Here is a 72089-nt window from a genome sequence, read left to right as displayed (position 1 = left end):
CGTTGCAATGATTAAGTAAACACTTCATATACATTTATTATGCATTTTGACGAAAATAATCAATAAATAGAGCACTTACACTATTTTGGTTATTATTAATCCAATTTTACTATTTTTATTCACATGATTTTCTAACAAAAATAATTCAATAGCTAAAATGACTATTTAAAATAAATTTATAACCAAAATAGTTAATAAAGAGAAATATTTGTAACAACTAATATATTAATAAACACAATATTCCATCTTTCAAAACATGTCTTAGATCATTAGATAAGATTTGATTATTGTTGATTTATAATTTTTATTATAAATTATTAATAACTACAAATATTTAAAAATTAATATGTAGTCACTTAACTTATAAAAAATAAATAATAAAATAGAAATAGAAAATAAAATACTTAAATAATAATTTGTATAAATCTATTGTATATTTTATTAATTATTTACTCACTTATATTGTCAATTTTAAATTTAGTAATTGATTACAACAAACACATTGAAGAACTTATACACAATTTTGTTCATTATAATTTTGTTCATTAATTAGAGCTTGTAGACTATAGTCAACACCTACAAAATGATAGGAAATTATCTTAACAGTTAAGATGAATTGGAAAAGATTATAATACATAATAATCAAGATTTAGGATCTTTCATCTTTGAGAAAAATAATTATATTTTTTTTGTCGGTTAAAAAAAGATACATATTTATGCATTTTTACGTGGATCTATCTGATTGTGTCTCGTGCTACTTCATATAATTTTATTTAATTATTAATAAAATCTTAAATTCTATATGATCGCTTATGTCAGTAATAGTGATTAAGTGATATATCATTTGAATTGATTGAATAGTATTGAAAAAATCAACTGCTTATAACTATAAATGAACTATCGGTGCATGGCCAAGATAGTGATCACTACGCCAAATAAGGGAAAAGAGGGCGCTTATTTTGGCCTATAACAGCGCTTTTAAGCGCCCTCTAAAGTGGCGCTGGCATAGGTAAAGACAGCGCTTTGTTTTCCTGGAGAAAGCGGTGTCTAAAGTGGCCACATTATAGTGCGCTTTCAGAAAAAAGCGCCCTCTGGAGTGGTCCATAAAGGGACACCTTAGAGGGCGCTTTCTGGAAAAAGCGCCCTCTAAAGTTGTCAATGTAAAGTGTTTAGAGGGCGCTTTCAGGAAAAAGCGCCCTCTAAAGTTGTCAATGTAAAGTGTTTAGAGGGCGCTTTCTGGACAAAGCGCCCTCTAAAGTTGTCAATGTAAAGTGTTTAGAGGGCGCTTCCTACAGAAAGCGCCCTCTAAAGTGTTAGTTATTTTAAAAAAATTTGTTTGAAAAACAGTGGATATTTAATTGGTAACCTGTTCGCATGCTGCAAAAGTGTAAAATTCATATTGATTTCATCCTTTAATCCAATGTTATACACCATTAATCCATTGATATATACAACATGAATCCATTTATATACAACATTAATCCTCCATATATACAACATTAATATATGATTCTTTGATCAACAATATACAACAACATATTCATGATTTAGTAAAAGTACAACAACAATATACAACATATATACAACAACAGCATACAACAACAACATTCCATACATATATGTACAACAATATACAACCTAGCTATATGATTCTTTGATCAACAATGAATTGACACAATTCATCCTTCATTTCATCCAAATGAGCTCTTGAGTAAGATTTGTATTCCTCAAAGTACTACAATTAAGAGAATAAAACATATTCATGATTTAGTAACAAATTAGATGAAATATCCGATAATATTAAAATAAACCCTAAGTTATTATTCCATACCATTTTTGGGATGTCTATACGATTCAACGCAATGATGTCTCTCATAAATCTTAATACAAAAAATCCGCAATCGACCGAATTATTTTGCTGTGGACACTACACAGAAAAACAAACAATATATATATAGTTAATTTCTTACAAACACTATTATAAGCAAAAAAACAAACACTATTATAAGCAAAAATAAGATACTTAATATATACCTGAACTCTGACCCAGGTAATGTCCTTCCTATTACGATAATTCTTTTTCGATCTAAATTTTATTATTGCCCTAACAAAATAAAAACGTATATTGAGATCAATCTGACAGACATAATTAAATATACAAATACACACGAATATTTAGGGGAATTTCACTTACGCGTCAACCGTCTTCTTCATACTCGGATATTTACTCCAATCACCCGATAACGAATCGAGATAATACACTATTAGTCTCGAAAGATCCATAGCAACCAACACCCAGTGACCACTGTAAAATAAAACAAAAATTTAGATGAATGAAAATTTTCTACGTAAAAGATGTACATAGATTAGAATGAAATTATTAGAAAGAAAATCTAACCCGTTGCCAGAATTAAACGGTAAAAAATACAAACTGGGTGTAGTATTATCGCCGGCCGCCATGAATCTATCGACTAGATCATTCTTTACGGATGTTGGATTTTTCGTTATTAACGTTGCGTTGATACGGGAAGCAGCAATAAAATTGAAACGGTTACACAATTCAGTTCCCCGCATCAATGTTACATACATATACCTTAAATAGAAACATAATAAACATTAGACTACTCATTGAAATGTGTAAATAAATTGTTCAACTAAGTAAATTATAGATTGATCGGAGTACCATATGTATGTATGAATGACAGCGATGCCCAATTCGTCGTGTTCAAAAAGTTGTTGCATGTCCTCCTTTGCAATTATTTCGAAATGAGCAGCTCCGAAAACACCTTCATCAAAATCTATACTACGAATGGCCCCGTGCATAATATCGAACTCTTCCACCATTTTCTCAAGACGCATCATAATTTGAGATTTTGTCCCGGACGTCGTTGGAGGAATATCGTTACCAGCTTTTTTCAACTTTCGACTGGGAACCTAAAAATTCATATAAATTAAATCATGACTTTTTGTGATGCAACAGAATCGTTGCGTATATAATTCAATGGGTATATATATTTGTACCTCTTTTTGAGATGCAACCGACTCGATGCGTCTTGAAATCCCTTTACCAGCTTTATGCGTGGGTCTTGTAGGAGTCTAACATTACCATGTAATAAGGATTGATTAAATATCATAATTGTAGCTTAATTGAAATGTGAATACTAAATATTCATAATCATTTAGAACATATATACCTCGGCATCTGGGAAAATTAGATCTGACGGCCATCCAACAAAGGATCCGACTGCTTCTCGCATCAACGTTGTCTCTGAAACAACGTCAGGTAATGGTAGAAGCGCGTCGGTATCTAATACAAGGTCAACCGAAACTTTCATATATCCCACCGGGAGGGGATTATGGTGAAGTAATTCACCCGAAGTGTTGTGCACTTTTCCCTTGTCAACCATGCGATAAGTTGGTGACGATAGATACAGCTGACAAGGTGAAATGCCCTAAACCAATAATAAATGTTATTGTTAACGTGTATATGTGTCAAGTAAAAAAGTGCTATTTTAATTTCATAATAACATATATAATTACCTCGGGAAATTTCGGTTGACAATTGATACTAGCTCGGTCACTAGTATCTTTTGCCTCGGAGGCGCACCTTTCCTCTCTATACCTTGCATTCTCGTTTTGCAGTTGGAGTACTTGTGCCCTTAACTCCGCCAAGGTCTCCATCACCTCTTTGTTGGTAGGATTTTTTGTTTTTGGTTTTTTATAAAATGACGACGGAGTCACACCAAAACCCTTACCCCTCACACGACCGGAATACTCAGGAACATTTAGTACTCGACTAAGTACGCTCCTGCAATCCTGGACCTCGGTTGAAGGTAAGGTTTGGGATAAAGTCTCCTGAAATATTATTAGAGGAGATTAAAAATGAATTATATGTCTAACAAAATTTTCGATATAATTAAAGAAATAATGTTACATATACTTACACATTCGTCATAAACATTTTGGACCGCTTCAACGACAGCCCCATCCTTCCCAACCCGAGCAACCTTCCATAATATGTGCTCCGGAAGAGATGTTGCGTCACTTTTCTCCTCGGCTAGCTACACATTGAATTAGATTATAAGATCATCAATTATAACATATTGTGACAATGTATAAGCTCATAGCATTTGAATATACTCACAATTCTTTGTTGTAACCGTGCATATCCCGTACGCCCTTTTTTGTACGGATACGCGGGTTTTGATGCTCTTTTCCGATTTTTGTCGCTTACTTCTTGGATAAAAAAGTTTAAGGCATATTAGAACCAAGTAACTTAACAATTGTATAATACCATAATTAATAGACATTACATGGAATTTTTCGTTTCTTCGTTTGGCGACAAAGTTATCCCATTCATCGGCTGAAATAATCTCGGCATACTTCATTGGCCGTTCTGCTTCAACAAATTTTCCTTCCTCATCCTTGAGAAATTTGTTGGACAAAAAGGATCGAAATCCTCAGAGTCTTTTTCCGGCCAATTGAATACAATATTTTTGCCGGCTTTCATCGATGTGAAAGGATCTCTAAAAAACATACACATGGAGTGTGTTATTATAAAGTAATATTATAACAATATATGGTCAACAAATAGTCAACAAAAAAAACATATAACAATATATGGTAAGTACCTGTATCTCAGACCATATTTTTTCTTTGCCAACCTTCAAGTCCGGACTTCTCCAATTATCACATGTAATCGGAATATGTTGTCGAACAAGGAAACCAATGTAACTTGCCAACATTGAACCGTTAGGCTCAATTAGTTGGTCTTCAGCACTCCAATGTACTTCAAATTTTACACCCTTGTCTCTTGCACGAATGATTGACTTCATAACAGCCAATCCTCGTTTGATTTCTTTTTCAACATTGTTACATGATCCATTCGCGTCATGGGTATCGTCTTGGTTAGCCATTTTATCTGTAATATAGAAATGATTCAATAAGACCCAAGTAAGACAATGATTCAATACGTGAACACATTCATATACCTTCCATTTCTCTCATGTTACAACAATCTAAACTCTTTTTTTTTATCATTATTGAATACAAACTCACACACACCTACTGCATACAAAAGACCAATGCAAACTTATGGTGTTTGGAACATGAACAAACTTGCATCCATAATCATCAAACTTCCAAGCACAAGCTCAAACACACTTCAAATGATATCAGTTTTCAATCAGAAATAAAAAACTCAGTTTGCCCTAAACAACATTAATCAACATAATGCACAAAATGTAAAACTAAGTTTAGAAAATGCTCTAATCAAACACATGAAGAAAGTGAACGGTAACGATGGAGAAGAGAAATACCTTCAAGGTGACGGTAACGATGGAGAAGAAAGTGAACAGTGACGGTGGACCAGGATAACTCAGTGAACGTGAACGCAGCAGCAGAAAAAGGCGACGACGACGATGACGGTGAGGGAGGGAGAACGAACGGAGGACGAGAGTAATCGCAGTAGAGAGTAATCGCAGTAGAGAGAAAACCCAGTTACGTAAACGAAATAGCTTATAGAGAGGGAAAATAAAGAGACATGCAGTATATGTTATAATTTTAATGTTTACTAAAGGGGACCTTAGAGGGCGCTTTTGTAAAAAAAGCGCCCTCTAAAGGGGGCCTAAGAGGGCGCTTCTGAAAGCGCTCTCTAAGGCTTTCCAAAAGCGCCTTCTAAACTGGAAATGTACATGGACTTAGAGAGCGCTTCTTTAAAAGCGCCCTCTAAGGGTAACCTTAGAGGGCGCTTTCACTAAAGCGCCCTCTATTGTTGTCCCTCCATTTCCTCATTATTATTTTTTTTGCTTCACTTTAGAGGGCGCTTTGTTACAAAAGCGCCCTCTAAAGGGGGCCTAAGAGGGCGCTTCTAAAAGCGCTCTCTAAGGCTTTCCAAAAGCGCCTTATAAACTGGAAATGTACATGGACATAGAGAGCGCTTTTTTAAAAGCGCCCTCTAAGGTTACCCTTAGAGGGCGCTTTCAATAAAGCGTCCTCTATTGGTGTCCCTCCATTTCCTCATTATTTTTTCGCTTCACTTTAGAGTGCGCTTTGTTACAAAAGCGCCCTCTAAAGTGCGCTGTCTATTCCAATAGTATGCTCCTAATTTTTTCTCTTCACTTTAGAGTGCGCTTTTGTAATAAAGCGCCCTCTAAGGGGCGCTGTCTATTCCAGTTTTTGGCGTAGTGGATGAAGTAATATCAATTTTTTGTTATTTCTACAATCTATACATATGTACCTACAACCTTTTTTATGTTGAAATTGACATGATAAACCACATGAACAACTAACACTTTCTTTTTTCACTGTACTCGTCATACTTTGTTTTAAGAATTAAATTTCTTAAACAAAAAGCCACTTATAATAACCATATTTTATACAAAACCATATTGATATTTCCTGAAGATCATAAAGCTTATGTGATATTTTAACATAGAAAGGTACATTTATAATTTTAACATGAGATATTATTCCATTATATTCACTGTTTGGAGACAGTTGGAATTATATAACTCAACCAGAAATTACATCCCCTATAAAGTACTGAATAATCAAAGTAACCTAGAAATACTACTATATTCACTAAATACATTTATAATTTAAATGTTACATGAGATACCACTATGTAAAAGTACTGAATATTCAAAGTAAACAATATTTACAAAAATAGTTGAGAATCAAGAAAGTTGAGAATCAACAGGATTGGACAGTAAAAGAGCAGTAACTTATTTTATACTATTTTGACACAACAAATGCATGGTGGTGACAAATATGCTTGTTAGCACAATAGTTCACTGCACTTCTATGATATTCTACATGTAAAAAAATAAATGAACTATAGCATAATCATCACCGAATACCAAATAAATGAACTATAGCATAATCATCACTGCTTAATGTAATTCTAAATAATTTAAAATGACTTTTTCAGTGAACTTGTTTCCAACATAATATATCTATATCTATACCTCACTTATATGCAATGTATTGTCATAGACATTATCAACATTAAATTGAGTGTCAGCCGACATTTTCTATAACTATCAATAAATTAGCATTTCATGTAAAAATTAATTAAGTTTAAATTTTTCTAAGTGGTAAACATTACATTAAATCCATTGAGAATAAAGAGTTGAAAAAATGAATGAGACGCAACTATGTGTTTTTAGAATCAAGAGTCAGTAAGTGTAATAGCTTCATAGAATACCTTTGTGTTTACCTATAAAGATACTAAGCATATATCGATATGTTGTTCCAACAACCATTCTCATACTTCTCAAGCTACAACCTATCATCAAAATGGAATCAATTAAAATTAGATTCATACTTTTGAATACAAAAGGAGTAAAAAAAGCAAGCAAATTGGATGTCTCATAATAGATCAATCTAGAAGAAGAACAAAACTTTAAGAATAGGAGTCATCAAACAAATTGAATATATATTGTATATATGTCTGGTACTCTTTGGCATTGCAAACATGATAAATGTTTTCATCTTTACCTCCTTAACTGATGTGGGAAAATGAGCAACAACTCAGGAATATGTACACAATCGCTCTTCCATGGCTTCTTCAAATGTTAACCCCAATTCACTTGCTGCTGCTAGAAAAAAAAAGTGGTATTGCATTAGAAATATGCACTCACTACATATTAATACCAAATTGAACAATATATGAATAAAAGAGCACTCAGATCCATCTTCATTTTGGGTTTTTAAATGAGATTTATTTACTTTTTTATATTATATTACACATTTTTATTTTCTAAACAACTTTTCTATATCTTTTGAATATTCATACAACTCAACAAAAACTGAAATGAATTCCATCAAATCCTATAATATATTCCATATTTATATTACATAAAAAAATATAATCGAAACAATTTAATTCAAATATATCAAAAAAAATTAAAAATTATACATTTAATATATATATATATATATATATATATATATATATATATATATATATATATATATATATATATATATATAATACAAGAAAATAATTTATTAAAAGAACATAAACGTTAAAATAAATTACTAGTACAAAATACAAGAAAATATTATATAAAAAAATATTTTTCAATAATTGTTATTCTTCTACCAATAATATTTTCATATATGTTTTATCAAGTTGAAATTGTGGAGAGTTTTAAAATTTTAGATTATTGTGTGAATAAGAGATGCACTTTTAAAATATGAGTTTTTGTTGAGTTGAAATAAAAAAAGAAATACTACCGTTTTACATTATGTTGATTGGGATGCATCGATAATATAAGAAAAAAATTAACTAAAATGAGATAAAACAAATTGAAAATAAAATTAATTGTGAATAAAAGTAATAAAATAGGTGGCTATTTATAATTATTACCGCTATTAAATTTATTATCGTTAATTTTTATCAGTTGAAAATTATACATTGTCATATTAATTACTATTAATATTGTTGTATTTATTTTTCTATCAGTTGCAAAAATTACCGTTGCAATTTATAGCAAGCGTTTAATACTATTATTTTTAATTGGTCAGAAAGAGCACTCTCACATTTGAGAACGTTTGCAAATGTATGATTGCTTTGAATCTTAATTATCCATATACCTCTTAAACATGCTTACACTTCGGTAATTAATATTTCCTTCCTTTTGATTATAAATTGTTTTTACTTTTCATTCAAAATTATAATTTATTAATAATATTGAAAAAACAAATTAACATAAAAAAAATATAAATATTTAAAAATACTTGTGATACCAAATATTTTTACAAAAGTTATAATAAAAAGAGGAGATAACATTATATTGATTTAGTAAATGCCAAATCATGCTAATTTTTTTCTTCTTTGTACCCAACGTTGAACTATAGAGTTAATTCTAAAAGAAAAACAACTTGTTTCTTTTTGCCTGGTTGATAAGATATTGACGGTATACTTGTTTTTTATACTTTTATTCATTTTAATATGTTATTTTGTTCAATTTTTAATTAATATTCCATATATTTATATATGTTTTTATGAAATCTGTAACATTAATTTTGTTTTTTAATTTACATGTTCAATTATAAACAATTTATAGTATGGAATAACTAGTGTTTACATCCCTCTAATACTATTTTAGAAATAGTGAGTCTCTTACATATCAACAAATAAAAGTGTAAATGTTTAAACCGAAAGTAGTTAGCATTTATATTCTCGTCGATAAATTAATGTTTATCTATTATATTTATTTTACACTCTCAATAGATCAAAATTGTTCAATAAATATGTGTTAATGTAATATTTACATATAATAAATAAAAATGGTTCATAGCATGACTTTCAAGGTAGTTATATTAAAAATAAAATATTACAAATATATAATTTAATAAATATAATATAATTAATTTTATATATTATTATATTCATTCTCAAACACCATAAGACTTTTTTTACCTTAATATAAACTTTATTACATTAATATTATATATAAAATATTACATTAATATGCTTCAAATCTTTGCCCTACAAATGGGGCATGTAAGAGTCATTTTTAATAAATATTGGGGCAAGCATTTTTTATGAAATGCATGCCCGCATGGCAAACTATGAATTATTTCCCCATCTTCAAACTCATAGACACATATCATACACTGATTTTCAGTGTGTTGGAGTGAGACAGATGAGTCAAACGTTGACTCACTGATTCTCTCTTGAATCATTCGAACAAGATATTGACGTCTATAATATCTCCAAACGCGAGTAATAATAATCAAAAAAATAAAAAATACTATTAAACCGCCAACTGCTATCAAGATGACGTAAAAAGGAGGAGCATCCATTCCTGAAAAAGTAAAAGAATTTAACTTAAATATGAAAGAAAATTCTATTGAATTGCAGAAACATAGATAAAAAAATTACAATTATAACGAAAATACCTGGGCCGGCCATGCTAAAATTGACGGAAAGAAATATGCAAAAATCAATAATTTGACATTAAAGATATATCAACATATTATAAATATTAAGGGTGACAAATATTGGACGAAATTAAGTATGTATAACAAGACAATCTTAAACCTTACATTGATATCTTCAAAGAATATGTTGGAGTGAGGTCGGCGAAATTAATGAAAAATATGAAAGTGTAGTGCTTCACAACCAAGTATAATGAATTAGATGTGAAAATAACTTGGAAGATGGTATGTAGAAAATATAATGATATTATGCTTACAAAGTTGTAAGATGCATGATGATGAATGGTGTAATGGACTCGTTTTATAGCAAATTGGCTTACTGTATTTCTCTAAATTTCTTTATAGCATTGTTTGTTTTAAAAATGTAATTATGCTATTATGAGACATTTTTATCACATGAATTACTTGTCCATTATTTTTCTGTCTTTTTACTCAAATGCAAAACAAGTTACTTTCATCAAAATAAATAGATTTTGAGAATACATGATAATAGCAAGCAAGGAACCATGCAAAATTCAGCCAATTATTAATGGGACAAAATGCAAAACAATTATTTATGAGAACCACTTACCAAAATATGAAAACATGCTTAATAAACTCACTACCTTTAAATAGATACAAAGTTTGGTATCATATGGTATCAGGTATCATATGCTACATTGCTACTAGATACAAAGTTTGGGTTTTCTTTTGTTTCTATTCAATTTTCAATATTCCATCTTAAAATTTGAGAACAAAATTCAATTCTTGCAATTATCAAACACACACTTCATATACATTTATTATGCATTTTGACGAAAATAATCAATAAATAGAGCACTTAGCACTATTTTGGTTATTATTAATCCAATTTTACTATTTTTATTCACATGATTTTATAACAAAAATAATTCAATAGCTAAAATGATTATTTAAAATAAATTTATAATCAAGATAATTAATAAAGAGATATATTTGTAACGACTAATATATTATTAAACACAATATTCCATCTTTCAAAGTTTGAAGTTATAGTAAGAAAGCATCTTAAAAAATACGAAAACATGCCTTAATAAACTCACTACCTCCAAATAGGTTTGAAAGCTTGTTTTAAAATGAATAATCATTAAAACGTGGTAATTGATTTGTAGTGGTGGTAAGGTAATTAAGTATTGTACTATAGTTTACGTTAACTAATGGTATCATATGGGAATAGGTATCATATGCTACATTGCTACTAGATACAAAGTTTGGATTTTCTTTTGTTTCTATTCATTTTCCATCTTCAATTTGAGAACAAAATTCAATCGTTGCAATGATTAAGCAAACACTTCATATACATTTATTATGCATTTTGACGAAAATAATCAATAAATAGAGCACTTACACTATTTTGGTTATTATTAATCCAATTTTACTATTTTTATTCACATGATTTTCTAACAAAAATAATTCAATAGCTAAAATGACTATTTAAAATAAATTTATAACCAAAATAGTTAATAAAGAGAAATATTTGTAACAACTAATATATTGATAAACACAATATTCCATCTTTCAAAACATGTCTTAGATCATTAGATAAGATTTGATTATTGTTGATTTATAATTTTTATTATAAAATTATTAATAACTACAAATATTTAAAAATTAATATGTAGTCACTTAACTTATAAAAAATAAATAATAAAATAGAAATAGAAAATAAAATACTTAAATAATAATTTGTATAAATCTATTGTATATTTTATTAATTATTTACTCACTTATATTGTCAATTTTAAATTTAGTAATTGATTACAACAAACACATTGAAGAACTTATACACAATTTTGTTCATTATAATTTTGTTCATTAATTAGAGCTTGTAGACTATAGTCAACACCTACAAAATGATAGGAAATTATCTTAACAGTTAAGATGAATTGGGAAAGATTATAATACATAATAATCAAGATTTAGGATCTTTCATCTTTGAGAAAAATAATTATATTTTTTTTGTCGGTTAAAAAAAGATACAAATTTATGCATTTTTACGTGGATCTATCTGATTGTGTCTCGTGCTACTTCATATAATTTTATTTAATTATCAATAAAATCTTAAATTCTATATGATCGCTTATGTCAGTAATAGTGATTAAGTGATATATCATTTGAATTGATATAATAGTATTGAAAAAATCAACTGCTTATAACTATAAATGAACTATCGGTGCATGGCCAAGATAGTGATTAAGTAATAGCAATTTTTTTTTTATTTCTATAATCTATACATATGTACCTACAACCTTTTATATGTTGCAATTGACATGATAAACCACATGAACAACTAACACTTTCTTTTTTCATTGTACTCGTCATATTTTGTTTTTAGAATTAAATTTCTTAAAAAAAAAGCCACTTATACTAACCATATTTTATACAAAATGTTAGGGACCAATTTGTACTACTTTTTATACCTTTTTATTGGTCCCTTTTACCAAGTTTTGATGTAATTACACACTTTTATCTTCATTAATTTGTATAAATGCAATTAGGTTTAATTTATTTTGTTTTGAATAGTTATTTCACATTTTTTGTTAGTTGTGTAGAATTATGGATAAGCAAGACCTTGGTTTCAACTTGGCATTTTGGAGGAAGCTTGCCAAACAAGGAAGCTGGGAAAGCAACAGTTCGCGCCGCGAACTCCCTTCGCGCCGCGAAGGCTGCGAATCCAGCAAGCTGACCAAGGGTCAAATGTGCTGCTGTGCAGAAAAAGTAATTGCCATTTTGATGTCTGCCTGGAAAGTGCTTTTCTGCTGCTGATGACAATGTCCAAATAGGGAAATGTCAACCTTTTTGGTAGAGACAAAATAGTTTAACCTAGGGGATTGATGTATTATTCCATTCATTCACACATTGTGCTGAGAGCTTTTATAATAGAGAAAAACCAGAGCTTTTCTTCTAAATCTTTCTGCTTTGTAACAATGGTGATGAGGAGCTAAACTCCCTTTTGTCAAGATTGGAGGTAGTAGCTATTCTCATCTATCTATGTATTCACTTTGATCTATTTATGAGATAAAGATTGTTGATGTATTGAAACTGTTTTTGCTTTACTTTGAAAACCAGATTTGAGTAGTTGTCGAGAGAGATTACTCGAGTTTAGACATAAAACAGATTTTCAAGTAGTGAATAAGTTGTAGAGATAGATTTATTCATTACTATTCTTTGATATTGAACATTCAAGGTTACTATATTGATAGTTAGGTGGAGAGATCGTCTAAGGATCAATATAGTAACTATCACGATATCATTTAGACATAAATGACTTTGAGAGGATATTTGAACATCATCAATAATCTTGAATCTAATTATTTATCATAGGGAATCATAGATATTTGAAATAGTGAACTCCAATCTTGCCAAGCTTTTATATTTGTCTAAAACCACTTAATAGTTTATGTTAACATCTATTAACACGATATTTTTCCAAACAAAACAACCCTGTTACTTTCTAAACTTATAACATTTGAATTATAGAACGGCGGTAATATTACCCAATCTCTGTGGATACGATACAAAAATATTTGCCAAAGATATACTCTTTCAACAAATTGGCGCCGTTGCCGGGGATTGGTGTCGATATTACAAGCATTGCAATAATTCTTTGTTTTTAAGTTTTGTTACTTTTATTGTTATTCCTCTTTTGTTTCACTTGGTTTGTTAGTTTTGTAGATTCTAGTGCATGCGAGGAAAAGTAACCGAGGAGCAACTTCAATTCGATCCTGAAATTGAAAGAACACTTCGGAAGCTCAATAGCAAAACACGAAGAAGAAGGAAACTAGCCGAAGAGAGGAACCGGAGAGAAGAAGCATCTACTTCCGCACTTGTTCCAATCGAAGAAGTGGTTGTAGAAGCTTGTGAAGGAAACATGGCGGAGGATAATCGTACTGAAATGTCCGCTAATAGTCCAAGAAGGAATGCTCAATTTGCCCGTGGAGGAAGAAATACGGAGATGAAGACCGGAATCCTCCAACTGCTCTATGCAACTCCATTCACCGGAATGGATCACGAAGATCCGTATACCCATCTCATCAAATTCTATGAGATTGCGGGTTCTACGGGAATAGACGAGGCGGGTGAAGAGACGTTATTCAAGAGGATGTTCCCACACTCATTAGTGGGAAAAGCAAAGGAGTGGTACCTTGATCAAGAATCAAGAGTGATGACGGATTGGAATCTATTAGAAGAAAAGTTCTTAGAAAGATACTTCCCTCAATCCCGATTCATGGAAGCCAAGACGGCTATAGATGTATTTACTCAAGGAGGAAACGAATCTCTAAATGAAGCTTGGGAGAGATTCAAATCAATGTTGAGGAAGTGTAAGGGACATGGTTTTGATGAGCTTACTCAAATCCACATCTTTTTGAATGGTCTCCAATCAACCCATAAGACACTTCTGGACGCCACCGCGGGTGGTTCGCTTATATCAAAAACTGCGGAGGAAGCTAAAGTCATTATTGAACGGATGGCCCGTAATGATCATCAAGGTCAACATGATCGTAGCCCTTCACAACGTAAGCCCGGAGTTTTGGAGTTGAATACCAATGATGCCATCCTTGCACAGAATAAGATACTCTCTCAGCAAGTGGAGCTTCTTACTCAACAAATGGCCAAGCTTCCACAGCAAATAAAAGAGATTCAAGGTTTTCAAGTTCAGCATCAAGTAGCATGTTGTGAGTTGTGTCAAGGGGATCATCCTACTGGTTTTTGTCCTCCACCTCAAGAAGAAGTCAGTTATGTGAACAACCAAAACCAGGGATATCAAAGACAACAGCCTAACAATCAAGGCTATCAACCAAGAAACAATCAAGGGTATCAACCGTCAAGGTTCAACAATCAGAATTATCAACAGCAAAGCCCTTACCAACAACCAAACTCTCAAGGTCAGCAGTCGCAAGGAGGAAATTCCAAGCTAGAAGACACTCTTCAACAATTCATGCAAGCTTCTATGGCAAATCAGAAAAGTAACGAGGCGGCAATTAAAAATCTGGAAAATCAAGTAGGCCAACTCGCGAAGCAGCTGTCGGAACAAAATGCAGGGCCTTCTTTTTCTGCTAACACTCAACCAAATCCAAAGGAGCATTGCAAAGCAGTTGTCACAAGGAGCGGTAAAGCGTTGGTAAGTGAAAAAGGTAAAGAAATTGTAGAAGAGAACACCATTGAGGGGATTCTGGAAGAGACAGATATAGTTGGTGAGAGGAAAAATGATTCTGGAAATGCTCAGTTCGCGCCGCGAACTCCCTTCGCGCCGCGAAAAGAGCAGGTTCTGCCCACTGCTGTACAGACTGATTGTGAAGAGAAAAAAGATGCTGAATCGAAGAAAAAGAAGAAATCTGAGAAGGGAGTGAATGTCATCCCAACTCAACATCTACCCTACCCACATGCTCCATCAAGGAAAGACAATGCTAGGCACTATGCACGCTTCATGGACATCTTCAAGCAACTCCAAATCAACATTCCATTTTCTGATGCACTAGAACAAATGCCACGATATGCTAAATTTATGAAAGACATTCTTACCAAGAAAAGGCGACATGTGGAAGATGAGACCATCATTCTTGATGCACGGTGTAGCGCAATCATCCAGAAGACTTTACCTCGGAAGGAGTCCGACCCGGGACGGGTTGTTCTACCGGTAACCATTGGAAGCACATACGTTGGGAATGGGTTGATAGATTTGGGCTCTAGTATAAATTTAATTCCCCTTTCCATTGTCAAACGATTGGGAAATGTGGAGATTAAATCAACAAGAATGACCTTACAACTAGCAGACAAGTCTACAACCTCACCATACGGAATTGCCCAAGACATGCTCGTAAAAGTGGACAAATTTTTGTTTCCAGTGGATTTTGTAATAGTAGAGATGGATGAGGACCGCGATGTACCCTTAATTCTTGGAAGACCTTTTATGAAGACCGCTCGGATGATGATCGACATAGATGATGGGCTTATGAAGGTTAGAGTGCAAGATGAAGAGGTGACTTTTAACCTTTTCGAAGCAATGAAACATCCAACTGACAAGCATGATTCTTTTCGAATTGATGCAAGTGAAGAGGAAGTAGTGGAGGTCGTGAATCAAATCCATATTTCTAATCCTTTGGAAAGATCCCTTATCGGAGCGTACAATGTGTTAACCGACAATGAGGAACGAGAGATCGAAGCGATGTTGCGTGAGTTAGAATCTTGTGGTGAGCTGGCCTATCAAGAAGAATTAGTGGAAGATTTGGATGCAAAGAAGGAAACTGAAGAGCAAAAGTTAGAATTGAAGATGCTTCCGTCGCATTTGAAGTATGTGTTTCTTGGAGATGAGTGTACCAAACCGGTGATTATAAGCAACACATTGTCCACGCAAGAGGAAGATAAGTTGATTCGAGTTTTGAAAAAGAACCAAGGTGCGATAGGGTGGGTTTTATCCGATTTGAAGGGTATTAGTCCAGCATATTGCATGCACAAGATAATGATGGAGGAAAACTTCAAACCGGTTGCACAACCTCAGAGGCGTTTGAATCCATCAATGAAAGAGGTGGTTCGGAAAGAAGTTGTTAAACTTTTAGAAGCAGGAATGATTTATCCCATATCTGATAGTGCATGGGTGAGTCCGGTACAAGTGGTCCCCAAGAAAGGCGGAATGACGGTGATTAAAAACGATAAAAACGAGTTGATTCCGACGAGAACAGTGACAGGGTGGAGGATGTGCATCGATTATAGAAGGTTGAACCAAGCCACAAGAAAATATCATTTCCCACTACCTTTCATGGATCAAATGTTGGAGCGGCTCGCCGGCAAAAACTTCTACTGTTTCTTGGACGGATATTCGGGGTATAATCAAATTTCAGTAAATCCGGCAGACCATGAGAAAACAGCTTTTACATGTCCCTTCGGCATTTTTGCTTACCGAAGAATGCCTTTTGGATTATGTAACGCACCGGCCACATTTCAACGGTGTATGCAAGCTATCTTTTCAGACCTGATAGAAGAATGCATCGAGGTGTTCATGGACGATTTTTCTGTTTATGGATCATCTTTTGAAGTGTGCTTGAAGCACCTTGATGTAGTTCTAGAGAGATGCGTGGAGACCAACCTAGTGCTCAACTGGGAAAAATGCAATTTTATGGTCACTGAGGGTATAGTGCTTGGTCACAAGATTTCTTCTGAAGGGCTAGAGGTGGACAAGGCCAAGGTGGAAATTATTGAAAAGCTGCCACCTCCAACCAACATTAAAGGAATAAGAAGCTTTCTAGGACATGCCGGTTTCTACCGGAGATTCATACAAGACTTCTCAAAGATCGCAAAGCCACTGAGTAATTTACTCAACAAAGGTACGCCTTTTCTTTTTGATGAGTCATGTCTTAAAGCCTTCTTAGATTTGAAACAAAAGTTGATCACCGCACCAATAATCGTAGCACCAAACTGGAATCTTGATTTTGAACTCATGTGTGATGCTAGCGATTATGCAGTGGGTGCGGTGTTAGGACAAAGAAGCGATAAAGTTTTCCATGCCATACACTATGCTAGTAAGGTGTTGAATGACGCCCAAGTTAATTACGCAACAACTGAAAAAGAATTGCTAGCCATAGTATATGCATTGGAAAAATTTAGAGCTTATTTGATTGGTTCAAGAGTTGTAATCTACACTGACCATTCTGCAATCAAATATCTGCTTACCAAGCCGGATTCAAAACAAAGGCTTATTCGTTGGATCCTTTTATTACAAGAGTTTGATCTAGAGATTAGGGATAAAAAAGGTTCCGAGAACTTGGTAGCAGATCATTTGTCTCGATTGGTCAATGTAGAAATTACAAACAAAGAAGAAGAGGTGAGAGAAGAATTTCCAGATGAAAAACTCTATGCGATTCAAGTGAGGCCTTGGTTTGCTGATTTTGCTAACTACAAAGCAACTGGTTTAACACCGGAAGACCTCACTTGCAATCAAAGAAGGAAATTCTTAGCTGATGCAAAATATTATGTCTGGGATGACCCTTATCTTTTTAAAGTAGGGGCAGACAATATTTTGAGAAGGTGTGTAACAATGGAGGAATCAAGAGACATTCTGTGGCACTGTCACAACTCTCCGTATGGAGGTCACTATAGTGGTTTGAGAACAGCCACTAAAGTACTCCAATCGGGTTTTTATTGGCCATCTTTATTCAAAGATGCGCACGAACATGCGAAGAGTTGTGATGCATGTCAACGGAGTGGCGGAATAGGAAAACGGGATGAAATGCCTCTGACCAACATGCTGGAAGTAGAAGTTTTTGACTGTTGGGGTATTGATTTCGTTGGCCCATTCCCCTCTTCCTTCTCTAATGAGTACATTTTAGTAGCTGTCGATTATGTTTCGAAGTGGGTGGAAGCAATTGCCTCACCCAAGGCCGATGCCAAAACCGTGATCAAATTTTTAAAGAAGAACATATTTTCACGTTTTGGTGTGCCTCGAGTGTTGGTGAGTGATGGAGGCTCACACTTCTGCAATACACCATTAGAAAAAGTTTTGCAACATTATGGTGTAAAGCATAAAGTGACCACTCCCTACCACCCACAAGCGAACGGTCAAACTGAGGTTTCAAACCGGGAAATCAAACGGATACTTGAGAAGACTGTTTCAAACTCAAGAAAGGATTGGTCCTTAAAACTTGATGAGGCTTTGTGGGCATATCGCACTGCTTACAAAGCACCTATTGGGCTGACTCCGTTTCAACTGGTGTATGGGAAGACTTGTCATCTTCCAGTTGAAATGGAGCATAGAGCATTATGGGCTCTTAAGTTCTTGAACTTCGACTCCACTCTAGCTGGAGAGAGAAGGAAAGGTCAACTCCATGAGTTGGAGGAACTAAGGAACAATGCATACCATTCTAATAAGCTGTACAAGGAGAAGACAAAAGCATACCATGATGGGAAGGTCCGCCCCAAAGAGTTTCATGTTGGCCAGATGGTATTGCTTTTTAATTCAAGGTTAAAGTTGTTTCCGGGTAAATTGAAGTCCAAATGGTCTGGACCATTTGTTGTCAAAGAAGTACGGAATTATGGTGCCATTGTGATAGAGGACCCAAAGTCGCAAGAAAGCTGGACTGTCAATGGGCAAAGACTGAAAGTCTATCATAGCGGTGACATAACCCGTGATGTGTGTGTCCTTTCATTATCTGGGTCAAGCTAATTGAGGTACCGTCGAGCTCTTAACGACGTTAAACAAAGCGCTGGTTGGGAGGCAACCCAACGTTGTTTGTGTGCATTTTAAATTTCTCTGTTGTGTGATTCTTAGCTCTGATTGAAGTTTTAAAATTTTTGAAGTTCTGTTTTTTGCAGTTCGCGCCGCGACCTCCTGTTCGCGCCGCGAACTGATTGAATAAATTTGAGTGCTTTCTGTTTTTTGCAGTTCGCGCCGCGACCCCCTGTTCGCGCCGCGACCTGAATGAAAAAAATTTTATTGGTTCTGTTTTATGCAGTTCGCGCCGCGACCCCTTGTTCGCGCCGCGAACGTTGCGTGACAGAATTCATTTAAATACTGTTTAGGTCAATTCAGTTTCATTTCAAACTTCCTCATTTCAAACCCTTTTGCCGCGCTTTCACCCCAACCCCCAAATTCCACCATTTCTCAACGTTTTTCAGTGTTTCACTCTTCCAATCTTCTCCTTTTTGCAAGTGTAGAGATTCTAAAGATGTCTAAGAGAACTAAGACCACAGCACCTCCTCAGGCCCGTGCTACCCGAAGGTTCATCAGTGAGGAGCACGAAGCACGCTTTGAGAGTCTTGTCAAGAGGACTATTCTACCGGAAAGGTTTATCCGCCTGGCTCCAACTGGAGTGTATCACAGAGTGGTTGAGGTTTTCGAGCAAAGAAAATGGATGAAGTTGTGTGAGCCGGAAGCCGCAATCAACTACGACCTTGTCCGAGAATTCTACGCGAATGCGATGCATCGTGAGGAAGGTACGACCTTCATTCACCAGTCCAGGGTAAGGGGAAAGATTGTGTCATTTGGAAGGAATGACATTAATTCTTACCTAGGTCATCCCTTAACTCTTGGAGAGGGGGAGAGTTGTGAGTACAATACCATGGTGGCAGCTGACAGATGGAACCTAGAAGCAGTCAATGCCACCCTTTGTCTCAGAGGAAAATCTTATGAAGTGAATGACCAAGGGCACCCGAAATTGTGGAAGAGGGAAAATTTCAATTTGGAAGCTAGAGCTTTTTTGGTGCTACTGTTAACCAATATCAGACCAAGAAGCCACACCACCACAATTCCTATGGATGTCGGGTGTCTCTTGTACTGCATCATGATCGGGAAGATGGTGGATGTTGCAGCCCTCATTTCATGCGAGATGAGAAAGATTGTGTTAAGTGGAACAAATTTCGGGGGCAAAGCTGGTGTGCTAGCTTATCCAGGACTCATCATGGGATTGTGCCGTAGGGCCAATGTTCACATCCCTGAGGAAGTGCACTACTCGATCACCAGTGTGATCAGTGACGCTTATTTGAACAGGTTTCTGCAGAACCCGAATGAGAAGACTGATGCATCTGGTACTTCTTCCTCTCGGTCCCGAGCCAGATCCCGCTCTCAACCTCAACCTCAGAGTACCCCAGGTTTTGATCAGATGGCTTTTGCCAACTACTGCTGTGAGAACTTTGAGGCCTCCAGGAGGTCTCAATCATTCCTTTTTGATGCCATGCAGCAGCAGTTCCAGAACACGTTTCTGGCACCAGAGGCCCGCACTTTTCCGTCGCAAGCTGACTATGCAGCTTATGCTAATTGGCCTGTGGGCAGGCCAAATTTTATGGGGGGTGCAGGAGGTAGTGCTGACCCAAATGAGGAGATGGAAGATGTTCTCGGAGGTGTAGGTGGTGATGAAGAGGAAGAGGATTGATTTTGTGGAGTTTTGAAGAGAATTGTTTGTTTTTGTTTGAATTTCGTTTGACTAATTCTGTTTTTGTTTTGGGAATTTTGTAATGTACTTTTTGGTGGCTCTAGTTCACCGTGACTTTATTTTAGCACTTTAAGTTTTCTTTAGTCTTTTTATAATTGCATGAGTACTTTGTGAAATTTAAGTGTGTTTTTAATCAAATTGGTTTACCAACAGTTCTAGTTAATTGTTCTTACGCTTAAGTCAAGCCTAAAGCAACCAAGAGTTGTTCGCAAAGAAAGAAGCATAGGATACTTCGAGTGGTGATGATAAGAATTAGTGTCGGCATTTCAAGGTACACTTTATCGCTTTCTAGACTTAACATGAGTAGGTTGATGTTGTGTGCAAATTCCATTTCATAAATTCATTGAAGTATATGTCAGTTTTGAATCAAAATAGGACTTAACCATTTGTGAGGAAACTTTCCATTGTGCACTAAAAAAGCGGGAAACCGAGCATTATTTTGACTCATTCTTATCATGCTAAATCATGCATCAATCTAATGTTGTGTGAAATTTTTGAAAATGATAGAGGCAATTTTTGTGAGAAAAACCACTTGACCAAAAAGCTTAAATCAACGAACCTTGTGAGGAGTAATCCTTAGTTAACCCCCTTTGAGCTTGTTAGGATTCATTTGATTGATCATTGTAAAATCAATTGAAAATTGTGGAATAAATGAATCCTAATTTCTTTCGCATCAGTTGAAACCTCAAACCGAGTTGTTTGCAAAAATTTTGCCTTTTGCTTATTCTTAAGTAGGGAGCATTATTGAATAAATCGGTTGTGGAATCTAAAGTTGGGGAGAGTAAAGTGAAGAGTTGATAGGGAACTTGGAATAGTGAGTTTCTTTGGAAGGGTAAGAATATGAAAAGAAACAAGAAAAAGAAATCACCCTTGAAACCATAGAGCATATAAAAAAAAAATAAAAAAAAAAAAATAATAAAAAAAAAAAAAAAAATATGCTCATGGTTGTGTGGATTTGAAAAGAAAAGATAGGGACCAAGGAAAAGGAAATTGGTAGAGTTGAATCTTTGGGAATGCTCCCTTAGGATAGGCAACCTTTTTGAATTCTCTTAATCATATCCTTTCTTGCAACCTAAGCCAAATTACAACCTTTGAAAGACCTCTTGATTCTCATTTTTCACATGATTTGGTACTTGTTGTGATAGCCGCATGATTCGATTTGTTGTTGATTTAACTGCTTGGATGAGTGAAAGTAACCCTTCATGTTATTCATCAACATTGATGTGTGCGTAAGTTTGATTCAATTTTGACATGTATAACTTTGAGATACTTGGAATGATTTTTGCACTTTACCATTTCCCTTATTCATGTTTGTCTAGAATTGAGAGAGGTGAATTGAGAAGAGGCCAAACACTTTTGAACCATTTGAATGTCCTTGATAAATGCTTGTTTAAATCTTTTGTGTCATGATCTTGGTTGTGAGGGTGGAAACTTTTGTTTAGGGACAAACAAAATGCTAAGTTGGGGAGAGTTGTTAGGGACCAATTTGTACTACTTTTTATACCTTTTTATTGGTCCCTTTTACCAAGTTTTGATGTAATTACACACTTTTATCTTCATTAATTTGTATAAATGCAATTAGGTTTAATTTATTTTGTTTTGAATAGTTATTTCACATTTTTTGTTAGTTGTGTAGAATTATGGATAAGCAAGACCTTGGTTTCAACTTGGCATTTTGGAGGAAGCTTGCCAAACAAGGAAGCTGGGAAAGCAACAGTTCGCGCCGCGAACTCCCTTCGCGCCGCGAAGGCTGCGAATCCAGCAAGCTGACCAAGGGTCAAATGTGCTGCTGTGCAGAAAAAGTAATTGCCATTTTGATGTCTGCCTGGAAAGTGCTTTTCTGCTGCTGATGACAATGTCCAAATAGGGAAATGTCAACCTTTTTGGTAGAGACAAAATAGTTTAACCTAGGGGATTGATGTATTATTCCATTCATTCACACATTGTGCTGAGAGCTTTTGTAATAGAGAAAAACCAGAGCTTTTCTTCTAAATCTTTCTGCTTTGTAACAATGGTGATGAGGAGCTAAACTCCCTTTTGTCAAGATTGGAGGTAGTAGCTATTCTCATCTATCTATGTATTCACTTTGATCTATTTATGAGATAAAGATTGTTGATGTATTGAAACTGTTTTTGCTTTACTTTGAAAACCAGATTTGAGTAGTTGTCGAGAGAGATTACTCGAGTTTAGACATAAAACAGATTTTCAAGTAGTGAATAAGTTGTAGAGATAGATTTATTCATTACTATTCTTTGATATTGAACATTCAAGGTTACTATATTGATAGTTAGGTGGAGAGATCGTCTAAGGATCAATATAGTAACTATCACGATATCATTTAGACATAAATGACTTTGAGAGGATATTTGAACATCATCAATAATCTTGAATCTAATTATTTATCATAGGGAATCATAGATATTTGAAATAGTGAACTCCAATCTTGCCAAGCTTTTATATTTGTCTAAAACCACTTAATAGTTTATGTTAACATCTATTAACACGATATTTTTCCAAACAAAACAACCCTGTTACTTTCTAAACTTATAACATTTGAATTATAGAACGGCGGTAATATTACCCAATCTCTGTGGATACGATACAAAAATATTTGCCAAAGATATACTCTTTCAACACAAAACCATATTGATATTGCCTGAAGATCATAAAGCTTATGTGATATTTTAACATAGAAAGGTACATTTATAATTTTAACATGAGATATTATTCCATTATATTCACTGTTTGGAGACAGTTGGAATTATATAACTCAACCAGAAATTACATCCCCTATAAAGTACTGAATAATCAAAGTAACCTAGAAATACTACTATATTCACTAAATACATTTATAATTTAAATGTTACATGAGATACCACTATGTAAAAGTACTGAATATTCAAAGTAAACAATATTTACAAAAATAGTTGAGAATCAACAGGATTGGACAGTAAAAGAGCAGTAACTTATTTTATACTATTTTGACACAACAAATGCATGGTGGTGACAAATATGCTTGTTAGCACAACAGTTCACTGCACTTCTATGATATTCTACATGTAAAAAAATAAATGAACTATAGCATAATCATCACTGAATACCAAATAAATGAACTATAGCATAATCATCACTGCTTAATGTAATTCTAAATAATTTAAAATGACTTTTTCAGTGACCTTGTTTCCAACATAATATATCTATATCTATACCTCACTTATATGCAATGTATTGTCATAGACATTCACTACGCCAAATAAGGGAAAAGAGGGCGCTTATTTTGGCCTATAACAGCGCTTTTAAGCGTCCTCTAAAGTGGCGCTGGCATAGGTAAAGACAGCGCTTTGTTTTCCTGGAGAAAGCGCTGTCTAAAGTGGCCCTTTAAGGGCCACATTCTAGTGCGCTTTTAGAAAAAAAACGCCCTCTGGAGTGGTCCATAAAGGGACACCTTAGAGGGCGCTTTCTGGAAAAAGCGCCCTCTAAAGTTGTCAATGTAAAGTGTTTAGAGGGCGCTTTCTGGAAAAAGCGCCCTCTAAAGTTGTCAATGTAAAGTGTTTAGAGGGCGCTTTCTGGACAAAGCGCCCTCTAAAGTTGTCAATGTAAAATGTTTAGAGGGCGCTTCCTACAGAAAGCGCCCTCTAAAGTGTTAGTTATTTTAAAAAAAATTGTTTGAAAAACAGTGGATATTTAATTGGTAACCTGTTCGCATGCTGCAAAAGTGTAAAATTCATATTGATTTCATCCTTTAATCCAATGTTATACACCATTAATCCATTGATATATACAACATGAATCCATTTATATACAACATTAATCCTCCATATATACAACATTAATATATGATTCTTTGATCAACAATATACAACAACATATTCATGATTTAGTAAAAGTACAACAACAATATACAACATATATACAACAACAGCATACAACAACTACATTCCATACATATATGTACAACAATATACAACCTAGCTATATGATTCTTTGATCAACAATGAATTGACACAATTCATCCTTCATTTCATCCAAATGAGCTCTTGAGTAAGATTTGTATTCCTCAAAGTACTACAATTAAGAGAATAAAACATATTCATGATTTAGTAACAAATTAGATGAAATATCCGATAATATTAAAATAAACCCTAAGTTATTATTCCATACCATTTTTGGGATGTCTATACGATTCAACGCAATGATATCTCTCATAAATCTCAATACAAAAAATCCGCAATCGACCGAATTATTTTGCTGAGGACACTACACAGAAAAACAAACAATATATATATAGTTAATTTCTTACAAACACTATTATTAGCAAAAAAACAAACACTATTATAAGCAAAAATAAGATACTTAATATATACCTGAACTCTGATCCAGGTAATGTCCTTCCTATTGCGATAATTCTTTTTCGATCTAAATTTTATTATTGCCCTAACAAAATAAAAACGTATATTGAGATCAATCTGACAGACATAATTAAATATACAAATACACACGAATATTTAGGGGAATTTCACTTACGCGTCAACCGTCTTCTTCATACTCGGATATTTACTCCAATCACCCGATAACGAATCGAGATAATACACTATTAGTCTCGAAAGATCCATAGCAACCAACACCCAGTGACCACTGTAAAATAAAACAAAAATTTAGATGAATGAAAATTTTCTACGTAAAAGATATACATAGATTAAAATGAAATTATTAGAAAGAAAATCTAACCCGTTGCCAGAATTAAACGGTAAAAAATACAAATTGGGTGTAGTATTATCGCCGGCCGCCATGAATCTATCGACTAGATCATTCTTTACGGATGTTGGATTTTTCGTTATTAACGTTGCGTTGATACGGGAAGTAGCAATAAAATTGAAACGGTTACACAATTCAGTTCCCCGTAGCAATGTTACATACATATACCTTAAATAGAAACATAATAAACATTAGACTACTCATTGAAATGTGTAAATAAATTGTTCAACTAAGTAAATTATAGATTGATCGGAGTACCATATGTATGTATGAATGACAGCGATGCCCAATTCGTCGTGTTCAAAAAGTTGTTGCATGTCCTCCTTTGCAATTATTTCGAAATGAGCAGCTCCGAAAACACCTTCATCAAAATCTATACTACGAATGGCCCCGTGCATAATATCGGACTCATTCACCATTTTCTCAAGACGCATCATAATTTGAGATTTTGTCCCGGACGTCGTTGGAGGAATATCGTTACCAGCTTTTTTCAACTTTCGACCGGGAACCTAAAAATTCATATAAATTAAATCATGACTTTTTGTGATGCAACAGAATCGTTGCGTATATAATTCAATAGGTATATATATTTGTACCTCTTTTAGAGATGCAACCGACTCGATGCGTCTTGAAATCCCTTTACCAGCTTTATGCGTGGGTCTTGTAGGAGTCTAACATTACCATGTAATAAGGATTGATTAAATATCATAATTGTAGCTGAATTGAAATGTGAATACGAAAGATTCATAATCATTTAGAACATATATACCTCGGCATCTGGGAAAATTAGATCTGACGGCCATCCAACAGAGGATCCGACTGCTTCTCGCATCAACGTTGTCTCTGAAACAACGTCAGGTAATGGTAGAAGCGCGTCGGTATCTAATACAAGGTCAACCGAAACTTTCATATATCCCACCGGGAGGGGATTATGGTGAAGTAATTCACCCGAAGTGTTGTGCACTTTTCTCTTGCCAACCATGCGATAAGTTGGTGACGATAGATACAGCTGACAAGGTGAAATGCCCTAAACCAATAATAAATGTTATTGTTAACGTGTATATGTGTCAAGTAAAAAAGTGCTATTTTAATTTCATAATAACATATATAATTACCTCGGGAAATTTCGGTTGACAATTGATACTAGCTCGGTCACTAGTATCTTTTGCCTCGGAGGCGCACCTTTCCTCTCTATACCTTGCATTCTCGTTTTGCAGTTGGAGTACTTGTGCCCTTAACTCCGCCAAGGTCTCCATCACCTCTTTGTTGGTAGGATTTTTTTTTTTGGTTTTTTATAAAATGACGACGGAGTCACACCAAAACCCTTACCCCTCACACGACCGGAATACTCAGGAACATTTAGTACTCGACTAAGTACGCTCCTGCAATCCTGGACCTCGGTTGAAGGTAAGATTTGGGATAAAGTCTCCTGAAATATTATTAGAGGAGATTAAAAATGAATTATATGTCTAACAAAATTTTTGATATAATTAAAGAAATAATGTTACATATACTTACACATTCGTCATAAACAGTTTGGACCGCTTCAACGACAGCCCCATCCTTCCCAACCCGAGCAGCATTCCATAATACGTGCTCCGGAAGAGATGTTGCGTCACTTTTCTCCTCGGCTAGCTACACATTGAATTAGATTATAAGATCATCAATTATAACATATTGTGACAATGTATAAGCTCATAGCATTTGAATATACTCACAATTCTTTGTTGTAACCGTGCATATCCCGTACGCCCTTTTTTGTACGGATACGCGGGTTTTGATGCCCTTTTCCGATTTTTGTCGCTTACATCCTGTATAAAAAAGTTTAAGGCATATTAGAACCAAGTAACTTAACAATTGTATAATACCATAATTAATAGACATTACATGGAATTTTTTGTTTCTTCGTTTGGCGACAAAGTTATCCCATTCATCGGCTGAAATAATCTCGGCATACTTCATTGGCCGTTCTGCTTCAACAAATTTTCCTTCCTCATCCTTGAGAAATTTGTTGGACAAAAAGGATCGAAATCCTCGGAGTCTTTTTCCGGCCAATTGAATACAATATTTTTGCCGGCTTTCATCGATGTGAAAGGATCTCTAAAAAACATACACATGGAGTGTGTTATTATAAAGTAATATTATAACAATATATGGTCAACAAATAGTCAACAAAAAAAACATATAACAATATATGGTAAGTACCTGTATCTCGGACCATATTTTTTCTTTGCCAACCTTCAAGTCCGGACTTCTCCAATTATCACATGTAATCGGAATATGTTGTCGAACAAGGAAACCAATGTAACTTGCCAACATTGAACCGTTAGGCTCAATTAGTTGGTCTTCAGCACTCCAATGTACTTCAAATTTTACACCCTTGTCTCTTGCACGAATGATTGACTTCATAACAGTCAATCCTCGTTTGATTTCTTTTTCAACATTGTTACGTGATCCATTCTTGTCATGGGTATCGTCTTGGTTAGCCATTTTATCTGTAATATAGAAATGATTCAATAAGACCTAAGTAAGACAATGATTCAATACGTGAACACATTCATATACCTTCCATTTCTCTCATGTTACAACAATCTAAACTCTTTTTTTTTATCATTATTGAATACAAACTCACACACACCTACTGCATGCAAAAGACCAATGCAAACTTATGGTGTTTGGAACATGAACAAACTTGCATCCATAATCATCAAACTTCCAAGCACAAGCTCAAACACACTTCAAATGATATCAGTTTTCAATCAGATATAAAAAACTCAGTTTGCCCTAAACAACATTAATCAACATAATGCACAAAATGTAAAAGTAAGTTTAGAAAATGCCCTAATCAAACACATGAAGAAAGTGAACGGTAACGATGGAGAAGAGAAATACCTTCAAGGTGACGGTAACGATGGAGAAGAAAGTGAACAGTGACGGTGGACGCAGATAACTCAGTGAACGTGAACGCAGCAGCAGAAAAAGGCGACGGCGACGATGACGGTGAGGGAGGGAGAACGAACGGAGGACGAGAGTAATCGCAGTAGAGAGTAATCGCAGTAGAGAGAAAACCCAGTTACGTAAACGAAATAGCTTATAGAGAGGGAAAATAAAGAGACATGCAGTATATGTTATAATTTTAATGTTTACTAAAGGGGACCTTAGAGGGCGCTTTTGTAAAAAAAGCGCCCTCTAAAGGGGGCCTAAGAGGGCGCTTCTGAAAGCGCTCTCTAAGGCTTTCCAAAAGCGCCTTCTAAACTGGAAATGTACATGGACTTAGAGAGCGCTTTTTTAAAAGCGCCCTCTAAGGGTAACCTTAGAGGGCGCTTTCACTAAAGCGCCCTCTATTGTTGTCCCTCCATTTCCTCATTATTTTTTTTTGGCTTCACTTTAGAGGGCGCTTTGTTACAAAAGCGCCCTCTATAGGGGGCCTAAGAGGGCGCTTCTAAAAGCGCTCTCTAAGGCTTTCCAAAAGCGCCTTATAAACTGGAAATGTACATGGACATAGAGAGCGCTTTTTTAAAAGCGCCCTCTAAGGTTACCCTTAGAGGGCGCTTTCAATAAAGCGTCCTCTATTGGTGTCCCTCCATTTCCTCATTATTTTTTCGCTTCACTTTAGAGTGCGCTTTGTTACAAAAGCGCCCTCTAAAGTGCGCTGTCTATTCCAATAGTATGCTCCTTATTTTTTCTCTTCACTTTAGAGTGCACTTTTGTAATAAAGCCCCCTCTAAGGGGCGCTGTCTATTCCAGTTTTTGGCGTAGTGATTATCAACATTAAATTGAGTGTCAATCGACATTTTCTATAACTATCAATAAATTAGCATTTCATGTAAAAATTAATTAAGTTTAAATTTTTCTAAGTGGTAAACATTACATTAAATCCATTGAGAATAAAGAGTTGAAAAAATGAATGAGACGCAACTATGTGTTTTTAGAATCAAGAGTCAGTAAGTGTAATAGCTTCATAGAATACCTTTGTGTTTACCTATAAAGATACTAAGCATATATCGATATGTTGTTCCAACAACCATTCTCATACTTCTCAAGCTACAACCTATCATCAAAATGGAATCAATTAAAATTAGATTCATACTTTTGAATACAAAAGGAGTAAAAAAAGCAAGCAAATTGGATGTCTCATAATAGATCAATCTAGAAGAAGAACAAAACTTTAAGAATAGGAGTCATCAAACAAATTGAATATATATTGTATATATGTCTGATACTCTTTGGCATTGCAAACATGATAAATGTTTTCATCTTTACCTCCTTAACTGATGTGGGAAAATGAGCAAAAACTCAGGAATATGTACACAATCGCTCTTCCATGGCTTCTTCAAATGTTAACCCCAATTCACTTGCTGCTGCTAGAAAAAATAAGTGGCATTGCATTAGAAATATGCACTCACTACATATTAATACCAAATTGAACAATATATGAATAAAAGAGCACTCAGATCCATCTTCATTTTGGGTTTTTAAATGAGATTTATTTACTTTTTTATATTATATTACACCTTTTTATTTTCTAAACAACTTTTCTATATCTTTTGAATATTCATACAACTCAACAAAAACTCAAATGAATTCCATCAAATCCTATAATATATTCCATATTTATATTATATAAAAAAATATAATCGAAACAATTTAATTCAAATATATCAAAAAAAAAAAATTTATACATTATATATATATATATATATATATATATATATATATATATATATATATATATATATATATATATATATATATATATATATATATATATATATATATATATATATATATTATATATATATATATATATATATATATATATATATATATATATATATATATATATATAATATATATATATATATATATATATATAAAATACAAGAAAATATTATATAAAAAAATATTTTTCAATAATTGTTATTCTTCTACCAATAATATTTTCATATATGTTTTATCAAGTTGAAATTTTGGAGAGTTTTAAAAATTTAGAATATTGTGTGAATAAGAGATGCATTTTTAAAATATGAGTTTTTGTTGAGTTGAAATAAAAAAAAAAGAAATACTACTGTTTTACATTATGTTGATTGGGATGCATCGATAATATAAGAAAAAAATTAATTAAAATGAGATAAAACAAATTGAAAATAAAATTAATTGTGAATAAAAGTAATAAAATAGGTGACTATTTATAATTATTACCGCTATTAAATTTATTATCGTTAATTTTTATCAGTTGAAAATTATACATTGTCATATTAATTACTATTAATATTGTTGTATTTATTTTTCTATCAGTTGCAAAAATTACCGTTGCAATTTATAGCAAGCGTTTAATACTATTGTTTTTAATTGGTCAGAAAGAGCACTCTCACATTTGAGAACGTTTGCAAATGTATGATTGCTTTGAATCTTAATTATCCATATACCTCTTAAACATGCTTACACTTCGTTAATTAATATTTCCTTCCTTTTTATTATAAATTGTTTTTACTTTTCATTCAAAATTATAATTTATTAATAATATTGAAAAAATAAATCAACATAAAAAAATATAAATATTTAAAAATACTTGTGATACCAAATATTTTTACAAAAGTTATAATAAAAAGAGGAGATAACATTATATTGATTTAGTAAATGCCAAATCATGCTAATTTTTTTCTTCTTTGTACCCAACGTTGAACTATAGAGTTAATTCTAAAAGAAAAACAACTTGTTTCTTTTTGCCTGGTTGATAAGATATTGATGGTATACTTTTTTTTATACTTTTATTCATTTTAATATGTTATTTTGTTCAATTTTTAATTAATATTCCATATATTTATATATGTTTTTATGAAATCTGTAACATTAATTTTGTTTTTTAATTTACATGTTCAATTATAAACAATTTATAGTATGGAATAACTAGTGTTTACATCCCTCTAATACTATTTTAGAAATAGTGAGTCTCTTACATATCAACAAATAAAAGTGTAAATGTTTAAACCGAAAGTAGTTAGCATTTATATTCTCGTCGATAAATTAATGTTTATCTATTATATTTATTTTACACTCTCAATAGATCAATATTGTTCAATAAATATGTGTTAATGTAATATTTACATATAATAAATAAAAATGGTTCATAGCATGACTTTCAAGGTAGTTATATTAAAAATAAAATATTACAAATATATAATTTAATAAATATAATATAATTAATTTTATATATTATTATATTCATTCTCAAACACCATAAGACTTTTTTTACCTTAATATAAACTTTATTACATTAATATTGTATATAAAATACTACATTAATATGCTTCAAATCTTTGCCCTACAAATGGGGCATGTAAGAGTCATTTTTAATAAATATTGGGGCAAGCATTTTTTATGAAATGCATGCCCGCATGGCAAACTATGAATTATTTCCCCATCTTCAAACTCATAGACACATATCATACACTGATTTTCAGTATGTTGGAGTGAGACAGATGAGTCAAACGTTGACTCACTGATTCTCTCTTGAATCATTCGAACAAGATATTGACGTCTATAATATCTCCAAACGCGAGTAATAATAATCAAAAAAATAAAAAATACTATTAAACCGCCAACTGCTATCAACATGACGTAAAAAGGAGGAGCATCCATTCCTGAAAAAGTAAAAGAATTTAACTTAAATATGAAAGAAAATTCTATTGAATTGCAGAAACATAGATAAAAAAATTACAATTATAACGAAAATACCTGGGCCGGCCATGCTAAAATTGACGGAAAGAAATATGCAAAAATCAATAATTTGACATTAAAGATATATCAACATATTATAAATATTAAGGGTGACAAATATTGGACGAAATTAAGTATGTATAACAAGACAATCTTAAACCTTACATTGATATCTTCAAAGAATATGTTGGAGTGAGATCGGCGAAATTAATGAAAAATATGAAAGTGTAGTGCTTCACAACCAAGTATAATGAATTAGATGTGAAAATAACTTGGAAGATGGTATGTAGAAAATATAATGATATTATGCTTACAAAGTTGTAAGTTGCATGATGATGAATGGTGTAATGGACTCGTTTTATAGCAAATTGGCTTACTGTATTTCACTAAATTTCTTTATAGCATTGTTTGTTTTAAAAATGTAATTATGCTATTATGAGACATTTTTATCACATGAATTACTTGTCCATTATTTTTCTGTCTTTTTACTCAAATGCAAAACAAGTTACTTTCATCAAAATAAATAGATTTTGAGAATACATGCTAATAGCAAGCAAGGAACCATGCAAAATTCAGCCAATTATTAATGGGACAAAATGCAAAACAATTATTTATGAGAACCACTTACCAAAATATGAAAACATGCTTAATAAACTCACTACCTTTAAATAGATACAAAGTTTGGTATCATATGGTATCAGGTATCATATGCTACATTGCTACTAGATACAAAGTTTGTGTTTTCTTTTGTTTCTATTCAATTTTCAATATTCCATCTTAAAATTTGAGAACAAAATTCAATTCTTGCAATTATCCAACACACACTTCATATACAGTTATTATGCATTTTGACGAAAATAATCAATAAATAGAGCACTTAGCACTATTTTGGTTATTATTAATCCAATTTTACTATTTTTATTCACATGATTTTATAACAAAAATAATTCAATAGCTAAAATGATTATTTAAAATAAATTTATAATCAAGATAATTAATAAAGAGATATATTTGTAACAACTAATATATTATTAAACACAATATTCCATCTTTCAAAGTTTGAAGTTATAGTAAGAAAGCATCTTAAAAAATACGAAAACATGCCTTAATAAACTCACTACCTCCAAATAGGTTTGAAAGCTTGTTTTAAAATGAATAATCATTAAAACGTGGTAATTGATTTGTAGTGGTGGTAAGGTAATTAAGTATTGTACTATAGTTTACGTTAACTAATGGTATCATATGGGAATAGGTATCATATGCTACATTGCTACTAGATACAAAGTTTGGATTTTCTTTTGTTTCTATTCATTTTCCATCTTCAATTTGAGAACAAAATTCAATCGTTGCAATGATTAAGCAAACACTTCATATACATTTATTATGCATTTTGACGAAAATAATCAATAAATAGAGCACTTACACTATTTTGGTTATTATTAATCCAATTTTACTATTTTTATTCACATGATTTTCTAACAAAAATAATTCAATAGCTAAAATGACTATTTAAAATAAATTTATAACCAAAATAGTTAATAAAGAGAAATATTTGTAACAACTAATATATTAATAAACACAATATTCCATCTTTCAAAACATGTCTTAGATCATTAGATAAGATTTGATTATTGTTGATTTATAATTTTTATTATAAAATTATTAATAACTACAAATATTTAAAAATTAATATGTAGTCACTTAACTTATAAAAAATAAATAATAAAATAGAAATAGAAAATAATATACTTAAATAATAATTTGTATAAATCTATTGTATATTTTATTAATTATTTACTCACTTATATTGTCAATTTTAAATTTAGTAATTGATTACAACAAACACATTGAAGAACTTATACACAATTTTGTTCATTATAATTTTGTTCATTAATTAGAGCTTGTAGACTATAGTCAACACCTACAAAATGATAGGAAATTATCTTAACAGTTAAGATGAATTGGGAAAGATTATAATACATAATAATCAAGATTTAGGATCTTTCATCTTTGAGAAAAATAATTATATTTTTTTTGTCGGTTAAAAAAAGATACATATTTATGCATTTTTACGTGGATCTATCTGATTGTGTCTCGTGCTACTTCATATAATTTTATTTAATTATCAATAAAATCTTAAATTCTATATGATCGCTTATGTCAGTAATAGTGATTAAGTGATATGTCGTTTGAATTGATTGAATAGTATTTAAAAAATCAACTGCTTATAACTATAAATGAACTATCGGTGCATGGCCAAGATAGTGATTAAGTAATATCAATTTTTTGTTATTTCTACAATCTATACATATGTACCTACAACCTTTTTTATGTTGCAATTGACATGATAAACCACATGAACAACTAACACTTTCTTTTTTCACTGTACTCGTCATACTTTGTTTTAAGAATTAAATTTCTTAAACAAAAAGCCACTTATACTAACCATATTTTATACAAAACCATATTGATATTGCCTGAAGATCATAAAGCTTATGTGATATTTTAACATAGAAAGGTACATTTATAATTTTAACATGAGATATTATTCCATTATATTCACTATTTGGAGACAGTTGGAATTATATAACTCAACCAGAAATTACATCCCCTATAAAGTACTGAATAATCAAAGTAACATAGAAATACTACTATATTCACTAAATACATTTATAATTTAAATGTTACATGAGATACCACTATGTAAAAGTACTGAATATTCAAAGTAAACAATATTTAGAAAAATAGTTGAGAATCAACAGGAATGGACAGTAAAAGAGCAGTAACTTATTTTATACTATTTTGACACAACAAATGCATGGTGGTGACAAATATGCTTGTTAGCACAACAGTTCACTGCACTTCTATGATATTCTACATGTAAAAAAATAAATGAACTATAGCATAATCATCACTGAATACCAAATAAATGAACTATAGCATAATCATCACTGCTTAATGTAATTCTAAATAATTTAAAATGACTTTTTCAGTGACCTTGTTTCCAACATAATATATCTATATCTATACCTCACTTATATGCAATGTATTGTCATAGACATTCACTACGCCAAATAAGGGAAAAGAGGACGCTTATTTTGGCCTATAACAACGCTTTTAAGCGTCCTCTAAAGTGGCGATGGCATAGGTAAAGACAGCGCTTTGTTTTCCTGGAGAAAGCGCTGTCTAAAGTGGCCCTTTAAGAGCCACATTATAGTGCGCTTTCAGAAAAAAGCGCCCTCTGGAGTGGTCCATAAAGGGACACCTTAGAGGGCGCTTTCTGGAAAAAGCGCCCTCTAAAGTTGTCAATGTAAAGTGTTTAGAGGGCGCTTTCTGGAAAAAGCGCCCTCTAAAGTTGTCAATGTAAAGTGTTTAGAGGGCGCTTTCTGGACAAAGCGCCCTCTAAAGTTGTCAATGTAAAATGTTTAGAGGACGCTTCCTACAGAAAGCGCCCTCTAAAGTGTTAGTTATTTTAAAAAAAATTGTTTGAAAAACAGTGGATATTTAATTGGTAACCTGTTCGCATGCTGCAAAAGTGTAAAATTCATATTGATTTCATCCTTTAATCCAATGTTATACACCATTAATCCATTGATATATACAACATGAATCCATTTATATACAACATTAATCCTCCATATATACAACATTAATATATGATTCTTTGATCAACAATATACAACAACATATTCATGATTTAGTAAAAGTACAACAACAATATACAACATATATACAACAACAGCATACAACAACTACATTCCATACATATATGTACAACAATATACAACCTAGCTATATGATTCTTTGATCAACAATGAATTGACACAATTCATCCTTCATTTCATCCAAATGAGCTCTTGAGTAAGATTTGTATTCCTCAAAGTACTACAATTAAGAGAATAAAACATATTCATGATTTAGTAACAAATTAGATGAAATATCCGATAATATTAAAATAAACCCTAAGTTATTATTCCATACCATTTTTGGGATGTCTATACGATTTAACGCAATGATATCTCTCATAAATCTCAATACAAAAAATCCGCAATCGACCGAATTATTTTGCTGAGGACACTACACAGAAAAACAAACAATATATATATAGTTAATTTCTTACAAACACTATTATAAGCAAAAAAACAAACACTATTATAAGCAAAAATAAGATACTTAATATATACCTGAACTCTGATCCAGGTAATGTCCTTCCTATTGCGATAATTCTTTTTCGATCTAAATTTTATTATTGCCCTAACAAAATAAAAACGTATATTGAGATCAATCTGACAGACATAATTAAATATACAAATACACACGAATATTTAGGGGAATTTCACTTACGCGTCAACCGTCTTCTTCATACTCGGATATTTACTCCAATCACCCGATAACGAATCGAGATAATACACTATTAGTCTCGAAAGATCCATAGCAACCAACACCCAGTGACCACTGTAAAATAAAACAAAAATTTAGATGAATGAAAATTTTCTACGTAAAAGATATACATAGATTAAAATGAAATTATTAGAAAGAAAATCTAACCCGTTGCCAGAATTAAACGGTAAAAAATACAAACTGGGTGTAATATTATCGCCGGCCGCCATGAATCTATCGACTAGATCATTCTTTACGGATGTTGGATTTTTCGTTATTAACATTGCGTTGATACGGGAAGCAACAATAAAATTGAAACGGTTACACAATTCAGTTCCCCGCAGCAATGTTACATACATATACCTTAAATAGAAACATAATAAACATTAGACTACTCATTGAAATGTGTAAATAAATTGTTCAACTAAGTAAATTATAGATTGATCGGAGTACCATATGTATGTATGAATGACAGCGATGCCCAATTCGTCGTGTTCAAAAAGTTGTTGCATGTCCTCCTTTGCAATTATTTCGAAATGAGCAGCTCCGTAAACACCTTCATCAAAATCTATACTATGAATGGCCCCGTGCATAATATCGGACTCATTCACCATTTTCTCAAGACGCATCATAATTTGAGATTTTGTCCCGGACGTCGTTGGAGGAATATCGTTACCAGCTTTTTTCAACTTTCGACCGGGAACCTAAAAATTCATATAAATTAAATCATGACTTTTTGTGATGCAACAGAATCGTTGCGTATATAATTCAATAGGTATATATATTTGTACCTCTTTTAGAGATGCAACCGACTCGATGCGTCTTGAAATCCCTTTACCAGCTTTATGCGTGGGTCTTGTAGGAGTCTAACATTACCATGTAATAAGGATTGATTAAATATCATAATTGTAGCTGAATTGAAATGTGAATATGAAAGATTCATAATCATTTAGAACATATATACCTCGGCATCTGGGAAAATTAGATCTGACGGCCATCCAACAAAGGATCCGACTGCTTCTCGCATCAACGTTGTCTCTGAAACAACGTCAGGTAATGGTAGAAGCGCGTCGGTATCTAATACAAGGTCAACCGAAACTTTCATATATCCCACCGGGAGGGGATTATGGTGAAGTAATTCACCCGAAGTGTTGTGCACTTTTCCCTTGCCAACCATGCGATAAGTTGGTGACGATAGATACAGCTGACAAGGTGAAATGCCCTAAACCAATAATAAATGTTATTGTTAACGTGTATATGTGTCAAGTAAAAAAGTGCTATTTTAATTTCATAATAACATATATAATTACCTCGGGAAATTTCGGTTGACAATTGACACTAGCTCGGTCACTAGTATCTTTTGCCTCGGAGGCGTACCTTTCCTCTCTATACCTTGCATTCTCGTTTTGCAGTTGGAGTACTTGTGCCCTTAACTCCGCCAAGGTCTCCATCACCTCTTTGTTGGTAGGATTTTTTGTTTTTGGTTTTTTATAAAATGACGACGGAGTCACACCAAAACCCTTACCCCTCACACGACCGGAATACTCAGGACCATTTAGTACTCGACTAAGTACGCTCCTGCAATCCTGGACCTCGGTTGAAGGTAAGATTTGGGATAAAGTCTCCTGAAATATTATTAGAGGAGATTAAAAATGAATTATATGTCTAACAAAATTTTCGATATAATTAAAGAAATAATGTTACATATACTTACACATTCGTCATAAACAGTTTGGACCGCTTCAACGACAGCCCCATCCTTCCCAACCCGAGCAGCCTTCCATAATACGTGCTCCGGAAGAGATGTTGCGTCACTTTTCTCCTCGGCTAGCTACACATTGAATTAGATTATAAGATCATCAATTATAACATATTGTTACAATGTATAAGCTCATAGCATTTGAATATACTCACAATTCTTTGTTGTAACCGTGCATATCCCGTACGCCCTTTTTTGTACGGATACGCGGGTTTTGATGCCCTTTTCCGATTTTTGTCGCTTACTTCCTGTATAAAAAAGTTTAAGGCATATTAGAACCAAGTAACTTAACAATTGTATAATACCATAATTAATAGACATTACATGGAATTTTTCGTTTCTTCGTTTGGCGACAAAGTTATCCCATTCATCGGCTGAAATAATCTCGGCATACTTCAATGGTCGTTCTGCTTCAACAAATTTTCCTTCCTCATCCTTGAGAAATTTGTTGGACAAAAAGGATCGAAATCCTCGGAGTCTTTTTCCGGCCAATTGAATACAATATTTTTGCCGGCTTTTATCGATGTGAAAGGATCTCTAAAAAACATACACATGGAGTGTGTTATTATAAAGTAATATTATAACAATATATGGTCAACAAATAGTCAACAAAAAAAACATATAACAATATATGGTAAGTACCTGTATCTCGGACCATATTTTTTCTTTGCCAACCTTCAAGTCCGGACTTCTCCAATTATCACATGTAATCGGAATATGTTGTCGAACAAGGAAACCAATGTAACTTGCCAACATTGAACCGTTAGGCTCAATTAGTTGGTCTTCAGCACTCCAATGTACTTCAAATTTTACACCCTTGTCTCTTGCACGAATGATTGACTTCATAACAGTCAATCCTCGTTTGATTTCTTTTTCAACATTGTTACGTGATCCATTCTTGTCATGGGTATCGTCTTGGTTAGCCATTTTATCTGTAATATAGAAATGATTCAATAAGACCTAAGTAAGACAATGATTCAATACGTGAACACATTCATATACCTTCCATTTCTCTCATGTTACAACAATCTAAACTCTTTTTTTTTTTTTATCATTATTGAATACAAACTCACACACACCTACTGCATGCAAAAGACCAATGCAAACTTATGGTGTTTGGAACATGAACAAACTTGCATCCATAATCATCAAACTTCCAAGCACAAGCTCAAACACACTTCAAATGATATCAGTTTTCAATCAGAAATAAAAAACTCAGTTTGCCCTAAACAACATTAATCAACATAATGCACAAAATGTAAAAGTAAGTTTAGAAAATGCCCTAATCAAACACATGAAGAAAGTGAACGGTAACGATGGAGAAGAGAAATACCTTCAAGGTGACGGTAACGATGGAGAAGAAAGTGAATAGTGACGGTGGACGCAGATAACTCAGTGAACGTGAACGCAGCAGCAGAAAAAGGCGACGGCGACGATGACGGTGAGGGAGGGAGAACGAACGGAGGACGAGAGTAATCGCAGTAGAGAGTAATCGCAGTAGAGAGAAAACCCAGTTACGTAAACGAAATAGCTTATAGAGAGGGAAAATAAAGAGACATGCAGTATATGTTATAATTTTAATGTTTACTAAAGGGGACCTTAGAGGGCGCTTTTGTAAAAAAAGCGCCCTCTAAAGGGGGCCTAAGAGGGCGCTTCTGAAAGCGCTCTCTAAGGCTTTCCAAAAGCGCCTTCTAAACTGGAAATGTACATGGACTTAGAGAGCGCTTTTTTAAAAGCGCCCTCTAAGGGTAACCTTAGAGGGCGCTTTCACTAAAGCGCCCTCTATTGTTGTCCCTCCATTTCCTCATTATTTTTTTTGGCTTCACTTTAGAGGGCGCTTTGTTACAAAAGCGCCCTCTATAGGGGGCCTAAGAGGGCGCTTCTAAAAGCGCTCTCTAAGGCTTTCCAAAAGCGCCTTATAAACTGGAAATGTACATGGACATAGAGAGCGCTTTTTAAAAGCGCCCTCTAAGGTTACCCTTAGAGGGCGCTTTCAATAAAGCGTCCTCTATTGGTGTCCCTCCATTTCCTCATTATTTTTTCGCTTCACTTTAGAGTGCGCTTTGTTACAAAAGCGCCCTCTAAAGTGCGCTGTCTATTCCAATAGTATGCTCCTTATTTTTTCTCTTCACTTTAGAGTGCACTTTTGTAATAAAGCCCCCTCTAAGGGGCGCTGTCTATTCCAGTTTTTGGCGTAGTGATTATCAACATTAAATTGAGTGTCAATCGACATTTTCTATAACTATCAATAAATTAGCATTTCATGTAAAAATTAATTAAGTTTAAATTTTTCTAAGTGGTAAACATTACATTAAATCCATTGAGAATAAAGAGTTGAAAAAATGAATGAGACGCAACTATGTGTTTTTAGAATCAAGAGTCAGTAAGTGTAATAGCTTCATAGAATACCTTTGTGTTTACCTATAAAGATACTAAGCATATATCGATATGTTGTTCCAACAACCATTCTCATACTTCTCAAGCTACAACCTATCATCAAAATGGAATCAATTAAAATTAGATTCATACTTTTGAATACAAAAGGAGTAAAAAAAGCAAGCAAACTGGATGTCTCATAATAGATCAATCTAGAAGAAGAACAAAACTTTAAGAATAGGAGTCATCAAACAAATTGAATATATATTGTATATATGTCTGATACTCTTTGGCATTGCAAACATGATAAATGTTTTCATCTTTACCTCCTTAACTGATGTGGGAAAATGAGCAAAAACTCAGGAATATGTACACAATCGCTCTTCCATGGCTTCTTCAAATGTTAACCCAATTCACTTGCTGCTGCTAGAAAAAATAAGTGGCATTGCATTAGAAATATGCACTCACTACATATTAATACCAAATTGAACAATATATGAATAAAAGAGCACTCAGATCCATCTTCATTTTGGGTTTTTAAATGAGATTTATTTACTTTTTTATATTATATTACACCTTTTTATTTTCTAAACAACTTTTCTATATCTTTTGAATATTCATACAACTCAACAAAAACTCAAATGAATTCCATCAAATCCTATAATATATTCCATATTTATATTATATAAAAAAATATAATCGAAACAATTTAATTCAAATATATCAAAAAAAATTAAAATTTATACATTTAATATATATATATATATATATATATATATATATATATATATATATATATATATATATATATATATATATATATATATATATATATATATATATATATATAAATACAAGAAAATAATTTATTAAAAGAACATAAACGTTAAAATAAATTACTAGTACAAAATACAAGAAAATATTATATAAAAAAATATTTTTCAATAATTGTTATTCGTCTACCAATAATATTTTCATATATGTTTTATCAAGTTGAAATTTTGGAGAGTTTTAAAAATTTAGAATATTGTGTGAATAAGAGATGCATTTTTAAAATATGAGTTTTTGTTGAGTTGAAATAAAAAAAAGAAATACTACTGTTTTACATTATGTTGATTGGGATGCATCGATAATATAAGAAAAAAATTAATTAAAATGAGATAAAACAAATTGAAAATAAAATTAATTGTGAATAAAAGTAATAAAATAGGTGACTGTTTATAATTATTACCGCTATTAAATTTATTATCGTTAATTTTTATCAGTTGAAAATTATACATTGTCATATTAATTACTATTAATATTGTTGTATTTATTTTTCTATCAGTTGCAAAAATTACCGTTGCAATTTATAGCAAGCGTTTAATACTATTGTTTTTAATTGGTCAGAAAGAGCACTCTCACACTTGAGAACGTTTGCAAATGTATGATTGCTTTGAATCTTAATTATCCATATACCTCTTAAACATGCTTACACTTCGGTAATTAATATTTCCTTCCTTTTTATTATAAATTGTTTTTACTTTTCATTCAAAATTATAATTTATTAATAATATTGAAAAAACAAATCAACATAAAAAAATATAAATATTTAAAAATACTTGTGATACCAAATATTTTTACAAAAGTTATAATAAAAAGAGGAGATAACATTATATTGATTTAGTAAATGCCAAATCATGCTAATTTTTATCTTCTTTGTACCCAACGTTGAACTATAGAGTTAATTCTAAAAGAAAAACAACTTGTTTCTTTTTGCCTGGTTGATAAGATATTGATGGTATACTTTTTTTTATACTTTTATTCATTTTAATATGTTATTTTGTTCAATTTTTAATTAATATTCCATATATTTATATATGTTTTTATGAAATCTGTAACATTAATTTTGTTTTTTAATTTACATGTTCAATTATAAACAATTTATAGTATGGAATAACTAGTGTTTACATCCCTCTAATACTATTTTAGAAATAGTGAGTCTCTTACATATCAACAAATAAAAGTGTAAATGTTTAAACCGAAAGTAGTTAGCATTTATATTCTCGTCGATAAATTAATGTTTATCTATTATATTTATTTTACACTCTCAATAGATCAATATTGTTCAATAAATATGTGTTAATGTAATATTTACATATAATAAATAAAAATGGTTCATAGCATGACTTTCAAGGTAGTTATATTAAAAATAAAATATTACAAATATATAATTTAATAAATATAATATAATTAATTTTATATATTATTATATTCATTCTCAAACACCATAAGACTTTTTTTACCTTAATATAAACTTTATTACATTAATATTGTATATAAAATATTACATTAATATGCTTCAAATCTTTGCCCTACAAATGGGGCATGTAAGAGTCATTTTAAATAAATATTGGGGCAAGCATTTTTTATGAAATGCATGCCCGCATGACAAACGATGAATTATTTCCCCATCTTCAAACTCATAGACACATATCATACACTGATTTTCAGTATGTTGGAGTGAGACAGATGAGTCAAACGTTGACTCACTGATTCTCTCTTGAATCATTCGAACAAGATATTGACGTCTATAATATCTCCAAACGCGAGTAATAATAATCAAAAAAATAAAAAATACTATTAAACCGCCAACTACTATCAAGATGACGTAAAAAGGAGGAGCATCCATTCCTGAAAAAGTAAAAGAATTTAACTTAAATATGAAAGAAAATTCTATTGAATTGCAGAAACATAGATAAAAAAATTACAATTATAACGAAAATACCTGGGCCGGCCATGCTATAATTGACGGAAAGAAATCTGCAAAAATCAATAATTTGACATTAAAGATATATCAACATATTATAAATATTAAGGGTGACAAATATTGGACGAAATTAAGTATGTATAACAAGACAATCTTAAACCTTACATTGATATCTTCAAAGAATATGTTGGAGTGAGGTCGGCGAAATTAATGAAAAATATGAAAGTGTAGTGCTTCACAACCAAGTATAATGAATTAGATGTGAAAATAACTTGGAAGATGGTATGTAGAAAATATAATGATATTATGCTTACAAAGTTGTAAGTTGCATGATGATGAATGGTGTAATAGACTCGTTTTATAGCAAATTGGCTTACTGTATTTCACTAAATTTCTTTATAGCATTGTTTGTTTTAAAAATGTAATTATGCTATTATGAGACATTTTTATCACATGAATTACTTGTCCATTATTTTTCTGTCTTTTTACTCAAATGCAAAACAAGTTACTTTCATCAAAATAAATAGATTTTGAGAATACATGCTAATAGCAACCAAGGAACCATGCAAAATTCAGCCAATTATTAATGGGACAAAATGCAAAACAATTATTTATGAGAACCACTTACCAAAATATGAAAACATGCTTAATAAACTCACTACCTTTAAATAGATACAAAGTTTGGTATCATATGGTATCAGGTATCATATGCTACATTGCTACTAGATACAAAGTTTGGGTTTTCTTTTGTTTCTATTCAATTTTCAATATTCCATCTTAAAATTTGAGAACAAAATTAAATTGCTTGCAATTATCAAACACACACTTCATATACAGTTATTATGCATTTTGACGAAAATAATCAATAAATAGAGCACTTAGCACTATTTTGGTTATTATTAATCCAATTTTACTATTTTTTATTCACATGATTTTATAACAAAAATAATTCAATAGCTAAAATGATTATTTAAAATAAATTTATAATCAAGATAATTAATAAAGAGATATATTTGTAACAACTAATATATTATTAAACACAATATTCCATCTTTCAAAGTTTGAAGTTATAGTAAGAAAGCATCTTAAAAAATACAAAAACATGCCTTAATAAACTCACTACCTCCAAATAGGTTTGAAAGCTTGTTTTAAAATGAATAATCATTAAAACGTGGTAATTGATTTGTAGTGGTGGTAAGGTAATTAAGTATTGTACTATAGTTTACGTTAACTAATGGTATCATATGGGAATAGGTATCATATGCTACATTGCTACTAGATACAAAGTTTGGATTTTCTTTTGTTTCTATTCATGTTCCATCTTCAATTTGAGAACAAAATTCAATCGTTGCAATGATTAAGCAAACACTTCATATACATTTATTATGCATTTTGACGAAAATAATCAATAAATAGAGCACTTACACTATTTTGGTTATTATTAATCCAATTTTACTATTTTTATTCACATGATTTTCTAACAAAAATAATTCAATAGCTAAAATGACTATTTAAAATAAATTTATAACCAAAATAGTTAATAAAGAGAAATATTTGTAACAACTAATATATTAATAAACACAATATTCCATCTTTCAAAACATGTCTTAGATCATTAGATAAGATTTGATTATTGTTGATTTATAATTTTTATTATAAAATTATTAATAACTACAAATATTTAAAAATTAATATGTAGTCACTTAACTTATAAAAAATAAATAATAAAATAGAAATAGAAAATAAAATATTTAAATAATAATTTGTATAAATCTATTGTATATTTTATTAATTATTTACTCACTTATATTGTCAATTTTAAATTTAGTAATTGATTACAACAAACACATTGAAGAACTTATACACAATTTTGTTCATTATAATTTTGTTCATTAATTAGAGCTTGTAGACTATAGTCAACACCTACAAAATGATAGGAAATTATCTTAACAGTTAAGATGAATTGGGAAAGATTATAATACATAATAATCAAGATACATATTTATGCATTTTTACGTGGATCTATCTGATTGTGTCTCGTGCTACTTCATATAATTTTATTTAATTATTAATAAAATCTTAAATTCTATATGATTGCTTATGTCAGTAATAGTGATTAAGTGATATATCATTTGAATTGATTGAATAGTATTCTAAAAATCAACTGCTTATAACTATAAATGAACTATCGGTGCATGGCCAAGATAGTGATCACTACGCCAAATAAGGGAAAAGAGGGCGCTTATTTTGGCCTATAACAGCGCTTTTAAGCGCCCTCTAAAGTGGCGCTGGCATAGGTAAAGACAGCGCTTTGTTTTCCTGGAGAAAGCGCTGTCTAAAGTGGCCACATTATAGTGCGCTTTCAGAAAAAAGCGCCCTCTGGAGTGGTCCATAAAGGGACACCTTAGAGGGCGCTTTCTGGAAAAAGCGCCCTCTAAAGTTGTCAATGTAAAGTGTTTAGAGGGCGCTTTCAGGAAAAAGCGCCCTCTAAAGTTGTCAATGTAAAGTGTTAAGTTGTCAATGTAAAGTGTTTAGAGGGCGCTTCCTACAGAAAGCGCCCTCTAAAGTGTTAGTTATTTTAAAAAAATTTGTTTGAAAAACAGTGGATATTTAATTGGTAACCTGTTCGCATGCTGCAAAAGTGTAAAATTCATATTGATTTCATACTTTAATCCAATGTTATACACCATTAATCCATTGATATATACAACATGAATCCATTTATATACAACATTAATCCTCCATATATACAACATTAATATATGATTCTTTGATCAACAATATACAACAACATATTCATGATTTAGTAAAAGTACAACAACAATATACAACATATATACAACAACAGCATACAACAACAACATTCCATACATATATGTACAACAATATACAACCTAACTATATGATTCTTTGATCAACAATGAATTGACACAATTCATCCTTCATTTCATCCAAATGAGCTCTTGAGTAAGATTTGTATTCCTCAAAGTACTACAATTAAGAGAATAAAACATATTCATGATTTAGTAACAAATTAGATGAAATATCCGATAATATTAAAATAAACCCTAAGTTATTATTCCATACCATTTTTGGGATGTCTATACGATTCAACGCAATGATATCTCTCATAAATCTCAATACAAAAAATCCGCAATCGACCGAATTATTTTGCTGAGGACACTACACAGAAAAACAAACAATATATATATAGTTAATTTCTTACAAACACTATTATAAGCAAAAAAACAAACACTATTATAAGCAAAAATAAGATACTTAATATATACCTGAACTCTGACCCAGGTAATGTCCTTCCTATTACGATAATTCTTTTTCGATCTAAATTTTATTATTGCCCTAACAAAATAAAAACGTATATTGAGATCAATCTGACAGACATAATTAAATATACAAATACACACGAATATTTAGGGGAATTTCACTTACGCGTCAACCGTCTTCTTCATACTCGGATATTTACTCCAATCACCCGATAACGAATCGAGATAATACACTATTAGTCTCGAAAGATCCATAGCAACCAACACCCAGTGACCACTGTAAAATAAAACAAAAATTTAGATGAATGAAAATTTTCTACGTAAAAGATATACATAGATTAGAATGAAATTATTAGAAAGAAAATCTAACCCGTTGCCAGAATTAAACGGTAAAAAATACAAACTGGGTGTAGTATTATCGCCGGCCGCCATGAATCTATCGACTAGATCATTCTTTACGGATGTTGGATTTTTCGTTATTAACGTTGCGTTGATACGGGAAGCAGCAATAAAATTGAAACGGTTACACAATTCAGTTCCCCGCATCAATGTTACATACATATACCTTAAATAGAAACATAATAAACATTAGACTACTCATTGAAATGTGTAAATAAATTGTTCAACTAAGTAAATTATAGATTGATCGGAGTACCATATGTATGTATGAATGACAGCGATGCCCAATTCTTCGTGTTCAAAAAGTTGTTGCATGTCCTCCTTTGCAATTATTTCGAAATGAGCAGCTCCGAAAACACCTTCATCAAAATCTATACTACGAATGGCCCCGTGCATAATATCGAACTCTTCCACCATTTTCTCAAGACGCATCATAATTTGAGATTTTGTCCCGGACGTCGTTGGAGGAATATCGTTACCAGCTTTTTTCAACTTTCGACCGGGAACCTAAAAATTCATATAAATTAAATCATGACTTTTTGTGATGCAACAGAATCATTGCGTATATAATTCAATGTGTATATATATTTGTACCTCTTTTTGAGATGCAACCGACTCGATGCGTCTTGAAATCCCTTTACCAGCTTTATGCGTGGGTCTTGTAGGAGTCTAACATTACCATGTAATAAGGATTGATTAAATATCATAATTGTAGCTTAATTGAAATGTGAATACTAAATATTCATAATCATTTAGAACATATATACCTCGGCATCTGGGAAAATTAGATCTGACGGCCATCCAACAAAGGATCCGACTGCTTCTCGCATCAACGTTGTCTCTGAAACAACGTCAGGTAATGGTAGAAGCGCGTCGGTATCTAATACAAGGTCAACCGAAACTTTCATATATCCCACCGGGAGGGGATTATGGTGAAGTAATTCACCCGAAGTGTTGTGCACTTTTCCCTTGCCAACCATGCGATAAGTTGGTGACGATAGATACAGCTGACAAGGTGAAATGCCCTAAACCAATAATAAATGTTATTGTTAACGTGTATATGTGTCAAGTAAAAAAGTGCTATTTTAATTTCATAATAACATATATAATTACCTCAGGAAATTTCGGTTGACAATTGATACTAGCTCGGTCACTAGTATCTTTTGCCTCGGAGGCGCACCTTTCCTCTCTATACCTTGCATTCTCGTTTTGCAGTTGGAGTACTTGTGCCCTTAACTCCGCCAAGGTCTCCATCACCTCTTTGTTGGTAGGATTTTTTGTTTTTGGTTTTTTATAAAATGACGACGGAGTCACACCAAAACCCTTACCCCTCACACGACCGGAATACTCAGGAACATTTAGTACTCGACTAAGTACGCTCCTGCAATCCTGGACCTCGGTTGAAGGTAAGGTTTGGGATAAAGTCTCCTGAAATATTATTAGAGGAGATTAAAAATGAATTATATGTCTAACAAAATTTTCGATATAACTAAAGAAATAATGTTACATATACTTACACATTCGTCATAAACATTTTGGACCGCTTCAACGACAGCCCCATCCTTCCCAACCCGAGCAGCCTTCCATAATATGTGCTCCGGAAGAGATGTTGTGTCACTTTTCTCCTCGGCTAGCTACACATTGAATTAGATTATAAGATCATCAATTATAACATATTGTGACAATGTATAAGCTCATAGCATTAGAATATACTCACAATTCTTTGTTGTAACCGTGCATATCCCGTACGCCCTTTTTTGTACGGATACGCGGGTTTTGATGCCCTTTTCCGATTTTTGTCGCTTACTTCCTGGATAAAAAAGTTTAAGGCATATTAGAACCAAGTAACTTAACAATTGTATAATACCATAATTAATAGACATTACATGGAATTTTTCGTTTCTTCGTTTGGCGACAAAGTTATCCCATTCATCGGCTGAAATAATCTCGGCATACTTCATTGGCCGTTCTGCTTCAACAAATTTTCCTTCCTCATCCTTGAGAAATTTGTTGGACAAAAAGGATCGAAATCCTCGGAGTCTTTTTCCGGCCAATTGAATACAATATTTTTGTCGGCTTTCATCGATGTGAAAGGATCTCTAAAAAACATACACATGGAGTGTGTTATTATAAAGTAATATTATAACAATATATGGTCAACAAATAGTCAACAAAAAAAACATATAACAATATATGGTAAGTACCTGTATCTCGGACCATATTTTTTCTTTGCCAACCTTCAAGTCCGGACTTCTCCAATTATCACATGTAATCGGAATATGTTGTCGAACAAGGAAACCAATGTAACTTGCCAACATTGAACCGTTAGGCTCAATTAGTTGGTCTTCAACACTCCAATGTACTTCAAATTTTACACCCTTGTCTCTTGCACGAATGATTGACTTCATAACAGCCAATCCTCGTTTGATTTCTTTTTCAACATTGTTACGTGATCCATTCGTGTCATGGGTATCGTCTTGGTTAGCCATTTTATCTGTAATATAGAAATGATTCAATAAGACCCAAGTAAGACAATGATTCAATACGTGAACACATTCATATACCTTCCATTTCTCTCATGTTACAACAATCTAAACTCTTTTTTTTTTATCATTATTGAATACAAACTCACACACACCTACTGCATGCAAAAGACCAATGCAAACTTATGGTGTTTGGAACATGAACAAACTTGCATCCATAATCATCAAACTTCTAAGCACAAGCTCAAACACACTTCAAATGATATCAGTTTTCAATCAGAAATAAAAAACTCAGTTTGCCCTAAACAACATTAATCAACATAATGCACAAAATGTAAAACTAAGTTTAGAAAATGCTCTAATCAAACACATGAAGAAAGTGAACGGTAACGATGGAGAAGAGAAATACCTTCAAGGTGACGGTAACGATGGAGAAGAAAGTGAACAGTGATGGTGGACCAGGATAACTCAGTGAACGTGAACGCAGCAGCAGAAAAAGGCGACGACGACGATGACGGTGAGGGAGGGAGAACGAACGGAGGACGAGAGTAATCGCAGTAGAGAGTAATCGCAGTAGAGAGAAAACCCAGTTACGTAAACGAAATAGCTTATAGAGAGGGAAAATAAAGAGACATGCAGTATATGTTATAATTTTAATGTTTACTAAAGGGGACCTTAGAGGGCGCTTTTGTAAAAAAAGCGCCCTCTAAAGGGGGCCTAAGAGGGCGCTTCTGAAAGCGCTCTCTAAGGCTTTCCAAAAGCGCCTTCTAAACTGGAAATGTACATGGACTTAGAGAGCGCTTTTTTAAAAGCGCCCTCTAAGGGTAACCTTAGAGGGCGCTTTCACTAAAGCGCCCTCTATTGTTGTCCCTCCATTTGCTCATTATTTTTTTTTTGGCTTCACTTTAGAGGGCGCTTTGTTACAAAAGCGCCCTCTAAAGGGGGCCTAAGAGGGCGCTTCTAAAAGCGCTCTCTAAGGATTTCCAAAAGCGCCTTATAAACTGGAAATGTACATGGACATAGAGAGCGCTTTTTTAAAAGCGCCCTCTAAGGTTACCCTTAGAGGGCACTTTCAATAAAGCGTCCTCTATTGGTGTCCCTCCATTTCCTCATTATTTTTTCGCCTCACTTTAGAGTGCGCTTTGTTACAAAAGCGCCCTCTAAAGTGCGCTGTCTATTCCAATAGTATGCTCCTAATTTTTTCTCTTCACTTTAGAGTGCGCTTTTGTAATAAAGCGCCCTCTAAGGGGCGCTGTCTATTCCAGTTTTTGGCGTAGTGGATGAAGTAATATCAATTTTTTGTTATTTCTACAATCTATACATATGTACCTACAACCTTTTTTATGTTGAAATTGACATGATAAACCACATGAACAACTAACACTTTCTTTTTTCACTGTACTCGTCATACTTTGTTTTAAGAATTAAATTTCTTAAACAAAAAGCCACTTATAATAACCATATTTTATACAAAACCATATTGATATCTCCTGAAGATCATAAAGCTTATGTGATATTTTAACATAGAAAGGTACATTTATAATTTTAACATGAGATATTATTCCATTATATTCACTATTTGGAGACAGTTGGAATTATATAACTCAACCAGAAATTACATCCCCTATAAAGTATTGAATAATCAAAGTAACCTAGAAATACTACTATATTCACTAAATACATTTATAATTTAAATGTTACATGAGATACCACTATGTAAAAGTACTGAATATTCAAAGTAAACAATATTTACAAAAATAGTTGAGAATCAACAGGATTGGACAGTAAAAGAGCAGTAACTTATTTTATACTATTTTGACACAACAAATGCATGGTGGTGACAAATACGCTTGTTAGCACAACAGTTCACTGCACTTCTATGATATTCTACATGTAAAAAAATTAAATGAACTATAGCATAATCATCACTGAATACCAAATAAATGAACTATAGCATAATCATCACTGCTTAATGTAATTCTAAATAATTTAAAATGACTTTTTCAATGACCTTGTTTCCAACATAATATATCTATATCTATACCTCACTTATATGCAATGTATTGTCATAGACATTATCAACATTAAATTGAGTGTCAACCGACATTTTCTATAACTATCAATAAATTAGCATTTCATGTAAAAATTAATTAAGTTTAAATTTTTCTAAGTGGTAAACATTACAATAAATCCATTGAGAATAAAGAGTTGAAAAAATGAATGAGACGCAACTATGTGTTTTTAGAATCAAGAGTCAGTAAGTGTAATAGCTTCATAGAATACCTTTGTGTTTACCTATAAAGATACTAAGCATATATCGATATGTTGTTCCAACAACCATTCTCATACTTCTCAAGCTACAACCTATCATCAAAATGGAATCAATTAAAATTAGATTCATACTTTTGAATACAAAAGGAGTAAAAAAAGCAAGCAAATTGGATGTCTCATAATAGATCAATCTAGAAGAAGAACAAAACTTTAAGAATAGGAGTCATCAAACAAATTGAATATATATTGTATATATGTCTGATACTCTTTGGCATTGCAAACATGATAAATATTTTCATCTTTACCTCCTTAACTGATGTGGGAAAATGAGCAACAACTCAGGAATATGTACACAATCGCTCTTCCATGGCTTCTTCAAATGTTAACCCCAATTCACTTGCTGCTGCTAGAAAAAAAAAGTGGCATTGCATTAGAAATATGCACTCACTACATATTAATACTAAATTGAACAATATATGAATAAAAGAGCACTCAGATCCATCTTCATTTTGGGTTTTTAAATGAGATTTATTTACTTTTCTATATTATATTACACCTTTTTATTTTCTAAACAACTTTTCTATATCTTTTGAATATTCATACAACTCAACAAAAACTCAAATGAATTCCATCATATCTTATAATATATTCCATATTTATATTATATAAAAAAATATAATCGAAACAATTTAATTCAAATATATCAAAAAAATAAAAAATTATACATTTAATATATATATATATATATATATATATATACATATATATATATATATATATATATATATATATATATATATATATATATATATATATATATATATATATATATAATAGAAGAAAATAATTTATTAAAAGAACATAAACGTTAAAATAAATTACTAGTACAAAATACAAGAAAATATTATATAAAAAAATATTTTTCAATAATTGTTATTCTTCTACCAATAATATTTTCATATATGTTTTATCAAGTTGAAATTGTGGAGAGTTTTAAAAATTTAGATTATTGTGTGAATAAGAGATGCATTTTTAAAATATGAGTTTTTGTTGAGTTGAAATAAAAAAAAGAAATACTACCGTTTTACATTATGTTGATTGGGATGCATTGACAATATAAGAAAAAAATTAATTAAAATGAGATAAAACAAATTGAAAATAAAATTAATTGTGAATAAAAGTAATAAAATAGGTGACTATTCCTAATTATTACCGTTATTAAATTTATTATCGTTAATTTTTATCCGTTGAAAATTATACATTGTCATATTAATTACTATTAATATTGTTGTATTTATTTTTCTATCAGTTGCAAAAATTACCGTTGCAAGCGTTTAATACTATTGTTTTTAATTGGTCAGAAAGAGCACTCTCACATTTGAGAATGTTTGCAAATGTATGATTGCTTTGAATCTTAATTATCCATATACCTCTTAAACATGCTTACACTTCGGTAATTAATATTTCCTTCCTTTTTATTATAAATTGTTTTTACTTTTCATTCAAAATTATAATTTATTAATAATATTGAAAAAACAAATAAACATAAAAAAAATATAAATATTTAAAAATACTTGTGATACCAAATATTTTTACAAAAGTTATAATAAAAAGAGGAGATAACGGTAGATTGATTTAGTAAATGCCAAATCATGCTAATTTTTTTCTTCTTTGTACCCAACGTTGAACTATAGAGTTAATTCTAAAAGAAAAACAACTTGTTTCTTTTTGCCTGGTTGATAAGATATTGACGGTATACTTTTTTTTTATACTTTTATTCATTTTAATATGTTATTTTGTTCAATTTTTAATTAATATTCCATATACTTATATATGTTTTTATGAAATCTGTAACATTAATTATGTGTTTTAATTTACATGTTCAATTATCAACAATTTATAGTATGGAATAACTAGTGTTTACATCCCTCTAATACTATTTTAGAAATAGTGAGTCTCTTACATATCAACAAATAAAAGTGTAAATATTTAAACTGAAAGTAGTTAGCATTTATATTCTCGTCGATAAATTAATGTTTATCTATTATATTTATTTTACACTCTCAATAGATCAAAATTGTTCAATAAATATGTGTTAATGTAATATTTACATATAATAAATAAAAATGGTTCATAGCATGACTTTCAAGGTAGTTATATTAAAAATAAAATATTACAAATATATAATTTAAGAAGTATAAAATAATTAATTTTATATATTATTATATTCATTCTCAAACACCATAACACTTTTTTTTACCTTAATATAAACTTTATTACATTAATATTGAATATAAAATATTACATTAATATGCTTCCAATCTTTGCCCTACAAATGGGGCAGGTAAGAGCCATTTTTAATAAATATTGGGGCAAGCATTTTTTATGAAATGCATGCCCGCATGGCAAACTATGAATTATTTCCCCATCTTCAAACTCATAGACACATATCATACACTGATTTTCAGTGTGTTGGAGTGAGACAGATGAGTCAAACGTTGACTCACTGATTCTCTCTTGAATCATTCGAACAAGATATTGACGTCTATAATATCTCCAAACGCGAGTAATAATAATCAAAAAAATAAAAAATACTATTAAACCGCCAACTGCTATCAAGATGACGTAAAAAGGAGGAGCATCCATTCCTGAAAAAGTAAAAGAATTTAACTTAAATATGAAAGCAAATTCTATTGAATTGCAGAAACATAGATAAAAAAATTACAATTATAACGAAAATACCTGGGCCGGCCATGCTAAAATTGACGGAAAGAAATCTGCAAAAATCAATAATTTGACATTAAAGATATATCAACATATTATAAATATTAAGGGTGACAAATATTGGACGAAATTAAGTATGTATAACAAGACAATCTTAAACCTTACATTGATATCTTCAAAGAATATGTTGGAGTGAGGTCGGCGAAATTAATGAAAAATATGAAAGTGTAGTGCTTCACAACCAAGTATAATGAATTAGATGTGAAAATAACTTGGAAGATGGTATGTAGAAAATATAATGATATTATGCTTACAAAGTTGTAAGTTGCATGATGATGAATGGTGTAATGGACTCGTTTTATAGCAAATTGGCTTACTGTATTTCACTAAATTTCTTTATAGCATTGTTTGTTTTAAAAATGTAATTATGCTATTATGAGACATTTTTATCACATGAATTACTTGTCCATTATTTTTCTGTCTTTTTACTCAAATGCAAAACAAGTTACTTTCATCAAAATAAATAGATTTTGAGAATACATGCTAATAGCAAGCAAGGAACCATGCAAAATTCAGCCAATTATTAATGGGACAAAATGCAAAACAATTATTTATGAGAACCACTTACCAAAATATGAAAACATGCTTAATAAACTCACTACCTTTAAATAGATACAAAGTTTGGTATCATATGGTATCAGGTATCATATGCTACATTGCTACTAGATACAAAGTTTGGGTTTTCTTTTGTTTCTATTCAATTTTCAATATTCCATCTTAAAATTTGAGAACAAAATTCAATTGTTGCAATTATTAAACACACACTTCATATACATTTATTATGCATTTTGACGAAAATAATCAATAAATAGAGCACTTAGCACTATTTTGGTTATTATTAATCCAATTTTACTATTTTTATTCACATGATTTTATAACAAAAATAATTCAATAGCTAAAATGATTATTTAAAATAAATTTATAATCAAGATAATTAATAAAGAGATATATTTGTAACAACTAATATATTATTAAACACAATATTCCATCTTTCAAAGTTTGAAGTTATAGTAAGAAAGCATCTTAAAAAATACGAAAACATGCCTTAATAAACTCACTACCTCCAAATAGGTTTGAAAGCTTGTTTTAAAATGAATAATCATTAAAACGTGGTAATTGATTTGTAGTGGTGGTAAGGTAATTAAGTATTGTACTATAGTTTATGTTAATTAATGGTATCATATGGGAATAGGTATCATATGCTACATTGCTACTAGATACAAAGTTTGGATTTTCTTTTGTTTCTATTCATTTTCCATCTTCAATTTGAGAACAAAATTCAATCGTTGCAATGATTAAGCAAACACTTCATATACATTTATTATGCATTTTGACGAAAATAATCAATAAATAGAGCACTTACACTATTTTGGTTATTATTAATCCAATTTTACTATTTTTATTCACATGATTTTCTAACAAAAATAATTCAATAGCTAAAATGACTATTTAAAATAAATTTATAACCAAAATAGTTAATAAAGAGATATATTTGTAACAACTAATATATTAATAAACACAATATTCCATCTTTCAAAACATGTCTTAGATCATTAGATAAGATTTGATTATTGTTGATTTATAATTTTTATTATAAAATTATTAATAACTACAAATATTTAAAAATTAATATGTAGTCACTTAACTTATAAAAAATAAATAATAAAATAGAAATAGAAAATAAAATACTTAAATAATAATTTTTATAAATCTATTGTATATTTTATTAATTATTTACTCACTTATATTGTCAATTTTAAATTTAGTAATTGATTACAACAAACACATTTAAGAACTTATACACAATTTTGTTCATTATAATTTTGTTCATTAATTAGAGATTGTAGACTATAGTCAACACCTACAAAATAATAGGAAATTATCTTAACAGTTAAGATGAATTGGGAAAGATTATAATACATAATAATCAAGATTTAGGATCTTTCATCTTTGAGAAAAATAATTATATTTTTTTTGTCGGTTAAAAAAAGATACATATTTATGCATTTTTACGTGGATCTATCTGATTGTGTCTCGTGCTACTTCATATAATTTTATTTAATTATCAATAAAATCTTAAATTCTATGTGATCGCTTATGTCAGTAATAGTGATTAAGTGATATATCATTTGAATTGATTGAATAGTATTCTAAAAATCAACTGCTTATAACTATAAATGAACTATCGGTGCATGGCCAAGATAGTGATTAAGTAATAGCAATTTTTTTTATTTCTACAATCTATACATATGTACCTACAACCTTTTTTATGTTGCAATTGACATGATAAACCACATGAACAACTAACACTTTCTTTTTTCATTGTACTCGTCATACTTTGTTTTTAGAATTAAATTTCTTAAACAAAAAGCCACTTATACTAACCATATTTTATACAAAACCATATTGATATTGCCCGAAGATCATAAAGCTTATGTGATATTTTAACATAGAAAGGTACATTTATAATTTTAACATGAGATATTATTCCATTATATTCACTATTTGGAGACAGTTGGAATTATATAACTCAACCAGAAATTACATCCCCTATAAAGTACTGAATAATCAAAGTAACCTAGAAATACTACTATATTCACTAAATACATTTATAATTTAAATGTTACATGAGATACCACTATGTAAAAGTACTGAATATTCAAAGTAAACAATATGAGAATCAACAGGATTGGACAGTAAAAGAGCAGTAACTTATTTTATACTATTTTGACACAACAAATGCATGGTGGTGAGAAATATGCTTGTTAGCACAACAGCTCACTGCACTTCTATGATATTCTACATGTACAAAAATTAAATGAACTATAGCATAATCATCACTGAATACCAAATAAATGAACTATAGCATAATCATCACTGCTTAATGTAATTCTAAATAATTTAAAATGACTTTTTCAGTGACCTTGTTTCCAACATAATATATCTATATCTATACCTCACTTATATGCAATGTATTGTCATAGACATTATCAACATTAAATTGAGTGTCAACCGACATTTTCTATAACTATCAATAAATTAGCATTTCATGTAAAAATTAATTAAGTTTAAATTTTTCTAAGTGGTAAACATTACATTAAATCCATTGAGAATAAAGAGTTGAAAAAATGAATGAGACGCAACTATGTGTTTTTAGAATCAAGAGACAGTAAGTGTAATAGCTTCATAGAATACCTTTGTGTTTACCTATAAAGATACTAAGCATATATCGATATGTTGTTCCAACAACCATTCTCAAACTTCTCAAGCTACAACCTATCATCAAAATGGAATCAATTAAAATTAGATTCATACTTTTGAATACAAAAGGAGTAAAAAAAGCAAGCAAATTGGATGTCTCATAATAGATCAATCTAGAAGAAGAACAAAACTTTAAGAATAGGAGTCATCAAACAAATTGAATATATATTGTATATATGTCTGATACTCTTTGGCATTGCAAACATGATAAATGTTTTCATCTTTACCTCCTTAACTGATGTGGGAAAATGAGCAACAACTCAGGAATATGTACACAATCGCTCTTCCATGGCTTCTTCAAATGTTAACCCGAATTCACTTGCTGCTGCTAGAAAAAAAAAGTGGCATTGCATTAAAAATATGCACTCACTACATATTAATACCAAATTGAACAATATATGAATAAAAGAGCACTCAGATCCATCTTCATTTTGGGTTTTTAAATGAGATTTATTTACTTTTTTATATTATATTACACCTTTTTATTTTCTAAACAACTTTTCTATATCGTTTGAATATTCATACAACTCAACAAAAACTCAAATGAATTCCATCAAATCCTATAATATATTCCATATTTATATTATATAAAAAAATATAATCGAAACAATTTAATTCAAATATATCAAAAAAAATTAAAAATTATACATATATATATATATATATATATATATATATATATATATATATATATATATATATATATATATATATATATATAAAATAGAAGAAAATAATTTATTAAAAGAATATAAACGTTAAAATAAATTACTAGTACAAAATAAAAGAAAATATTATATAAAAAAATATTTTTCAATAATTGTTATTCTTCTACCAATAATATTTTCATATATGTTTTATCAAGTTGAAATTGTGGAGAGTTTTAAAAATTTAGATTATTGTGTGAATAAGAGATGCATTTTTAAAATATGAGTTTTTGTTGAGTTGAAATAAAAAAAAGAAATACTACCGTTTTACATTATGTTGATTGGGATGCATTGACAATATAAGAAAAAAATTAATTAAAATGAGATAAAACAAATTGAAAATAAAATTAATTGTGAATAAAAGTAATAAAATAGGTGACTATTTATAATTATTACCGTTATTAAATTTATTATCGTTAATTTTTATCCGTTGAAAATTATACATTGTCATATTAATTACTATTAATATTGTTGTATTTATTTTTCTATCAGTTGCAAAAATTACCGTTGCAATTTATAGCAAGCGTTTAATACTATTGTTTTTAATTGGTCAGAAAGAGCACTCTCACATTTGAGAACGTTTGCAAATGTATGATTGCTTTGAATCTTAATTATCCATATACCTCTTAAACATGCTTACACTTCGGTAATTAATATTTCCTTCCTTTTTATTATAAATTGTTTTTACTTTTCATTCAAAATTATAATTTATTAATAATATTGAAAAAACAAATCAACATAAAAAAAAATATAAATATTTAAAAATACTTGTGATACCAAATATTTTTACAAAAGTTATAATAAAAAGAGGAGATAACGGTAGATTGATTTAGTAAATGCCAAATCATGTTAATTTTTTTCTTCTTTGTACCCAACGTTGAACTATCTAAAAGAAAAACAACTTGTTTCTTTTTGCCTGGTTGATAAGATATTGACGGTATACTTTTTTTTATACTTTTATTCATTTTAATATGTTATTTTGTTCAATTTTTAATTAATATTCCATATATTTATATATGTTTTTATGAAATCTGTAACATTAATTTTGTTTTTTAATTTACATGTTCAATTATAAACAATTTATAGTATGGAATAACCAGTGTTTACATCCCTCTAATACTATTTTAGAAATAGTGAGTCTCTTACATATCAACAAATAAAAGTGTAAATGTTTAAACTGAAAGTAGTTAGCATTTATATTCTCGTCGATAAATTAATGTTTATCTATTATATTTATTTTACACTCTCAATAGATCAAAATTGTTCAATAAATATGTCTTAATATAATATTTACATATAATAAATAAAAATGGTTCATAGCATGACTTTCAAGGTAGTTATATTAAAAATAAAATATTACAAATATATAATTTAATAAATATAATATAATTAATTTTATATATTATTATATTCATTCTCAAACACCATAACACTTTTTTTTACCTTAATATAAACTTTATTACATTAATATTGAATATAAAATATTACATTAATATGCTTCAAATCTTTGCCCTACAAATGGGGCAGGTAAGAGCCATTTTTAATAAATATTGGGGCAAGCATTTTTTATGAAATGCATGCCCGCATGGCAAACTATGAATTATTTCCCCATCTTCAAACTCATAGACACATATCATACACTGATTTTCAGTGTGTTGGAGTGAGACAGATGAGTCAAACGTTGACTCACTGATTCTCTCTTGAATCATTCGAACAAGATATTGACGTCTATAATATCTCCAAACGCGAGTAATAATAATCAAAAAAATAAAAAATACTATTAAACCGCCAACTGCTATCAAGATGACGTAAAAAGGAGGAGCATCCATTCCTGAAAAAGTAAAAGAATTTAACTTAAATATGAAAGCAAATTCTATTGAATTGCAGAAACATAGATAAAAAAATTACAATTATAACGAAAATACCTGGGCCGGCCATGCTAAAATTGACGGAAAGAAATCTGCAAAAATCAATAATTTGACATTAAAGATATATCAACATATTATAAATATTAAGGGTGACAAATATTGGACGAAATTAAGTATGTATAACAAGACAATCTTAAACCTTACATTGATATCTTCAAAGAATATGTTGGAGTGAGGTCGGCGAAATTAATGAAAAATATGAAAGTGTAGTGCTTCACAACCAAGTATAATGAATTAGATGTGAAAATAACTTGGAAGATGGTATGTTGAAAATATAATGATATTATGCTTACAAAGTTGTAAGTTGCATGATGATGAATGGTGTAATGGACTCGTTTTATAGCAAATTGGCTTACTGTATTTCACTAAATTTCTTTATAGCATTGTTTGTTTTAAAAATGTAATTATGCTATTATGAGACATTTTTATCACATGAATTACTTGTCCATTATTTTTCTGTCTTTTTACTCAAATGCAAAACAAGTTACTTTCATCAAAATAAATAGATTTTGAGAATACATGCTAATAGCAAGCAAGGAACCATGCAAAATTCAGCCAATTATTAATGGGACAAAATGCAAAACAATTATTTATGAGAACCACTTACCAAAATATGAAAACATGCTTAATAAACTCACTACCTTTAAATAGATACAAAGTTTGGTATCATATGGTATCAGGTATCATATGCTACATTGCTACTAGATACAAAGTTTGGGTTTTCTTTTGTTTCTATTCAATTTTCAATATTCCATCTTAAAATTTGAGAACAAAATTCAATTGTTGCAATTATTAAACACACACTTCATATACATTTATTATGCATTTTGACGAAAATAATCAATAAATAGAGCACTTAGCACTATTTTGGTTATTATTAATCCAATTTTACTATTTTTATTCACATGATTTTATAACAAAAATAATTCAATAGCTAAAATGATTATTTAAAATAAATTTATAATCAAGATAATTAATAAAGAGATATATTTGTAACAACTAATATATTATTAAACACAATATTCCATCTTTCAAAGCATCTTAAAAAATACGAAAACATGCCTTAATAAACTCACTACCTCCAAATAGGTTTGAAAGCTTGTTTTAAAATGAATAATCATTAAAACGTGGTAATTGATTTGTAGTGGTGGTAAGGTAATTAAGTATTGTACTATAGTTTATGTTAATTAATGGTATCATATGGGAATAGGTATCATATGCTACATTGCTACTAGATACAAAGTTTGGATTTTCTTTTGTTTCTATTCATTTTCCATCTTCAATTTGAGAACAAAATTCAATCGTTGCAATGATTAAGCAAACACTTCATATACATTTATTATGCATTTTGACGAAAATAATCAATAAATAGAGCACTTACACTATTTTGGTTATTATTAATCCAATTTTACTATTTTTATTCACATGATTTTCTAACAAAAATAATTCAATAGCTAAAATGACTATTTAAAATAAATTTATAACCAAAATAGTTAATAAAGAGATATATTTGTAACAACTAATATATTAATAAACACAATATTCCATCTTTCAAAACATGTCTTAGATCATTAGATAAGATTTGATTATTGTTGATTTATAATTTTTATTATAAAATTATTAATAACTACAAATATTTAAAAATTAATATGTAGTCACTTAACTTATAAAAAATAAATAATAAAATAGAAATAGAAAATAAAATACTTAAATAATAATTTTTATAAATCTATTGTATATTTTATTAATTATTTACTCACTTATATTGTCAATTTTAAATTTAGTAATTGATTACAACAAACACATTTAAGAACTTATACACAATTTTGTTCATTATAATTTTGTTCATTAATTAGAGATTGTAGACTATAGTCAACACCTACAAAATAATAGGAAATTATCTTAACAGTTAAGATGAATTGGGAAAGATTATAATACATAATAATCAAGATTTAGGATCTTTCATCTTTGAGAAAAATAATTATATTTTTTTTGTCGGTTAAAAAAAGATACATATTTATGCATTTTTACGTGGATCTATCTGATTGTGTCTCGTGCTACTTCATATAATTTTATTTAATTATCAATAAAATCTTAAATTCTATGTGATCGCTTATGTCAGTAATAGTGATTAAGTGATATATCATTTGAATTGATTGAATAGTATTCTAAAAATCAACTGCTTATAACTATAAATGAACTATCGGTGCATGGCCAAGATAGTGATTAAGTAATAGCAATTTTTTTTATTTCTACAATCTATACATATGTACCTACAACCTTTTTTATGTTGCAATTGACATGATAAACCACATGAACAACTAACACTTTCTTTTTTCATTGTACTCGTCATACTTTGTTTTTAGAATTAAATTTCTTAAACAAAAAGCCACTTATACTAACCATATTTTATACAAAACCATATTGATATTGCCCGAAGATCATAAAGCTTATGTGATATTTTAACATAGAAAGGTACATTTATAATTTTAACATGAGATATTATTCCATTATATTCACTATTTGGAGACAGTTGGAATTATATAACTCAACCAGAAATTACATCCCCTATAAAGTACTGAATAATCAAAGTAACCTAGAAATACTACTATATTCACTAAATACATTTATAATTTAAATGTTACATGAGATACCACTATGTAAAAGTACTGAATATTCAAAGTAAACAATATTTACAAAAATAGTTGAGAATCAACAGGATTGGACAGTAAAAGAGCAGTAACTTATTTTATACTATTTTGACACAACAAATGCATGGTGGTGACAAATATGCTTGTTAGCACAACAGTTCACTGCACTTCTATGATATTCTACATGTAAAAAAATTAAATGAACTATAGCATAATCATCACTGAATACCAAATAAATGAACTATAGCATAATCATCACTGCTTAATGTAATTCTAAATAATTTAAAATGACTTTTTCAGTGACCTTGTTTCCAACATAATATATCTATATCTATACCTCACTTATATGCTATGTATTGTCATAGACATTATCAACATTAAATTGAGTGTCAACCGACATTTTCTATAACTATCAATAAATTAGCATTTCATGTAAAAATTAATTAAGTTTAAATTTTTCTAAGTGGTAAACATTACATTAAATCCATTGAGAATAAAGAGTTGAAAAAATGAATGAGACGCAACTATGTGTTTTTAGAATCAAGAGACAGTAAGTGTAATAGCTTCATAGAATACCTTTGTGTTTACCTATAAAGATACTAAGCATATATCGATATGTTGTTCCAAAAACCATTCTCAAACTTCTCAAGCTACAACCTATCATCAAAATGGAATCAATTAAAATTAGATTCATACTTTTGAATACAAAAGGAGTAAAAAAAGCAAGCAAATTGGATGTCTCATAATAGATCAATCTAGAAGAAGAACAAAACTTTAAGAATAGGAGTCATCAAACAAATTGAATATATATTGTATATATGTCTGATACTCTTTGGCATTGCAAACATGATAAATGTTTTCATCTTTACCTCCTTAACTGATGTGGGAAAATGAGCAACAACTCAGGAATATGTACACAATCGCTCTTCCATGGCTTCTTCAAATGTTAACCCGAATTCACTTGCTGCTGCTAGAAAAAAAAAGTGGCATTGCATTAAAAATATGCACTCACTACATATTAATACCAAATTGAACAATATATGAATAAAAGAGCACTCAGATCCATCTTCATTTTGGGTTTTTAAATGAGATTTATTTACTTTTTTATATTATATTACACCTTTTTATTTTCTAAACAACTTTTCTATATCGTTTGAATATTCATACAACTCAACAAAAACTCAAATGAATTCCATCAAATCCTATAATATATTCCATATTTATATTATATAAAAAAATATAATCGAAACAATTTAATTCAAATATATAAAAAAAAATTATAAAATATATATATATATATATATATATATATATATATATATATATATATATATATATATATATATATATATATATATATATATATATATATATAATACAAGAAAATAATTTATTAAAAGAATATAAACGTTAAAATAAATTACTAGTACAAAATAAAAGAAAATATATAAAAAAATATTTTTCAATAATTGTTATTCTTCTACCAATAATATTTTCATATATGTTTTATCAAGTTGAAATTGTGGAGAGTTTTAAAAATTTAGATTATTGTGTGAATAAGAGATGCATTTTTAAAATATGAGTTTTTGTTGAGTTGAAATAAAAAAAAGAAATACTACCGTTTTACATTATGTTGATTGGGATGCATTGACAATATAAGAAAAAAATTAATTAAAATGAGATAAAACAAATTGAAAATAAAATTAATTGTGAATAAAAGTAATAAAATAGGTGACTATTTATAATTATTACCGTTATTAAATTTATTATCGTTAATTTTTATCCGTTGAAAATTATACATTGTCATATTAATTACTATTAATATTGTTGTATTTATTTTTCTATCAGTTGCAAAAATTACCGTTGCAATTTATAGCAAGCGTTTAATACTATTGTTTTTAATTGGTCAGAAAGAGCACTCTCACATTTGAGAACGTTTGCAAATGTATGATTGCTTTGAATCTTAATTATCCATATACCTCTTAAACATGCTTACACTTCGGTAATTAATATTTCCTTCCTTTTTATTATAAATTGTTTTTACTTTTCATTCAAAATTATAATTTATTAATAATATTGAAAAAACAAATCAACATAAAAAAAATATAAATATTTAAAAATACTTGTGATACCAAATATTTTTACAAAAGTTATAATAAAAAGAGGAGATAACGGTAGATTGATTTAGTAAATGCCAAATCATGTTAATTTTTTTCTTCTTTGTACCCAACGTAATTCTAAAAGAAAAACAACTTGTTTCTTTTTGCCTGGTTGATAAGATATTGACGGTATACTTTTTTTTATACTTTTATTCATTTTAATATGTTATTTTGTTCAATTTTTAATTAATATTCCATATATTTATATATGTTTTTATGAAATCTGTAACATTAATTTTGTTTTTTAATTTACATGTTCAATTATAAACAATTTATAGTATGGAATAACCAGTGTTTACATCCCTCTAATACTATTTTAGAAATAGTGAGTCTCTTACATATCAACAAATAAAAGTGTAAATGTTTAAATTGAAAGTAGTTAGCATTTATATTCTCGTCGATAAATTAATGTTTATCTATTATATTTATTTTACACTCTCAATAGATCAAAATTGTTCAATAAATATGTCTTAATATAATATTTACATATAATAAATAAAAATGGTTCATAGCATGACTTTCAAGGTAGTTATATTAAAAATAAAATATTACAAATATATAATTTAATAAATATAATATAATTAATTTTATATATTATTATATTCATTCTCAAACACCATAACACTTTTTTTACCTTAATATAAACTTTATTACATTAATATTGAATATAAAATATTACATTAATATGCTTCAAATCTTTGCCCTACAAATGGGGCAGGTAAGAGCCATTTTTAATAAATATTGGGGCAAGCATTTTTTATGAAATGCATGCCCGCATGGCAAACTATGAATTATTTCCCCATCTTCAAACTCATAGACACATATCATACACTGATTTTCAGTGTGTTGGAGTGAGACAGATGAGTCAAACGTTGACTCACTGATTCTCTCTTGAATCATTCGAACAAGATATTGACGTCTATAATATCTCCAAACGCGAGTAATAATAACCAAAAAAATAAAAATACTATTAAACCGCCAACTGCTATCAAGATGACGTAAAAAGGAGGAGCATCCATTCCTGAAAAAGTAAAAGAATTTAACTTAAATATGAAAGCAAATTCTATTGAATTGCAGAAACATAGATAAAAAAATTACAATTATAACGAAAATACCTGGGCCGGCCATGCTAAAATTGACGGAAAGAAATCTGCAAAAATCAATAATTTGACATTAAAGATATATCAACATATTATAAATATTAAGGGTGACAAATATTGGACGAAATTAAGTATGTATAACAAGACAATCTTAAACCTTACATTGATATCTTCAAAGAATATGTTGGAGTGAGGTCGGCGAAATTAATGAAAAATATGAAAGTGTAGTGCTTCACAACCAAGTATAATGAATTAGATGTGAAAATAACTTGGAAGATGGTATGTAGAAAATATAATGATATTATGCTTACAAAGTTGTAAGTTGCATGATGATGAATGGTGTAATGGACTCGTTTTATAGCAAATTGGCTTACTGTATTTCACTAAATTTCTTTATAGCATTGTTTGTTTTAAAAATGTAATTATGCTATTATGAGACATTTTTATCACATGAATTACTTGTCCATTATTTTTCTGTCTTTTTACTCAAATGCAAAACAAGTTACTTTCATCAAAATAAATAGATTTTGAGAATACATGCTAATAGCAAGCAAGGAACCATGCAAAATTCAGCCAATTATTAATGGGACAAAATGCAAAACAATTATTTATGAGAACCACTTACCAAAATATGAAAACATGCTTAATAAACTCACTACCTTTAAATAGATACAAAGTTTGGTATCATATGGTATCAGGTATCATATGCTACATTGCTACTAGATACAAAGTTTGGGTTTTCTTTTGTTTCTATTCAATTTTCAATATTCCATCTTAAAATTTGAGAACAAAATTCAATTGTTGCAATTATTAAACACACACTTCATATACATTTATTATGCATTTTGACGAAAATAATCAATAAATAGAGCACTTAGCACTATTTTGGTTATTATTAATCCAATTTTACTATTTTTATTCACATGATTTTATAACAAAAATAATTCAATAGCTAAAATGATTATTTAAAATAAATTTATAATCAAGATAATTAATAAAGAGATATATTTGTAACAACTAATATATTATTAAACACAATATTCCATCTTTCAAAGCATCTTAAAAAATACGAAAACATGCCTTAATAAACTCACTACCTCCAAATAGGTTTGAAAGCTTGTTTTAAAATGAATAATCATTAAAACGTGGTAATTGATTTGTAGTGGTGGTAAGGTAATTAAGTATTGTACTATAGTTTATGTTAATTAATGGTATCATATGGGAATAGGTATCATATGCTACATTGCTACTAGATACAAAGTTTGGATTTTCTTTTGTTTCTATTCATTTTCCATCTTCAATTTGAGAACAAAATTCAATCGTTGCAATGATTAAGCAAACACTTCATATACATTTATTATGCATTTTGACGAAAATAATCAATAAATAGAGCACTTACACTATTTTGGTTATTATTAATCCAATTTTACTATTTTTATTCACATGATTTTCTAACAAAAATAATTCAATAGCTAAAATGACTATTTAAAATAAATTTATAACCAAAATAGTTAATAAAGAGATATATTTGTAACAACTAATATATTAATAAACACAATATTCCATCTTTCAAAACATGTCTTAGATCATTAGATAAGATTTGATTATTGTTGATTTATAATTTTTATTATAAAATTATTAATAACTACAAATATTTAAAAATTAATATGTAGTCACTTAACTTATAAAAAATAAATAATAAAATAGAAATAGAAAATAAAATACTTAAATAATAATTTTTATAAATCTATTGTATATTTTATTAATTATTTACTCACTTATATTGTCAATTATAATTTAGTAATTGATTACAACAAACACATTTAAGAACTTATACACAATTTTGTTCATTATAATTTTGTTCATTAATTAGAGATTGTAGACTATAGTCAACACCTACAAAATAATAGGAAATTATCTTAACAGTTAAGATGAATTGGGAAAGATTATAATACATAATAATCAAGATTTAGGATCTTTCTTCTTTGAGAAAAATAATTATATTTTTTTTGTCGGTTAAAAAAAGATACATATTATCAATAAAATCTTAAATTCTATGTGATCGCTTATGTCAGTAATAGTGATTAAGTGATATATCATTTGAATTGATTGAATAGTATTCTAAAAATCAATAGCTTATAACTATAAATGAACTATCGGTGCATGGCCAAGATAGTGATTAAGTAATAGCAATTTTTTTTATTTCTACAATCTATACATATGTACCTACAACCTTTTTTATGTTGCAATAGACATGATAAACCACATGAACAACTAACACTTTCTTTTTTCATTGTACTCGTCATACTTTGTTTTTAGAATTAAATTTCTTAAACAAAAAGCCACTTATACTAACCATATTTTATACAAAACCATATTGATATTGCCCGAAGATCATAAAGCTTATGTGATATTTTAACATAGAAAGGTACATTTATAATTTTAACATGAGATATTATTCCATTATATTCACTATTTGGAGACAGTTGGAATTATATAACTCAACCAGAAATTACATCCCCTATAAAGTACTGAATAATCAAAGTAACCTAGAAATACTACTATATTCACTAAATACATTTATAATTTAAATGTTACATGAGATACCACTATGTAAAAGTACTGAATATTCAAAGTAAACAATATTTACAAAAATAGTTGAGAATCAACAGGATTGGACAGTAAAAGAGCAGTAACTTATTTTATACTATTTTGACACAACAAATGCATGGTGGTGACAAATATGCTTGTTAGCACAACAGTTCACTGCACTTCTATGATATTCTACATGTAAAAAAATTAAATGAACTATAGCATAATCATCACTGAATACCAAATAAATGAACTATAGCATAATCATCACTGCTTAATGTAATTCTAAATAATTTAAAATGACTTTTTCAGTGACCTTGTTTCCAACATAATATATCTATATCTATACCTCACTTATATGCAATGTATTGTCATAGACATTATCAACATTAAATTGAGTGTCAACCGACATTTTCTATAACTATCAATAAATTAGCATTTCATGTAAAAATTAATTAAGTTTAAATTTTTCTAAGTGGTAAACATTACATTAAATCCATTGAGAATAAAGAGTTGAAAAAATGAATGAGACGCAACTATGTGTTTTTAGAATCAAGAGACAGTAAGTGTAATAGCTTCATAGAATACCTTTGTGTTTACCTATAAAGATACTAAGCATATATCGATATGTTGTTCCAAAAACCATTCTCAAACTTCTCAAGCTACAACCTATCATCAAAATGGAATCAATTAAAATTAGATTCATACTTTTGAATACAAAAGGAGTAAAAAAAGCAAGCAAATTGGATGTCTCATAATAGATCAATCTAGAAGAAGAACAAAACTTTAAGAATAGGAGTCATCAAACAAATTGAATATATATTGTATATATGTCTGATACTCTTTGGCATTGCAAACATGATAAATGTTTTCATCTTTACCTCCTTAACTGATGTGGGAAAATGAGCAACAACTCAGGAATATGTACACAATCGCTCTTCCATGGCTTCTTCAAATGTTAACCCGAATTCACTTGCTGCTGCTAGAAAAAAAAAGTGGCATTGCATTAAAAATATGCACTCACTACATATTAATACCAAATTGAACAATATATGAATAAAAGAGCACTCAGATCCATCTTCATTTTGGGTTTTTAAATGAGATTTATTTACTTTTTTATATTATATTACACCTTTTTATTTTCTAAACAACTTTTCTATATCGTTTGAATATTCATACAACTCAACAAAAACTCAAATGAATTCCATCAAATCCTATAATATATTCCGTATTTATATTATATAAAAAAATATAATCGAAACAATTTAATTCAAATATATCAAAAAAAATTAAAAATATAATATATTATATATATATATATATATATATATATATATATATATATATATATATATATATATATATATATATATAATACAAGAAAATAATTTATTAAAAGAATATAAACGTTAAAATAAATTACTAGTACAAAATAAAAGAAAATATTATATAAAAAAATATTTTTCAATAATTGTTATTCTTCTACCAATAATATTTTCATATATGTTTTATCAAGTTGAAATTGTGGAGAGTTTTAAAAATTTAGATTATTGTGTGAATAAGAGATGCATTTTTAAAATATGAGTTTTTGTTGAGTTGAAATAAAAAAAAGAAATACTACCGTTTTACATTATGTTGATTGGGATGCATTGACAATATAAGAAAAAAATTAATTAAAATGAGATAAAACAAATTGAAAATAAAATTAATTGTGAATAAAAGTAATAAAATAGGTGACTATTTATAATTATTACCGTTATTAAATTTATTATCGTTAATTTTTATCCGTTGAAAATTATACATTGTCATATTAATTACTATTAATATTGTTGTATTTATTTTTCTATCAGTTGCAAAAATTACCGTTGCAATTTATTGCAAGCGTTTAATACTATTGTTTTTAATTGGTCAGAAAGAGCACTCTCACATTTGAGAACGTTTGCAAATGTATGATTGCTTTGAATCTTAATTATCCATATACCTCTTAAACATGCTTACACTTCGGTAATTAATATTTCCTTCCTTTTTATTATAAATTGTTTTTACTTTTCATTCAAAATTATAATTTATTAATAATATTGAAAAAACAAATCAACATAAAAAAAAATATAATATTTAAAAATACTTGTGATACCAAATATTTTTACAAAAGTTATAATAAAAAGAGGAGATAACGGTAGATTGATTTAGTAAATGCCAAATCATGTTAATTTTTTTCTTCTTTGTACCCAACGTAATTCTAAAAGAAAAACAACTTGTTTCTTTTTGCCTGGTTGATAAGATATTGACGGTATACTTTTTTTTATACTTTTATTCATTTTAATATGTTATTTTGTTCAATTTTTAATTAATATTCCATATATTTATATATGTTTTTATGAAATCTGTAACATTAATTTTGTTTTTTAATTTACATGTTCAATTATAAACAATTTATAGTATGGAATAACCAGTGTTTACATCCCTCTAATACTATTTTAGAAATAGTGAGTCTCTTACATATCAACAAATAAAAGTGTAAATGTTTAAATTGAAAGTAGTTAGCATTTATATTCTCGTCGATAAATTAATGTTTATCTATTATATTTATTTTACACTCTCAATAGATCAAAATTGTTCAATAAATATGTCTTAATATAATATTTACATATAATAAATAAAAATGGTTCATAGCATGACTTTCAAGGTAGTTATATTAAAAATAAAATATTACAAATATATAATTTAATAAATATAATATAATTAATTTTATATATTATTATATTCATTCTCAAACACCATAACACTTTTTTTACCTTAATATAAACTTTATTACATTAATATTGAATATAAAATATTAC

This window comes from Lathyrus oleraceus, chromosome 7 (assembly GCF_024323335.1).
Source record: "Lathyrus oleraceus cultivar Zhongwan6 chromosome 7, CAAS_Psat_ZW6_1.0, whole genome shotgun sequence".
Taxonomy (NCBI): Eukaryota; Viridiplantae; Streptophyta; class Magnoliopsida; order Fabales; family Fabaceae; genus Lathyrus; species Lathyrus oleraceus.
The sequence above is the reverse complement of the archived record's forward strand: the minus strand, read 5'-3'. Positions refer to the sequence as shown.